A 60,948-nucleotide genomic window follows, 5' to 3' on the forward strand; every position below is an offset into this window, starting at 1 on the left:
ACACAAGGAGGGCTATGGCTGTGGGTGCCTGCAAGCAGGGTGGCCAGCCCTGGGTGACAGGGTCAAGCTGTTTGGAGAGATAAGCCATGGGACAGTGCTTAAGATCCTAGTAGTTGGGTTAAGACTCCTACTGTGACACCCATACACTCGCGTACGTACAGAAAGGATTTGGTTAAGTCTGGGAGTCCTGGAGTGTTAGTGAGTGCCTATTTGATTTCTTCAAAAGCCTTCTGTTGTGTAGATTCCCAAAGCAGGGGCTCCCGTTCTCCCTCCTTTGTGGCTTCATAGAGGGGTTTGACCAGGATGGAGAAATTATGTATCCAGATTCTGCAGAAGCCAGCTGCTCCGAGGAATTTGCAGACTTGGTTGGGACAGGACTCGGACAGACCATTTGTTTCCTTTCTGGGCCGAGCTGGCGTAGTACTTGCGACAGGTGGGAGCCGAAGTCTTCGACTCTTTCTTGGCAGATTTGAGCTTTCCTTTCAGAAACTTTGTAATCTGCTTCCCAGAGGAGATTGAGGAGTAAATGTGTTCCTTCCATGCATTCCTCATAAGTCTTTCCTGTTAAAAGGAGGTCATCTACATACTAGGGTAATGTACAGCTGTGTTGATCTGCTGGGAAGGCCTTTAAATCCAAGGCTAGAGCTGTCCAAAGATGGTTGGGGAGTTTTTGAACCCCTGGGGCAGTTGTTCCCATGTCAACTGGCCCTTGTCTCCACTTTCAGGGCTTTTTCATTGGGAGGTAAAGATTGGCTGACTTCTGAATCTGCTGGCAGCACCGGCTTCTTTTTTTTTTTTTTTTTTAACTGACCTTGGGAGGGTGCCAAGGCTTGGGCTAGGAGGACCCTACAGTTCTCCTCTAGACAGACTTTCAACCAAGTGGGTCGAGTGCAAACTATTGCCTCCCAAGAATCTATATAAGGGAATTGGTCTGGGAAGCCATGTTAACCAGTAATGACCTTTGCAATGACTTCCCTATCAAGGGCTCCCTCTGCTGGCCACCCAACGCCAAAAGAGGACCAGTTGATCTCACAAAAGGTAAGGAGTTTCTGTGGGGTGAGTTTAACTCCATAATCTCCTGAATAACCTTTTTCGAAATTCTTAAGCATACAACCTAAAGGTGTCTGTTTACTCTGTTGTCCACCCATCCTTGCGCCCACGGTTGGTGTCCCACACACACACTCAGAGATTTGCTTCACCCATTTCTGACTGCTCCCCTCACAGGCATCTTTTAGGCACCTCATATCAATTGGTGGGTCAGTATAAACTCCCGACTTTTATCACTGGAGTAGACTATTCATGGACATCCAGTGACACCACCCTAAGCCATATGAAGTTTGCCATGGAACCACAGATAGTGGCTCAACTCTCGCTTTGTTAGCAGGCCACATCTCAGTCAAACACAAACACACACCAAACACTCCACACTCCTCCCTATGAACCTGAGAGGTCACAGTTTCCTCTAACAAATATAGAGTAATCAGATGACCTCGGGAGTTGATCGGATTCCCCTTCTGTCCTCTAACAGACAGGCTGTTCTTGGGACCTGGGTCCTTACCACTCAGTTGGGCAGTGCTCCTGGGCTGGTTCCTGTGCCTCTCTGGGTCCGTTGTGCTCTTGGAGCTGCCACCACAGTCCACTGGAAGAATCGTCCTCCCCTACAGACGATAGATCCGCAGGCAAAGTCGACTTCTCCCAGTGTCCTGGAGATCAGACCCCTAAGGCAAGGGAGGCAAAAACCACCATCTCTGCATCCTGGACGAGTCTCCCAAAATGTTGCAGGATTCTGAGAGAGACAAGACACTGAGGCTATAAGCAGGAAGCAGCATTTATTTTAACTGGCACCAGCTCAGCAGATTCTTATCCAAAGGCTGAGCCCCGATTTTAATATAATAGGCAGTTTTATATGATCTCATCATTCCTACACAGCTACAGATATAAGGAAGAACACCGATTGGTTGGCAAGCTGTGAGAAAACTGATGTTAGCCAAAGAATCCTTGGAAGGCAGAGTGGGCAGTCAGGAATGAACTTGTTTGAGCAGGAAATGGCCAGGCAGGGTCAGACTACCACAGTACTTGGTGCTGGGATGGTTTAGGGCAGGGAGAATATTGGTTTGGTGTGTATGAATTTGATAAAGGAGAGAGAGAGCTGAGAGTATGGTCATCGAATGGTTGGTTTGTATATCAAAAATGTGCTCACAGGGGAGTCGGGGGAGTCACTGGCTATCTCTAAGAATTAGCTAGCCTTAGTAGAGACAATTTCTCCAGTATCAAGGCCCCAAATGCCAGAGCATCGAGAATATAAAAAATTAAAAAATACAGTAACCGCGACCCCACTTTCTCTCCAAAGAGAACCTCTCTCCTGAATTCAAATAGCATGGATTAGTTCTGCCTGTTTTCAAACTTTCCATAACCAAAACCATACAGCTCTTTTGTGTCTGTGCTTTTTCATTAAACAGGTGTTTGTGAGATTCAGTCATGTTTTGTGTACTGCTGTAGTTTGTTCATTTCCATTCTGTTGTATTTAGTTACCTGCTGATGGGCATTTATGTGGTTTCCAGTGTGGTTCTAATGCAAACCATGTTGTAACGAGCATTCAAATACAAACCATGTTGTAATGAACAATTAGTTTGCTACTGATGTTATAGAAAAGTTTTCTGAGTAGAAAACAAGGTTTCCATGCTTAATCAAAATAATTTCTGTGTTTTATGTTGCCTTGACAAATTTCTTATGAGTCTTCACAGGTTCCTCCAGAAAATAAACCAGCAAGTACATCCTATTCTTGTGAACCCGTGGAAGATCTTAAGCTCTTGTTCTGGAAACTAGGTAAGTCCACATGCTCCAAGGAATCAAGAAACTTTTGTGTACCTTAAATTAACAAACTGACATGAAAAAGTAATTTCATACTATTAATTTTGACTTGTCTTTTCTATCTTTTTGCTAAGTTTGTATCTTCTAGGTTACAAGGCTTCCTACCACTTCTACATGCTAGAATGACCTCACATTGTCTGCCTCTGGGGCCCTTAAAATAGGCTTTCAGAAATTTTTATTCCCAATAGATAGGGACTATAGCCCCATCTCAGCTTTGAAGAAGTTACAGAAGACAGACTTTCATCCATCAACATCCCCTTAAGATCAAGGGAACAAAATCTCTGAAGGGAAATAATGTAGGGAGGAGGCAGAAAAATTGAGGTGTTGATTGGGCCACATTCAAAGACTACAATGCCTCTGAATAGCAGTGAAATAAAGTTTTAAGTTACTTTTATAAGGGATATGGACTGACAATAATGCCAGTCTCAATGTGGCTAATCTTCATAAACATATTCTTGACATCCTAAACAGTTGGATCTTTATTGTAGATGCTGCAAAATTGGCTAAGAAAATTTTAGATGATTTGAGAGGTTTCAACCCTTTTAATATACTGCCTGGTATCTTGTAAGTATTGTGCTGTGGCTGTTAATTCTTTTTTGTATATTCTCAGTTGGGTACCAAGTCCTCCAGAGACAGTTGCAAGACATCTGAATGAACAACTATCATCTGCACATAAATAAAAAAAAAATTTAAAAAGGTGGAAAGACACATTTGAAAGGACCTGTGGCCATGCTTCAAAAGGACTTGTGGCGTGCCTTTGCAGCCCTGGACTTTGTTAATCTGTCTGATTCATCTACTGCAGAGTTGGACATCAAGCATAGCCATGGGGTTTGAGCCTGCGTTCTTTCTAATTGGACAATTACAAACAACTGCTTTGAATGGACTTCTTAATATATCTTGTCAATTGTAATCTAATTGTGTAAGTCCTCACAACAAAGGGTCAGATCTATTGGTTTTTAATCAACCAAGTTGGAAGAGCCTTGGTATGATGATAGTAGTGTTTAAACTCTGTTAGATATGGAATCTGCCTTGAGTAGAGACAAAAGACTTATAGGACTGGTTTTCACTGGTTTAATAGTCTTTGTGTCATTAGTAGCCACGGCAGTTACTGCCGTGGTCGCATTGTCACAAAGCATTCAGAATGCCAAATTTGTAAATGAATTAGCCCATAATATGTCTATAGCTATGAAAAGTCAAGAGGATATTAACTTAAAATAGAGGTAAAATTAAATGCTCTAGAATCAGTTGTTGTTCAGATTGGAAATGAGGTTGTGGCCTTAGAAAAAACGATGAGTTTACGCTGTCATGCTGCCTATAAGGGAATCTGTGTAACTAACGTGATTTATAACCAGTCATGATGGAACTGGCAAAGGGTTAAACTTCTTTTGCAAGGTATTTAGCATCATAACAGTTTAAGTTTAGATTTGCATAATTTGCATCAAGAAATTTTAGACATTCAAAATGTTAAGTATACTATAATCAATCCAAAAGATTTAGCTAAACACTTATTAGATAGTTTACAAGGGTTTAATCCTTTGAATATGCTTAAATATACTTTCTGGATTTTAGCTGGAATTGTATGCTTACTTGTTATGTTCTTCTGTGCTTTTTCAATTGGCTGCTGAATCTTCCAATGGCAATTAACATAGTCTCAAATTGGTTTGCATGCATTTATGGCTTCAAATTAAAAGAAAAGGGGGAGATGTGGAGAGCAGGTTGTAAACTGAAAAGATCCTTGCAACCTGCGAGGGCAACCAAGAGTTACTTCGCCTCAGCAAACTCCTTCTGAGAACAAGAAAGTATAAACATAGCCACAGGCAGGCAAACAAGCTGAAGACCATGAAAAGATATGGCTTGGGAAAAGTAGAAGAAACAGTTGTTATGGCTAAGGGAGACTGCTTATGCCAACTAGTATGTCCTTGTATAAAAGCAGCTTGCAAAAATAAAACTGTGCCATTGTCCACCATCAGTGGGCAATGAACCTCCTGATCCCCGCTTTCTGACTTCTTTCTTTTCTTCTTCTCCTACCATTCCTACTTAGGTTTATTTTCCGGGGCTGCACTGGATGTGGCAGGATTTACCACTTGCTGGACGCAGCACATGCTCACACACATTTTTGTTAGAAAAATCCCCAGGGGCGAAGTTGCCCAGTGGGAGATAAGGTAAGCTTGTGCTCAAGTGTAGTAGATACGCCAAACACTGTACCTAACCCATCTGTGCCATTACAAGTACATGAGTACCTCTGACATTTGATAGTAGCCATTTATATTTTAAAGCCACAAGTAGAATACTTCGATGTTATTTAACAGAGTAGTTACTTTTCTTCAATCTTAGATAATACATGTATTGATTAATTGTTTATGTATAAAGATCGATGCTGTCTGAACTTTATATAGTATATATATTGATTTAGGAAATGACTTCATTTTATATTTAACATAGATTACTGACTCCAGGTAGCACCAATACAAAATGTCAGTAGAAAAATTTAAATTCAGAACATTTCTTTCTTTGGTTTATGTCTCAGATTTTAATTTAACTTCTCAGTACAGCCTCTTGTTCTTGACTTTCTCACATTGACCTCCTTGTAGAAGCTAGTGAGTGGTTCTCTAGTTCTGTGAGAAATGGTAGAGGGGTTACCAAATTTGATCAAACCACTTCAATTTAGCTATGAGCAGCTTTCAACAAATATTGGTTTCTTTATTTTAATAAACCAGAAAGCACTCTATAATCTTACTTATTAAAACTCTTACTGCTTTTTTTTTTAAATTATGGAGAGTATTTTTACCACTCCTTATTAAACTTTTTTTGCCCCTTTTCATTATAACCAAGTTCTCAGAGTGAACAAAAAAATCTACAGCCCATTCCCACTCTGTTATCTACACTATAAGGATTTTTCTTTGTTTCCATTTCATATTGAAATTTGCAAGAAGACAAGGGAGAAGTTTTATGAAGGCAGAATTATTTCAGATCCCCAAGCACTATACATTTTGGTGAAATCACATATTCAGGCATTAAAAGTCAGAAACAAACAAACAAAAAAGCCCCCACAGAAATAGTGAGGTAACCATCACCTACCTGTGAACGGAGTATCAGGGCTGAACTCATTTTGGTATCTAAAGTTAGTGACATCGAGGATGTTGTTTGGAATTGCAGACTCTGAGAAAAAAGATACCTACCAAGGACACCTGGTGGCTAATTGGTCTCAAATTTTAAACACAGAGGGTAGCATTCATTTCTACATAAAGGCCTCTCACTCAAATTGCCATTGAGGAAGAAGCCTGCACTGAGCAGCTTGCCTGCACTGTGTTTCTGCCATTTAAGCCTTATAATGGAGTTCCTGGAATTGTATTTCAGTCAATAGGACAGGCTTTCCCTGTCCAGTAAGAGCTTAGCAGCTATGGCCCCATCAGCCCCTTCACAGACCATTCAGAGTGGCTCCATTCTGACCAATCAGGACAGTGCCTTTTGGACCAACCAAACTGCAAAGAGTTGGAGTCCTCATTTGTATGAGTAGAGATGAATTAGGGGCAGGGTTGGGAACTTCTCTCTACATAAATCAGCTCCCTGACCCCTACCCCCTCAGGGAGTTCACTTTCCCTTTCTGCTAAAATTTCAAGATTGGATTTTCCTGGCTGGAGCTGAAACATATGGAGCTGACATGGGCCTCAAACGGGAGTCCATTTCAGCTACAGTTGAAACATGGAGGGCTGCCAGCTGAAGCATGGAGGGTTGCCAGTTCCCCAGGGCTGCCTTGCAGCTTTGCTGCTTCATAATTGAACTGTAACACCAATGAGCTGTTCCACAACTCATATAGTCATACTATATTACAACTGAGCTGTTTGCGCTCAATAAAATTTCCTTTTTTACCACACCCCAAAATGTTGGTGTTAAATTGACGGCAATGGCCATAACTTGACAGACCTGATTCTGTTATAGCTGATCCTGGAGGTTCCTCCCTGTCTGTCTTTCCCCAACCCACGCCCCAATTTTTTTTTCCCCCCCGAGTGTATAAGATGAGATTCAGCAGGGGCTAGTTTGCCCTCTAATAGATGACACATTACCTCATCTCTTTCGTTCTCACATTATCTCATCTCATTCATTCACATCTTAGTAAGAAATAGGCCCTCAGGTCCTTGCCAGAGTTCTGAGTTTGTCTAGACTCAGAAAGCTGCCCATCCCCAGTAGGGCACTGCATGGAGTCTCCTCTCTTCCCCGCTCCTTCATTGGCAAACCCAGATTCCTCGGCAGTCACTTGAGGGAAGCCCAAGGCGGTGCGCCGCCCCCCGCCCCTTCCGCAGCGAGTGCCCATGGGCCACTCCCCTTCCGTAACTATAAAAGTGAGGCTTTCAAGCTGGGTGCCTCTTCACAGGTTCCACGCCCCGCCCAGGCAGTTTAGCAGCTGGTAAGGCTGGGGCCCACGGCTCATTAGGGAGGTGGGGCGGCCGGGAGAGGGCAGTCACAGGCTGCGACCCACCAGCCGTGGCCGCCGAGTACCGCCCCGGCCCTCCGTGGCCGGGAGCCACTGCAGTCCCCGACTTGTCGCCAGGACTGCTCCCTGCGCACCCTCTGTGCGCTCCTCCCTGGGGGCGACGGGGGATCTCCTATACGGCGTCCGAGGCGCAAGGCCAGGAGGTCGGGGCATGGTGGCTGGGAGGCAGAAGCTAAGCCTGAGATCGGAATATTTTCCTTTTTTCCCAAACTCCCTTTCCCAAGGTGTTTGCGACAGTTTCCAGGCAACCCCAGGGCGGAAGCGCTTCTCCTTTCTGTGGTTGCTGGGAGGGAGTGGAGGACAATGCGATCCTGGAGATTGTTTTTCAACAATAATAATTCATTGTCTGACACACGAAGCAGCCAGCACAGCTGTTATTATTTCTTGCCTGTATGTGGGGAAACTAAGACTCTGAGAGGAGCAGTCACGATGGGTAACTGGGCAACTGGGCCGAGGTGGAAGGTCCGCTGCTTAACCTTCGTGGATATCACGCTGGCTTGTCAGAAAGGATACTTGTAGCCTTCTCTCTGTTGGGCTGCCCCTCCTGCCCTTGGGACCTGTGTGGTATTTTCTGTGTTGTATTTTCAAACTCTCACATCCTACACCAGCTATAAGACTTGGGACACTTAACCTCTCTTAAACATCAGCTGAATGTCAGAAATGAGGGTAATTATGTCTACTTTGCTGGCATTCACTTTAATGCATAGTAGGTAGCTATGATTTTCTGACAGAAGCATTCTTATTTCAAGTAAATGTGGGCAATGACTTTATTGCCCAGATGAATCAGAGGAGAATCCAAAGGATGGGAAATGTGTGTGCTCCCAAATCTAGTAGGAAAGGCCTAGTCCTGGCTATGTCTGTAAGATCAGAGCCCTTTGGGATACCTTAGGTCCTGATCCGGGTCACTGTCGAATCTTTGGCCAGTTATCGCCAGTTCCTACATTTGTGCGCATGAGGAAGTGTTCTTGCTCTTCTAAAAAAAAGGGGGGGGGGCAAAAATTCCAGGGTGTTTCAGGGTGGTTGGCACAAGTTGGGGAAGACATGGAGAAATGCTCATTGTCTAACTTGCTGGTGTGGTCAGTGGGCAGCTCCCACCTCTGTTCTGTATTGTAGCCTTCACCATGGAGCAGCTGAGTACGGCAAATACCCGGTTCGCAGTGGACCTCTTCCGCACCTTGAATGAGAACAATCCTACTGGAAACATCTTCATCTCTCCCTTAAGCATTTCATCAGCACTGGCCATGATCTTTCTGGGGACCAAAGGCACTACTGCGGCACAGGTGTCCAAGGTCAGCAGAAACAAAAATAGTCTGGTAACCCAGCAAGTCTGTACTGAAAAGTTGTGCCTTTGAGCTCTTACAGTTTGTTTTAAAAACTGTATTTCTGTGTTCAACAACCATACATTATGAGGCCAGACTTTCAGAAAAGCCCCCAAACAATCTGTTTTTATGAAGGCTTTCATTCACCATCAAGTTTTTACTGAGTGCAGACTACGTGCCAGGTACTGTGTTTTTTTTGTTTGTTTGTTTCGCTGAGGATACAGCAGTGAAGAAAGCTGCAAAAGCTCTTGCAGTGTGCTGCTTCTTTTCTATTCCTGTGGGCAGATCTTTGACAATATTTCCTCGGGCACTAGGATTTTACAGTTTCTGCTTTGCATGTGACCTGCTACTAATAAATAATGCTTGTTATGTACTGTTACTTTTGAGCATAATGACACATAGGAAATGCACCAACCACAGTGGAGAAGTTGGCGGTATTGCTTTTTTGAGGGAACAGGCAATCATGTGATTCTGTATTCCTGAGGCCTAGCCTGTGCCTGGCACCAAATCTCTGTGTGAGCAGGAGGCCCCTACAGGGACCAGACCAAGCCCTGGGTGTTATGGAGGTCACTCTTACAGCAGGAGAAGAAGCAGTAATGCCTCGCCTTCCTCCTGTCCTTAATTGGTGTGGGAGGCACTTCTGTGCTACATGTTCTTTGATTCTGAGAGGGGAACTCTGGCTTTCCTTGAAACCTAGGGGAAAGGAGTGCCAAGAGTGAAGATCTAACATACCAGTCACAAAGTACATGGCACCTGTAACTAGGGAAGGTCCAGACCTGGATTCAAGTTTATTGACCTGATCCAGCTGCAACACTTCTATTACTTTATTTTATGGAAAACAAACCATCTTTATCACTGCAGATATGAAAGCATTTTAAAGTTTTGAAAAACACCTTTATTTTTAACCTCTGGTACTAATTGTTAGTTGCTTCTTGTGGGGTAATATCAGCTTCAATTTTGAGATTTTCCAAGGCCTTTAACGTCAGCAAAGAAGTTTAAAGTTCCTCCTCGCCATCCATTTCCATTAAAGCGGATTGATCACAGAAACTAAACATTCTATATCTCAGTGAGTAACTGGACTTTGTACACTGTGTAGGTTTGTTCTTTGGATATTAAAACAAGGAACCAGCCCAAGCATCATAAAACCATAAAGGGATTCTTGATTTGTAACAGGGCAATTAAACTTTTGCTAAATGTTAAGTTTATAGATGTTTTTAAATAAGTGAGTTACTGATGCTAATAGTGTAATTAAAAAAAAAACTCTCAATCTGTGATATCTTTGTGTTCCTGCATAGGTGATGATTTTTATTTTTACTATTTATTTCTGAGAACTTTCAGTAAAATTTTATTTGCTACAGAATATACATATGAACACACCATTTATGATTTTCTTTGGAAAAAAAGAAGACATGTATATTTAGCTTATTAACCACTCATATTTGTGGAACTATAACAAAAGTGATCTTAAAACAGTTTCTGTAATTATTATATCTCACAAAGCTATAAATTTTAGAATCTCTATTATCCAATAAAAAGTTAATAAAGTATTGGGCTGGGAATCATCAATGAGTAATGAAAACACATTAATTTAATTTAATGGAAGCAAATGCCAAGAAATCAGTTTATAATTTCAAAACAAATTATTATATAAATAATATTTTCTTTATTTTAGATTTTTTATTTCGATACAGTTGAGGAGATTCATTCAAGATTTCAGAGTCTGAATGCTGATATCAACAAGCATGGAGCTCCCTATATTCTGAAACTTGCTAATAGGTTATATGGAGAGAAAACCTATGATTTCCTCCCTGTAAGTACTTTTCACTCATGTTCTAAAGCTCACTAGACAATGCAGACTTTTTTCCAGCACAATCGACTCACAAAAGTCAGTCTTAATTTTTGTAAACATTGAGAACTATACAGAATGAAAACATATGACAGACAGTATTCCCATTAATTAATGTGGTTTCATTTTATAGTCTTCACAGTGAAAAGATTGACACTGGCTGTTTTACTAAAGCAGGGTGAATTCCATAATTCACTTCCAAGAATAATCAGTATTTGCTTATTTATGAAAATGTTAGGCAAAGGTTAGGTAAAAATCGGTAAATTTTATACAACACCAAAACTATTGAACCGTATACTTAAAAATGATTAAGGTGGTAAATTTAATGTTATATATTCTTTATCATAAAGTAAAAATTATAAGGGTTAGACTTTTTTTTTTGTTACAATGAAATTTGTACCTTTTAGGACAATTGCTTTCATTTTTAAGGATTTTAGAAAACCATTTCTGTATGTAGTAGAAGTTATTCATGACATTGTCTTTCTTCTTTCTTTCTTTCTTTCTTTCTTTCTTTCTTTCTTTCTTTCTTTCTTTCTTTCTTTCTTTCTCTCTCTCTCTCTTTTTATTTTTTAAAAAAGGAGTTCTTAGCTTCAACTCAGAAAATATATGGTGCTGAATTGGCCAGTGTGGATTTTCAGCATGCCTCTGAAGATGCAAGGAAGGCGATAAATAAGTGGGTCAAAGAGCAGACAGAAGGTAAGAAAGTGGCAGAATGTAGTCATTATGCATAGGTTGTTCTTTCCCTCCTTCCATCTTTTCAACATGCAAGAGATTCTCTCATTTTTTTCCTCTGCCCTCGTCCTAACCCTGGAGGTAAACCCTGCATCTGCTCAGTGCTAGACAGCTTTCAAATGTAGAAAATCCTCAAAGTGGAAACTTAAACATAATTAGATGAAGTGGCTAAATTTTTTTTCCCTCTAAGTTCCCAAAACTACATTTTAAAATTAAAATTAACATTGAATGTAGAATATAAGGAATAAAGTTTTGAGGAAAATCCAGCCTAGCCCAAATTATTTAATATACATATGGAAAGGAATATCCTGATACTTGTGACTCAATATTCATAAAGTGCTGTGTCATAAATATTTTTTCCAACATCTTCTCAAAGCAATTAGGGATGGTAGGTAGGACTGACTCTCTCTCAGTTGTTTCTTCACTACAACTCTGTCTAACCTAGTCACAGAATGAGTCACGGCACTCACTGAACACCTGTCTTCCACACAAGAAGTTATTCATGGCCATCCTGTGGTCACAGGGAGAGGATTGTGTTTTAATGGAGTAACTGTCTTACCTTTTGGATATTTGTGAAAATCTTTCTTTTGACAGTAACTTCCACTTGGAGGATTTGATGGAGTGATTTATTCACTAGTGACTAAAAACATTTCTATTAAGGAATATTTTTTATGCCTGAAAGAGAATGACCATTCACAAAATAAGGTTCATTGTTTATCACACACTACAAAAAAGGAGAATTTTCCTGTTTTTTAGCCCTTATGCCCCTTAGTTGGTTTATTTAAAGTCAAAATATACTGGTAGGCCTTTCCTAAATACATTAAAGGAAATTAAATAAAAAGTATGCATTCGAATTGCATTCCAGTGCTAATCAAGTGTCATTTCAAATTTGAAATTCTGATATGTGAATTTTTTGTAAAAAACACCTTATTTTATCTTTTTAGGAAAAATTCCAGAACTGTTGGCTGCGGGTGTCGTTGATAACATGACTAAACTTGTGCTAGTGAATGCCATCTATTTCAAAGGAAACTGGCAGGAGAAATTCATGAAAAAGGCCACAACCGATGCAACATTCAGACTGAATAAGGTAAGGTGATAGAATTGTATAAAATTATGCATTAAAAGAATGCAGACAATAATGTGAGCAACCTGTTTTTTTCAACTGTTCAGAAAGACACAAAAACAGTGAAAATGATGTATCAGAAGAATAAATTTCCATATGGCTACATCGCAGACCTTAAGTGTCGTGTGCTGGAACTGCCTTACCAAGGCAAAGAGCTCAGCATGGTTATCCTGCTGCCCGATGACATCGAGGATGAGTCCACAGGTCTGAGGAAGGTAACAGCTCCCACGCTTAATGCACCGTGTTTCCTTTTGATATATCCATTCTTGGTTGGTACTTGTTTTGTGTTTACTGATATTACTCAACTCTTCTTTCCAATTCTTTGTCATTCCTTTGTAAGTTAGCCCACCAACATTTACTGCTCTGAAGCCCTAAGTTTAAATTTTCAGCTACTGTCAGTGAGCAGTTGTGGTGGGGAACATCTAAAGATCTATTCTAAATGTAACAGCTGGTCAGTGGCAGCTCATGGAAACTCTCTTAAGTGAACATTAGAGGAAAGTAAAATGAGGAGTGATTTATTGAAACAAATGTTTTAAAATTAAAACCCTCAAAATATTATAGTATGTAGTTTCATCTTGTACTATGAAATCCTATTATTACACTGCTCATTCTCACCACAGTTTATATAGATTGTGAATTAAATTTCCAATAGCTACATGATAGAAAAGACTCATGTGATGTGTTAACTGAGAGTTAAGCCTATTTTCTAATATGAACTTTATATTGTGTTTCTATTATATATAATTTAAAGGCTGTGGCATCTCTTGCCAGCCTAGAACTAGGCAAAACTGTAAAGATTATGGCTTTTCTTTGGTGTCTCTAGTTTGCTGTGTATTTTTTTTCTCTACCCTCTCCATACCCAAACTTGCTCTCGGGAGGGGGTCTAATATTAAAATCAATATGTTCTTTATTTCAGTTGTATTTCCATATTTATCTCTTCTCTGATTATAAAAAGAAATTCTCTAGCCTCATGAAAAAAATAATATTCATCAATAGAATAAGTGGAATGATGGTTTTGTTCTAGTCCAATAGAAGTAATAATAATGATAATGATGATGATGATGATGATGATGATAGCTAACATTTATGTAGCACTTGCCATGTGCCAAGCACTTTATGTATGTTAACTTACTTAATGCTCACAATAGTGCTATAAGGTAGGTACTATTATTGACCCCATTTTAGATGAGGAAGTAGGCCCTTTTCTATTTTTACCTAGGAACTAAATCTATTAGAGACTTAGCTCTGTGAGGCACACTGATGACCATAGTGATCAATGGGGTTCAGACTAAATAGAATAGAATAAATAAAAGAAACCTTTATAATTTTCTTTGCACCACTCAACCAGTTAGAATAATAACAACTATCATGGCCTAGCATAGTAATCCAATGGCTAGGGGCTTAATAAGTCCTGAATGAATGGGTGGGTGGATGCATGGATGATTGATGGACCTGATGTCCAATGTCCCTGTTGCTTGGGCCCTCGATGGCTTGGAACACAGCTCTGTTCTATTATCAATTGCTGGAAAGAAATGAAATCCTTCAAATGGAATCTCTTTTGGCATAAAACATGAAGCAGTCTAATTAGCAACTGATATGAGTCCGTGCTTCTAAGAAATTGTTCTCACCTCTCATTCCATTCTCATTCCAGATCGAGGAGCAATTGACTTTGGAAAAACTGCGCGAGTGGACCAAACCTGAGAGTCTGGCTCTCATTGAAGTCAATGTCCACTTGCCCAGGTTCAAGCTAGAGGAGAGCTACAACCTTAACTCTCACCTAGCCCGCCTGGGTGTAGAAGATCTCTTTACTAGCAAGGCTGATCTGTCTGGCATGTCTGGAGCCAGAGATATTTTTATATCGAAAATTGTCCACAGGTCTTTTGTGGAAGTGAATGAGGAGGGCACAGAGGCAGCAGGCGCCACAGCAGGCATCGCCACCTTCTGCATGCTAATGCCAGAGGAAAATTTCATGGTCGACCATCCATTCATTTTCTTCATTCGACACAATCCCTCAACTAGCATCCTGTTCCTAGGCAGACTTTCTTCTCCTTAGGGACTATGGAAATGCAAGGCCATGCTCAGAGATTTATTACCTGCATTTTCAATGGTGACAGTTTTCATATATCTTTATCAATAAAACTACGATCAAAAAACAAATCTTTAATTTCCTTTGTAAGGGCAACTCTGTTGGCTGTTTACTCCCATTAACTTGGGTACGGGTGTTCATTTTCCTTTTTAATGCTGAACTGTTTCAGAGATTGCTTTGAATGCATGAATCACACATCTAGGTTCTTGACAACGCAATAAGCTATGAAATTGCTATACTCTCCTGATACCCATGGGAAACATTATCATACTGTAGTTTATTTTACATATAGACTTTTGGAAACCATAGCAGAGAGACACTGATTGTTGAGGGGAGGCTTAACAACAGATATTCAATTGAAATAAAGGGGAGAACTCCAATTGAGGGCCCAGATTATGAAGACAAATTTGCCTTGGCCAATGTGTCTGACCCTTTTTCTACAGAATTGATATTCTATTACAGCCCCAGTTTTCAAACTATTAAAGAGCCACCTGGTGATAACCTACCCTCCCTTTTTTGTTCTCTTTTATACTACCTGATATGTAGTTTATGTAGGATCAAAAATTGTTGAGAAGTAGGTGTCTTATAAAGATGCCGAGAAACTACAAAAAGGAAAAATGTAGTAGAATAGTCTGTTAAGCAAAGAGGGAGTATGAAAGATCTCACTGTTACCCTGCTCTTTGTGTGTTTTCTGCTAAAGGTTCTTGACTTCCTTGAGATACAAGTTGTTATGGCAATACAAAAGTTTTATGCAATGCTGTGGTGGGAGATGTGGGGCGGGGTGGAGGGAGGGAGCTCTTTGATGAATACAAACCTTTGTCAAATGTATTCACTGGAATGGGACTTGAAATGCTGCATTTTCTTGCTCCCACAAAGCTAGTATGGGGCCAGCCCAGTTAGTGTTTCCATCCCTCATACCAGTCTCAACATCGGTTCTTCTTTATATCATTAGTTGTAGGATTTCAGTTCAGTTAGTCTTCAGATGGTTCTCCGGGTTGATTGTTCTATAATTTAGTTATAATTTTAATGTGGTTATGGGAGAAGACAAACACAACATTTACCTACTCTGCCATCTTGACCAGAGGACCGATAATGTTCGTTTTTGTTTCATCATTGCAACCCTCAATTTTCCTAACTATAGATCACTCTTATGTGACTTTACAAAACTTACAAATCTCTTTAAAAATATTTATATTTCAATAAATGACATTTGCTAAGAATTAACTAGTTTTTATATAAAACTTTTGATACTTTTAAATAGTACAGTTCAAAAATGATTCACAAAATGAACACACTCAGGAATTTAGCACCCAGATCAAAAAATAGAATTCTCCCAGCACTCTAGAAGTCATAAACCCCTGCCAGGGTAACCTCTCTTCTACTTTCTAAAGACCTTAGAGTTTTGTCTATAAGTAGTTAGAATTAATGTTACATTTTGTGTGTACATAAGAGTGGAGCCCATGATAAGTCTATTTTGAATGACCAACTTACCTTGTGAAGAAAGCAACATCCTTTAGAACTGAAGCTCTGTGTTTGATTGGCTTTATATGTGTACATATGATAATAAAGAATTCTAGCCCTATTGGTCTTTCTTTCTTTAGCCTACTTTTTCTTTTAGATGTTAAAAAAAGCCTTCTAAATATGAGCATTCTGTCACTAGTTAAGTAGGAAGCTTTCTCTTTCTGAGCCCTTCAAATAGTTTTGTTATAACAATGAATAAAACTCTTGGCAAGACTTCCTTACCTAGCACATTTAAGAAGAAATAAAGGTAAATCAAAATCAGCATTAATGTGGAAAATCTAGTAGGGAAAAGCCATACAATTTCTTAATTTATAATGCTATGAATCACCAACCCAGCAATCAAGTGGCTCGTGTAGAAGAGTAAAAACCCCAAGGAAAAGGAAAGGTGCTTGTCTTCCTCCAATCCCACCTCCAAACCCTGCTTCCTGCTCACTGGTGATTGTTTCAAGCACAGCCCTTTGAAGTACTAATCTGCAACTCTTGGCAGCCTTTGCTGTGACATGGTCAACAATGATATTGACATAGATTAAACTCTCAAAGATAATATCTCATACTATACAGTGTTTATATGACATAAACTTTTCTAAACTTGATATGAGCTTGTTTAATCCTCTCAACAATCTGATATCAACATCTTCATTTTACAGATGACAAAACTGAGACACAGAGATATTATACAAGTTGTCAAGGGTTACAAAGAGCCAGGGCTCAACCTAGACAGTCTGGCTGCAGAGTCTGTGTTCTTAACCATCATACTGTGCTCAGTATAATATAGGGATGGAGATGTGTTCAGGACAACCTCTGGCTGACTGAGATTTACTCTTTGTCTTGAAGATCACTACTTAGGTTGATGTATTACTGTTCCTCTGTTCCATTTTATTAACGTATTGTGCTAGTGGCTGAGTATAATAGAGCCCTTGCTGTCAAAGAGTCATTTAACAGAGAAAGATGACAGGATGAGCTCAACAGCAGAGGACAGTCAACACAAAGATCAGGTACTATTTGGAATGGTAGACTCAAAGAGCAAAAGGAGATGGTCATTGGCATATCAATCATAGAAGCCACATTCCTCATCTGAGACAAGGAAGAATGTGGATCCAATATTCTATAAGTTCCTTCAAACCCTAGCATCCTGTAGTCTTCATGTTTATAAATGGAACTTACTTGCACTGTGTTGGTGATCAAGCCACTAAAACTTTCCCAGACTTGCAAAATAAAATATTGAGCACAATTTTGGTGCATCCTGTGACTGTGTAAAAATATTACGTACAGATGGAGGTACAATCATAAAAAAAAAGCCATGATATGTTCCAGTTAGTAAGGACACTACAATCCTCAAATGTGTAGGATCCTAGGGTCTTATATTTACAGGATGGTTCATATTTATGGAATAAGATGGGAGAACTGGATGCATTGGTTCTTTGGGAAAGTATTTGCCTCACCCCACTCATGATGTAGACATTTTCTAGCTCAAGCATTTATGGCTGTTTATCAAAGATTGCTCAAGGGTTATTACTGAAGACAGCTCTATCTCTTTGACAACCAAGGATGTTGCCTGGTAACAATTTCCTTGTTGATTTCACATCTCTTCTTTTCATTGTTTCTATAACTTCAGCAAAGCTATCCCTATTCTATTTCTCCTATACAGAATAAAGTCTTTGTATGTTCCTGAATTATCAGGCAGCAATAATAGAGTGACAGATTTATCAGGCTTAATTATAAGAGATTGGCTGTTTCACTACCATTATTGCATATCAACTTTGGTTTGAGTTTGAAGCATTATGGGACAAATTCCTATTGATTTTAACAAATATGACTTATGAAGCCTGTGGCTGAACATGCATCTATACTGGAAGAAAGAAATGGTGAAATTTCAGGTTGAGGTTTACGTTCATGTGTTGTTAGGAATTTGGTCAGAACTGGATTTTTCTGGAGAGCAGGAAGAGTATGGTACCTTACATTTTCAACACAAAACAACAAGGCATGTTTCATTTTTCTAGTGGTAAAAATGTCGAAAGATTCTTAAATAGTTGCAGTTCAAAATTGGAGGACACTGAACAGTTATTGTATCTGAAACCAAGCTAGTCTAAGCCAGGTAGAAATGCTGATAGTCTACAGCTGTTCCTGAAGGTTTCCAGCTCCTCTGCCTCCAGAAATATTGGTTATCCTCTAGCTAATACCTAAAATTCCATGGCTAAACTACATCCTGTTACCTTAAAATTTTAAGTCTTCTTTAAAATAATAATGCTTTTTATAGGAATAATAGTCTTCGGCTACCATTTATCTTAGTGAAGATCAGTCACTTACATCTTTGTAGGACTGAGGATCTGAGAATGAGACATGAGGGGGAGAGAGATTGTGAGAACACTGGGTTTTGGGGAAAATGACAAAATAATGGGCCCTAAACACAGACTTTGAAAAAAAAAAAAAAGGCTGAAGCTGGCCTTGACTTTGGCATCCTGGTCCAGCGACTTATATAAATACCTAAGTACACAGAAACCAAACAAGAGAATACACATTCACCCAACAACAGAATACACAATCTTTTCAAGATCATTAACCAAAATAGAACACATCTGAGGCCATAAAACAAGTCTCAATATATTTAAAATAAATCACACAAAGTTTTTTTTCTTCTGACTACCATTGAATTAAATTAGTAATCAATAATAGAAAGATATCTGGTGAAAAAAATCTTTAAATATTTAAAAAATAAACAGCACACTTGAAAGTAACCCATGAGCTATAATAAAAATTAACAAAAAAAGAATGACATATTGAAATTTGTGGTACACAGTTAAAGTAAGTGCTTAGAAGGAGATTAATAGCATCAAATGCCTATAGAAAAGAAAAAAGTCTCAAATTGATGACCCAAGCTTCCATCCTAAGACTCAAGAAAAGGAAGAGAAAAATAAGCCCAAATTAAGCAAAAGAAAAGAAATATAAATTTAAGAACTGAAATCAATCCAATTAAAAAACAACAGAAAAAAATAAAAACCTAAAGCTAGTTCTCTGAGAATATAAATAAAATTGATAAACTTCTAGCCAGACTGATCAGAAACAAAAGAGAGAAGATGCAAATTACAAATATCAGGAATGAGACACAGGATATCACAACAGACTCTACAGACAATAAGGAACTATGAAAAACTTTATATTAAAACATTCAATAACTTCAATGAGATAAATATATTTATTGAAATATAAAAACTACCAAAGCTCATCAAGAATAAATTAATAACTTGAGTATGCTATATCAGTTAAAGGAATTGAATTTGTAGTTAAATACCTTCCCACTGAGAAAACTCCATGGCTTTCATTGTTGAATTTTATCACATTTAAAGAATAAATAATACTGATTTTACACAAACTCTTCCAGAAAATTGGAAAGAATAAAACATTTCCCACTAATTACATGAGGCCAGCATTACCCTGACACCAAAACCAATTACATTGAGGGACCCTTTGTATACTGAAGAAGAACTGCCCGTGTCCTTTCCTATTTCTGGAATGCTGATTTCTACTATCTGTACGTGTTGAAGTACTATTTAGCCTTCAAGCGCCCTATCAAATATGCTTCCTCCGCCCGACTCTTCTCCTGATATTCCAAGGTTCTTGATGTTCCATTCTCATCCTTGACCTTCTATTGCTCTTTGCTCACACCTTCTTTAACACTTACCAGATACTTCTTCGAATTATCACTGGTGGTCCTATTTAAAGTTGCTAATAGACTGTAAACTCCTTGAGGGCAAAACCCACTTCTTATCTTTGTACCTTCTTCAGATCATAGTAATTTAAAATATAAAACAGACCACGAAAAGCATGCTATAATACTAAAGATTCCAGCTTTTTTGGAGTGTAAAGGAGAGGAAGATTAATCTTGATTAAGAGACTTCTTTCTCCTAGATTACATTGAATCTAAGCCTGTTACTGCAAATTTGCCAAATGATCAACTCTTCTACAATTATATGCAAAAGCACTTTAATTATGTATATATTTATTCTGTTATCTTAACTTAGAAGTGCTTTCACTCATTTTTATATTCCCAATGCTTACACACTGAGCCTTTGTTAAATGAGGGAAGAAATGAATGAATGAATATAGTTAGGTAACCATGTCCAGTAACCAAATAAGGATTTAAATTGTGCTAAACTGTGAAGTGGAGATTCTGAAATGAAGTGCTAATCTCCCACTTCTTTCTTCTACACTCAATTCAGAGGAAATCTTTCTAGGTCATTCTCTAGTGAACCTGAAACATATGTAGAAAGTCTGAGGGAACTATTTTATGTCATGAGAATTTGATTAAGGGAACAGAAGTTAGTAGAGGAGTTAACTTTGTTAATCCACAGACTTACTGGTTGGCGTCAGGTCTCCAGTTAAACTGTTCATAACCATCACCTACTGTTATTTTTTTAGTTGTTATCTATTTATTTATTTATTTTGCTGGCAGTATCATCAAGCTGATTAAATTAGAGAATGGTGTTTACAAGGTAAATTAATGGAAAAAAATATGATCGAACATATGATCTGTCAAAATAACTGTGATTTTGATCTTTTCCTTTCCTACTAGTCAAGTTTCTATCACATGGGTGATGGGTGATACATGATTACCGTAGAAACTAGATGAAATGACTCAGAAGTTCCTTTCCAGTCCTATGATGCTATATGAGACAGCACTGATTATTTACAAGTAATCTAATCTTAAGGCTGAAACAGATATTGACACCTAGCTCTATTTATTTACTTACGTTTTAGCAACACAAGGAAAAGGACCCCCAGAAGTAAATCATGGAAGAAAAATGTTTGGCATGCCTGGCTTCACAAATTGAAAGAAAAATCACATCTGGACTGGTCCCAGCACATTGAAACAACATTGGCTACTTCTGAAAATATCCAGGATTTGAAAAAAAAAAAAAATTTTACTTTCAATAGAAAGGGCTACACAGGGATCTTTCAAGATAAAACCTTCTACGTGCCAAACATTTTATAGTCATTATTTTGACTCTTCTTTGGATCTACAAGTAGGTGTCATTAGCTCAGTTTTACCAGTGCACAGGTCGAGGTTCAGAATATAGATATAATTAGGCAGGACTTGAACCAGGCTTGACTCCAAACCCCATGCTCTCTGCACTCCCTGGTGAAATCAGGGCAAGGAGTGCAGACAGATAGATTGGCCTGGGAGTAAGAGGGACAGATGTTAGGGGAGGAGGAGCAGCCAATCCTGGCTGCTTTTGATTGAGATCTCAAAAAATTAGAGTTTAAGATTCTTCCTACCAAACAGTTCTTGGAGACAAAAGATCCTCTCCACTGCCTGAATTTCAAAATAAATTTGGAGGTTTTCCAAGAGGAAATCCCAAATTACCAATAAATAATGGTGCGTGGTTTCGAAAGCCATCCTCTACCTGTCCTTTATCCACTGCACTCTGACAGCTACTGAGTCATGACTGAATCATGGCCTCCACTCCTAGCTACATCTCAGCTATCCCAGCTCCTACCCTTAATGTAGCCCTCGCTGCTGTTAGTCAGACCTCTTGGTTGCAAGTTATTAAAACCCAATAAACTGGATTAAGAGGAAAGAAAAGGGGGAGTTACTGGAAGCTTGATGGTACTGTAGAAATGGCAGGGGTGTGGCTGGCCTCAGAAAATTCTTTACTAAGGCGTCGAATGAACCAAGGATTTTCTTGGCTCATTTCTTTCCCTGTTAGCCTTCTTTCCTCATACTGGCTTTCTTCACAAAACGGAAAACACATTTACACATTTTCACATCTCTGAGTGTCGTGACCAAAGAGGAACTGGGGCTTGGTCTCTCTGGTCCCAGGAAAGAACTCAGTCCAAGGATCAGGGCCTGAGGTGGGGCACCAAACGAAGCCAACTGGAGTCAGCTTGGGCTGACTGGACCCATGAGGAGTTCACAGCTTCCTCTCATATCACACATATAGAGTAGGGGGGAGATTAATGTCCCTGTAGAAAGGGATGGTTGTCATGCGCACATAAGTCTAAATGTCCACCATCGCTACGCAAGACAATATCTGCAAGTGCATTTCTGTCCCTTGTAGGGGGAGGGGAACATTGTTGGAAATTCGGCCAGTGGCTCTCTGTATATGTACATGTTGTACACAAGAATTAAAATCTAATAGAGGACTTTACATGAACTTTGTGCTAAATATATTATTTATTTAGAGCATACCTATACCATCAAAAGAAAATAGGTAAACAAAGTCTTGAAATCATAATTCATAGAAACCAAGAATGATATGTAAACTGAATTCCCTGAACACCTGGGGTCCCTCTCATTGTCCCTCTCAGTCCCCCTCTATCTCTCTCATTCTCTGTCTTTGAGAGGAGACCAAGCTCTCTGTAGATTTATTCCATCTCTAATAAACTTTCCTTTTGTCTCTAACTCTGGTGTGCACTTGAGTTCCTTCTTGCACATTGTCAAGAACCCTCACCTTTTCTCCCTCAGAGCAAGACTTAATTCCCCACTTGGGGGGATCCACCCTGTCCTGCATCAGATTCCATTTCCTAGTATTATGATATCAAAGTGTCCTAGAATTTCTTAGAATGTCAGTTCTTAAAGTTTAGCAGGCATAAAAGTCTCTTGAGACCTTGTTAAAACAGATTCCTGGGCCTCAGACCTGATTCAGTATGGCTGGGGCTGGGCCTCCTATCCAAATTCAGGGGCTGCTGCTGAGCTGGTAACCCCACTCTGAGTAGCCCTTGCTTAGAAGACAAAGCCAGTTGTCCTGCGGAGTTCTAGACAATCTGTTGTCCACCTCACAATCAGATAACACTCCCAGTTCAAGCATGACTTGGGAAAATGTTTGTAAAGATTTCCTAAGCCTGGATGTAACATTTTCTCTCGTCTCTTCGCAATTCTGCCCTTTCTGTCGTTATGACATTCAAATGACAGAAGCAAAACAACAAAACAAAAAACTGCCAAAAAAACTACAAAAGAAGTTTCATTTATGAACCGGCCTAAGGTCTCTTTTCCTTTCACCTATGTTATCTTACTTGACTTTCATAAGAAACTTCCAGTGTAAAAGTGGGGCTGGCAGCCACTGTTATTCTCACTTTAAAGCTGAAAAAATTGAAGCCTGAACAAGTTAAGTGACTTGCCAGAGATTGGGCAGTGGCTTTGTCTCAAAATGTAGTTTTTCCAATATTGAATAATATTAGAAGGGTGTATAATGTGTTTTAATTGAATGACTCAGTAAAATGGGGAGTTTCCGTTAAGTGGTTTTATGACGTGAATAACAACCAGGTATCTTCAAACTGTGTGAGTCTTTAGAAATTATTGTCATCTACCCTCCTTCAGGAGATAAGGAGACTGACGCTTAGAGAGGCCAATTAATATTCTGTGATTCCAGAAGTTGTCCAAATCTGATTTATGACTTACTACCTTAATCAAGTAAATAACGTACTTTTTACTTTATTTCATTAAAATAACGTGGAAAGGTAAAGAAACACTTACTTTGAAATCAGGTTATTGCTTAAATAAAGATATTGCAAAACGGATGTGGATCCTGTTTTTAGTGAAGTAGAATATTCATACTGAATCCCAAACTACACAGTCATTCTCATTCATTTCGTAAGAGCACAGCAAGCCAGACCAGGAAATTGATGTTAGGACATGACTGAACCCCTGCTCTGAACCAGGAGAAGGTTGTACCTGCACGGTCCGAGACAGGGAGATACTACTCTTATACATCACCATCTTCTCCAGCAAGTAAAGTCAATTAAACAAATGCTTGCTAAAAACTGCTACGAGCCATTATGAGGTTCACATTATTATTACATCGATTGCCTTCTGAAGGTTTATAATCTATGTAAGATCTGAAAAGACAGAATCTGTGCAACATTAGCTGCCAGGTGTGATGTGAGCAGAGAAAGAAGCACTTTATTCTAACTGGGTGGTTAAGTAAAGACTTCACGTTTTCGACAGATCTTGGGACAGAATTTTTTAAAAAAATAGATAATGGAAGAAACGTGGGTTTCCAGCTCAAGTACTAAGAACAGTTGAGTGGTTACACAAAACAGTTGAGCTGCCAGTTACTTAACTTCCACTTATAGTAAAGAAATACCAGACTAAGAACTGCAGCAGGTTTCTCAAGCAGATGGCCACATGGATGCTGGTTTCCTTAGAGCCAGTTTTAACCAGAGCACAACCACTCATGAGTAACGAGGCACCTTCTTTGTACACACTTGTGATTCAAGCTTCTAATATTCATAGTCAAATATGAGCTGCTTTATGCTCCTAGCTCAAGGATAGACTTTTTGTTTTCAGTGTACTTGTTTGCACTAACTGTAACAGTGAGGAAGTGGCCAAGCAGGTAGAGAATTTGCAGGCTGCAAGACAAAGTCCATATACGTCATTCCACAGTAATGAGCTAAGTGATTATAAAGGTGTGTTTTCAATGGAAGCTGAAAGTTAATCAAAATAGGCAAGCAGCACAGAAATCGACTTGCTCAAAAATCTCTCTTTCCTTGGGGCCCAACTAGCCCATGGATGCCTTAGTGAGAATTAGAGATGTCCTTTCTTCTGATTTCAGACAACATATCCCTGGCTAGCAAACACATACAGTCCTGTTTCCCCACTCATGTATCAATTTCAAGTGTGGATGACTTAAACCAGCTACACTCAGATAGACCTAGCAGCTGCTATTCGAGATACCAAGAGATAAAAATGGGACAAGGGAGGCAGGCCCAGGAGGCATGGGGACTTCGCACAGACCTCATGGCTTCATAAGTCACTGAATGTGCTTGGAGCAAGAATGTAAAGATAAATGATGTATTCAGGTAGGGAGGTGGTAGCAGAAGAAAGACAAACATCATAATCTATAAAAGAGATAATGCATGCTTCCAGTTTTCACTTACTTACATTGGAAAAAATACCCAAAGGACATATACTAAAATGTTATCAGTGATTTTCACTGAGAAGAAATATTAAAGTTGATTTTTATTTTTTTATGCATCTCCTCCTGTTTGTTTTGTAATGAAATTAATTTGCAATCAAATAAATATGCTTTTAAAAATTATTTATTAGTCTATGAGGTTAATCACAAATATTGAAACTCAATTTTGGTTGCGTGTGGTCATCTGTACCAGGTGGAAGCTCTGGTGGGACTTACTGGCTTATTCTGTCATGATGAAAGCCTGACTCCTGGTGGACAGAAACATCAAGGACAGACCTCTACATAAATATCTTGATGCATGCTTATTGATTCACTCATTTTGTCATTAAACAAATATGAACTGATCACATTCTAAATGCTAAGCATAAAGGGAATATATAAAAACAAATTTAAATAATTTTTATAATAAATTATGTTTATAATAAAATATTTAGGCTGATCTCTACTTCTGTTCATTTTCTTTTTGTCTCAGTAATATGGTAGTTCCTTCATTAGGTCCTGCCCTTCAGATACTGTTTACTTCTAGGCTGTTACCGAGAATGGGATATTTTTCTTGGTAATTTTCTGATTACAATTAGTCCAGAAGTTACTAATGTTCATATATTGCTTACATCTTACCATTTTCCTGGATTATGTTTTTAGTTTTTCAGACTATTCTTTTTGGTTCCCAGAGCATACAATCATGCAAAAAATTTTGTTTCTTTTAAAAGTTATTTTTTTTTTTCCAGAGATCTGTCCATACTAGGTATTCTTCGCTTGTTCCTTTAAATCCACTCTCCATCCTTGTCAATCTGCTTTTTAGCCAGGGAAACTTCTGGTAGATTCTGCTAATGGAAGGCACCAGCACAAGATCAGAAGGCAGGAGAGACAGGTATCAGGCTATTCATTTACTTTCCCATCCCTTACTCCTCCTGCCAAGATGTGCAGTAGTTGCTGAGATCTTCCACTTATATTTAAGGCCACAGTTCTTGTCAGAGGGCTACTGGTATGATTATGGCTGAGAGTTCCCTCTCAGCTCTCTCCCCTTGTCTCTTCAGGGCTAGAGGTTGAATCGCTTCCTGTGGTTGTGAGCTGTAAATACCTTAACTAAATTAAATGTCTGAAATATTAGTAAAGGTGATGGATTGAACTCGCTGCTAATTTCATTTCCCCCAAACCTCCCACCAAAAGCCATTAACCTTTAAGATGAGGGGAACAGGTGAAATAATGGCAACACAATTTTGGAAGTTGGGAATATGATAGGAGAGTAGTAACTGACTTAGTGGATCTTAGTGGGGAAAGCCAAGAACCCACCTGATCTATGTGGCAGAAAAAGGCTGGGACAGTGGCAGGCACCCTCTCCTACTCCAGGCCATTGGAGGATCTCTGAACTGGCCCCCAGAGTTGGGGACCTGGGTACCATTTCATAATCAGAGGTCAAGGGGACATATACACACTGATTGCTGTAGGAAGATGGCCCTCTTTCCCTACATAGCTCCTAAAGTGCAGGGTGCCCGACATGCTATTGAGCAGGTTCTCTGGAACTCTCACCAGCCCAAGAGAAAAAGCCTTTCAGGGTTTCTAATAAATGGCTCAGCAAGAATCAACCCCTTTCTTTCCTGCATTCCATGTTCAGAGCTTCTAATCTGCTTTTCAGTTCATGTTTAAACATGAGCATATAACACAGGGTTACTGGACATTTGAAGAATATCTGAAATAAATGGTAGAGAACAAAATGAATAGAAGAAAACATGTGAGGAACAGTTATCTACAGAAAATTGGAAAACAAATTTATCCTAAGGGAGATAAGCAGTCACACAACAAACAAGTAAATAAACACAGGCTACTAAAAAAGGAGAATATTAAAAGAAAGGTGAACTCTTGGAAATTTAAAACATGATGGAAAAATTAAGGAGTGAAAATTAAAGTTGAGGAAATCTTCCAGAGTGGAGCAAAAAGACAAAAGGATGGGAAATAAGGAGGAAAGAAACATTTACAAAGACCAGTTTGAGGGCCAATCCCAGAACTAAAAGTTCCAGAAAGAGGGACCAGAGCAAACAGAGGTGAGAATAATCCATAGGTTAGAACACAGGCTCTGTATCAGATTGCTTATGTTCAATCCCTGGCTCCCTCACTTATTAGCTGGCTGGTCTTGAATGAAGACTAAACCTTTCTGTGCCCCAGTGTACGTATCCTGAAAATATAAATAATGATACGTTGCTTACTGGGTTATTATGAGGATTCAAATTAGTACGTGCAAAATGCTAAGAATCAAGTTGGTACATATTACAATCTCAATAAATGACACTTACCATTAACTCCTCTTTCACATACATGCACTACATAAAATGTGACCAAATTTTATTGGCTCTCCCTTCAAGTATATTCATAATCAAACCACTTCTTACCATCTTGACTACCATCAACTCACCTACTATCACCTCTCCTAGAATACTAATTGTCATTTCCCATATCGCTCCCTACCATCTTGTCAATACTGTTGCAAAGGTGACTCATATAAAATTTAAGTCCCATTGTGCCATTCTTTTGCTAGAAACCTTGAGTAAAAGCCAACATCTTTCCCATAAACAAAATGGTTCCACGTGATCTGGACCTTCATCATCTCTTGACCTCAACTTTCATTACTTCCCTTCCTCTACTCCAGTTAAACAGGCCTCCTCACTGGACAGTCTGTCGGGCATCTTTCTCCCTAGGGGCTTTGTACTTGCTGTTCCCTCTACCTGGAATAAGATTTCTCCCAGCTATCTATATGGCACATTCACTTCCTCTAATTTTTGACTCAAATACCACCTTTTTGATGAAATCTACCTAGGCTGCTTAACTAAAATTACACTTCCCCACCCTATCTCCATTCCCTGAATATTTTCTCCTTAACACTTATCATTATCTGATATACTATTATTTTTCATACTGTTTCATGAGCACAGGATTTTGTCTCATTTGTTCACTGCTGTATTCCCAACAAATGCTTAGCATGAGGTGGGTACTTAATATTTATTGAACACTAATAAAAAAAAATCTTTCCCAACACTTAAAGACATGAGTTAAGATTTAAAAGGTCTACTAAGTGAAAAGTAAAATCACTGAAATATTTCTGAACGTCAGGAACAAAGAGAGATTCTTCTATAAGCTTGCAGAGGTCACAAATCAGAGCATCTTCAAACTTATTGGTAACAATGTAGAAAAGAGGACTACAATTGACAAATGATTTCTGACCTAGAATTTATACCCAAATTATCAGGTGAGTCTGAAGGTAGAACAAAAGCCTTTCAACACTCTGGTCTAAAAATCTTGTGCTTCATATACATCCTTGCCCCATAAAGCTTCTAAAGGATGTGCATCACCAAAGTAGGAGGAGGAAAGCACAGGATCCTGAAATCAGATGTCATGCAGGTGCAAAGCAAAGGAAATCCAGGATGACAACAAAGGGAGATTCTCAGGATGACAATCATGCACTACAGGGAGGTTCAAACATCAGGCCTGGTGAGTGCAAAGCACTGTCCCTCTAGCCTGATAAAACTAGAGGATGTGTAGCACAGAAATAACAGAAGGCAGGATATACTATGCAGAAAACAGGAATTCAGGAGAAAGGCAGAGGAAGTACCAGGATGACATCTGCACAGCATTCTAGATAGAAGTAGCAGTGCCTAAGAGAGATCATGCTAAGTGGGGAGAAACAGAACCATAGAACCATCTTTGTGGAAATGTGTGCAAAATGGCTCTTAAGGAGTTTGAAAAGAATTAGCAGTAGATACAAAAAAACCTAAGCTCTGTGTGTGTGTGTGTGTGTGTGTGTGTGTGTGAGAGAGAGAGAGAGAGAGAGAGAGAGAGAGAGAGAGAAACTTAGAAAACACAAAAGTGAAACAGGATTGTATATTTAGAAACATGGTGCTACAAGAAGAAACTTGGAAGATGCAGGAAGAAATGGAACAGGAGACTACTAGATTCTTGTATAATCCATTTGAACTTACATGTATTCCTTTAAAACAATTAAAATTATTTTTCAAAAAGATACATTGACTAAGCTTTCCAATTTCACCAATGATAATATTTCTTTTACAGTTATTTATCTACAAAAATGTGATGGTAAGAGAAGTTGGAACCTAGAGATCTCAGGTGAGAAAAACATGAGACTTGAAGAGTACTTTGAAATAGTTTTATTGGTTCATAAGACCTTTGCATATAAAAAAAATACCCAAAACACTATGCAGTATTAAATCACAATTACATTTTTTTTTACCAATTAAAACTACCCATAATATACATTTTTAAAGAAAAAAATCCTACAGAACTGAATTCTGAAGTGACATTATGACTTAAATACTATGACAAAATAGATAATTCCTTATAACATTAATTCATTGCACAAAGCTGCCAGATACTTTCATAAGCATAACCACTGCAGAGTGCAAATGAACATAATTTCAATGTTACACACTTAGTTGAAATTCCAGTGCCTCCACCTAAGGAATTCTCACAGTTCTGGCACAAAACGTTGGTCTATTTTAATTTCTACCGGGCAACCAACCAACTTCACAATCGTTACTCTCTTTCTGGCCACTCCTTAAAAAAAAGTAACATCCTTCTGCTGTCATAGCCTAAAAGAGTCAGCATCTCCTTTGCTTAAAGAAATCCACTCCCCTCAATTCTTCTGGCAGGTATTCCTGATCCACAGGCTCGCTGTACATGGGGTTATACTTATAGCCCTTGCCATAGCCCAGATCCTTCATCAGCCTGGTAGGCGCATTCCTCAGGTGCAGTGGGACAGGGGGCAGAGGCCCCTGGTGGTTTCGCAGGCAGGCTTTGACGTTGTTGTAGGCGCTGTACACCTCAATAGACTTTGGGGCTCTGGCAAAATAGACTACACACTGGGCCAGAAGCACCTATGCAAAAAAGGAAAGATTTTTGCAGAATACTTTAGAATGTCTCTAGTTAATTCTGAAGAGATTCCCACCATGCTTATATTATCCCCCCTTTCTGCCTACAGTTTGAATAACCACCTATGATAGAAAGAAGAAATTCGTACATGAGCCTAGAAGTTGAACTAGGCCAATGTTTTTTTCTTTTTGAATTACAGAACTTTTTATTAAATGAAAAATTTTCTTAAAACCCCAATATATAAAACAGATAAATGTGAAACTGCTCTGTTGTGGGTGAACTTGCATAGACTTCCTATTCAGCTTCTTCAACACTTCTGCCTCCCAGAAATCCTGAGAACTTCCTCTGAACCTAGGACTCCCAGAAATACTTTGGAAACATGACCTTGTTGGTCCCCCCACTTTCTAGAATCTAAGCTTCTAAAATGGGAGTTAAAAAGCCAAGCAACTTCTTCAGTAGGTCCACATATGAATGGTGAAGGCAGAACATATATTCAAATCCACAAAGGGATAGAGCATAAGAGAAGGGAACTAATTTACAAAGAACTGAGCTGATTACTTTACCTCACATTCAGGCATGCCTATAAAATGACAGCCTTGGTAGGCAGCAACTGCTTGTGTTAATGCAGATGGGTCTGCCAGACCTGTCACACACACAGAAAGAGAAAGTTTAAATTACAATGCACACCCCATCCTGACCTGTCTATGTGCTACCATGACCTGGAACTATCACTGCCTGTAGACTCTGCGGACCAAAAACATCCTACTTAGCAAAATGGACTGACTTTTTTCTGATGCCATTAGCTTATTCAAGAAATATTTACTGAGTGGTTACTGTGTAGTGTCAACAGTTGTTTCCTCAGGGATAAAAATTCTACATCTAGTAGAAAAAATAAAGAGACTATGTACAAAAACATAAGTAGAGATCATGATGACAGCCACAAGGATAGATACTTTAAAAATAAAACATTAACAAACATCAAAGAAAAATTTTTCCTGGTCTTTTTATTTAAATAGTGTCCAGAATCTTCCATTTTTATCTCGGGAGCTGTCTGATGAAAATCTGAACACCCGCCCACAAAGCAAATTTAAAATATTTCTTTTATTTCAATATTCATTTTAGGAAAATTGTTACTGAAGAGGAAACAAAATGGTGGCTTTAGGAACACAAACACTCAAAAGCTCACATATAACTCCAAGAAATAAACTACTGAATTCATACTTAGGTCTTCTTATCGTCTCCTTACCTGTTCCACGTGGTACAAAGAAACTCCTAGGTCAAAAAATAGCCATTTCCTCCTCCCATGCCACCCCACACTATATGGACACCAGGTTCTGGAGCCCTCCATTACACTCACCTATGTCCTCACTGGCAAACCTCACAAGCCTCCTTGCGACATATAGTGGGTCTTCTCCTCCTTCAAGCATGCGTGCCAGCCAGTAGAGGGAGGCGCTCTGGTCCGAACCCCGCATGGATTTATGAAGTGCAGAGATACAGTTGTAATGCTCTTCTCCTGAACGCAACAAAAAGCACCCACTCAATTACAGGCAGGAAGAAAGAATCGGCCCAGCTCATAGAGGATCAGCCAAGCCATGCTAATTTCACTTGGCTGATTTTAAGGAAGTCTGAACTGATAAGGGACATAAGAAAGCTGAGGAGAGTGAGGTCTGATAGCTGTCAAGCTCCTCAGTGGGAAAGTACAGTGCCACTGGTGTGATATGCTGTAATAGGCCCATGCAGTTCCCTGTGGAGCCTGCGGGCCTGCCTGGTAACCCAGTCCCATTCAGAGTACGAAGCTGCTACAAAACTGTGGCTGTCCACGCTGAATGTGAGCACAGACCAGGCAAAGGGAAGAGACATTCAATTGGAAAAGAGGTCCTCATAGACCTCAGTAGATCTGTCAGAGCCAAGATTGGAGCGAGAGTGATTCTGATGTTCTGGTTCCACTGTGTGTCCCACTGTCGATTTAAGGAAAATTGACCCTGCACTTGGATATAGCCATTAAGATGAAGAGTCAAGTGGCAAGAACAGTTGTTATAGCCCATTTGTTCCTTGGTTTCATTTCCGGCTGCCTTTCTGATATCTGAACTCTGTGGTGGTTTAAACCCAGTGTGGAGACATCTGTGTGGCAGAGTCGCAGAAGGACTGACACATGGACTAAAAACTCTCACCCTGAAAGCACTGTAGCTCTTCTCCCTTACTGCTTGGTCTTACCCCATTTTTTAACCCATGTAAACAAATCAGTGAAACATGCTTTAGTAAAGCATATTTAAGGAGAGAAAATTATAGCTAAACATTTGCATTTGCGCACATTTCACTATTTTCTGACCACCATCTCTTCCTCGAGTTTGAGGAGAGAGCACCCTCCTCATTAGAAAGCAGGATTGTTATTCTCATTAGTATTAGTCCTTTCAGAGAAGCACCTGGTCTGTGCTTATCAAGCCAATGCCAACAAGAAGACCATGATCTGCTCTGTACAACATCTGGTCCCACAAGCAAGTCCCAACAACTGACTATGCTGATAAAATGACACTTGAGCTTCAGATGAAGAAAGCATGGGATAAGATGCTGGCTTGCCAAAGGAAAAAAAAAACTCGAGAGGCCAACTGTGGGGCCTAAGCACCTCTCATTTCAGAGGGAGAAGCACTAGGGCAGATCAATGGTTTCAGAAGAGCTACTGGATTTCTGTCGACAAACTGAGTTTTCACTTGTCCCAGAGGTTAATCAGCTAAGTCACAATGCCATGGAGACCAGCTGAGAAAGTGTCCTGCATGAAACCCACATGGTTCTGGCCCATCCACTTTACAGGCCTGGACACTAACCCTGTGCTCTGCTCCCCTCCAGAGCTAAGCCTGGACGTGAGGAGGAGGACCAGGCAGTGCAAGCTTGGCGAACTCATGGACATAGAGAAGACGGAAGCAGCCACCTCTGTTTCACTTTCTATCAAATGTAAATATGGAGATGGCAATAAATCTCCCCTACACAAAGGCTTTACTCATTTTCTTAAACCTTTACTGACAATAATAATGAAAGGCAATATGATTAAGATCATTGGTTCTGGAGCCAGGCTGCCTGGGTTTGAATGCCAAACATATCAGCCATGTGATCAAGGGCAAGTTACTGACCCTTTCTATGCCTCCTCAGGTTTCTCATCTGTAAAATGAATATTATACGACTAGCTAGCTCATAGGGTTATATTAAATAATGTATGCCTGTTATGGAGTAAGTCCTATAGAAACATGTTAGACATTATCTAAGTTAGCTTCTATTTTTGCTTCTATTATATACTGGTTTATGACCTAAACTTTCACATTATTTATGTAGAACTCTATCCTCAATGCGTGGCAGAGAACTTGTTCTCATTTGGAAATTTCTTCACTCTGAGCTAGTCATCGGATCCCATAATAATTACATATTAGATAACATTAAAATAAATAATTAAAATCCTGAGGGTGAGGGTCTTTGTCTCAACAGAATTATAAAAAGGCCCAAGAGTATAAGCTAGCGGGTTTCCAGGGCAATGCTTCTAACATCCCTAGTGATAGAACAAAGCCTGTAAGAGAACTATGCTCTATGATCTGAATTACGTTTGAGTGTCTCTGGATCCACTGTGGAGTAGGTAAGCTACAGTGGAGTAGGGAAGGAATTAAGACTTGTGGATTGTGTTGGGTCTCAAGGCCTAGCTCCCTGCAGCTCCGACTGACTTCAGCTCTTCCTGAGGCAGCAAAGAGCTACAGAGAAGGTGATGCCCATTATGCATAGCTACCCCTGATGGAATATGAGCTCCAAGAAGTAGGAATCCTAGGACTGGACATATCTGACATCCACTGTGTGTGTGTGTGTGTGTGTGTGTGTGTGTGTGTGTGTGTGTGTATGAGTGGGTATGTCTGAATATGCATGAGTGTAAGCAAGCACAGTGTTTGCATGGGTGTGTGAGAGTAAGTGTCTTAATGCCTGTGTGAGTGAACATGCTCCAGTCGGGAGTGGCTGGCATGGAGACAGCACTGACAGTGGGGAAGGATACAGTCCTGGGAACCAGTCAGACCTGAACTGAGGATGAATTTAACCACTTGCTTTGTGAATTTAGGCAAGTTTTGTCATTTGTAAAATAAGGATAATATTAATAGTTACCGTCTAAAGTTATTTTGAGAATTAAAAAAAAGACAATGTATATAAAATACTCGATTCATTGTTAGCTAGTTACATTAAACAGTGGTTTTTTAACTGACAGTCTGATAAAATGTGAAAGAATAGTTCTAGTTGTTCCAGTCAAAATGAAGAGTCTCCTTTAGGACGCCCACAAAAAGGGAGAGAGACCACTGTTGCCGGAACCCTCAGAAACAATGGGGAGTCCAGTAGGTGGGAAGATTTTTGCTTCTTAAAAATTTAAATTTTGTTCCTATCTCCAATTCTTGTACTTGGCCAAAAGTTAAGCAAAACTCTACATCCAGAATATTTTACTTTTCATCTTTTCCAAGTATTCATATGACATTTCAGAGCACAGAGAGCTGGCCACCTGAGATTCTTGGGTCATGCAAGGAGAGGGCCCTGTTGATTCTTGGGTCATGCAAGGAGAAGGCCCTGTTGAGAGGCACATTCACATCAGAGAGTAAACAGGACTATTTGTTTAATGCTTCTAAAATGTCCGTAGTACTAATTAGTTCCCCCACCCTCCCATCAGCTGAGGTGCACTAAAGCCAAAGAACTTCAGTCATTGCCCCAAGGTCACACAGCATGTTCTGTTCACTCATCAGGAGGCAGTGCCTGGAACTAAAGTGATTCATAAGCTTCTCCACCCCCTTCTCTAACCAGTAAGAAGTACTCTCCAACATCAGAAAGGATTTTGAAATACTGTTAAAGACATGGTACAGCCTACGTGATATCTAGAATGTTTAATTATCAGCTTCCTTTTCTGACATAGCTTTTAAAGGTGTGGAAATTCTATTCCAGTTATTGCAACATGACTCTATCCAGAATTACACAAATACTCAAGCTCCAGAAGTCCAGGCTAATCTACAGTACACTATCTTTGTCACCCACGTCTTTTTTAAAAAGATACAAATGTGCTGTGCTTATGACATTTAATATTGCCAGATCATAGATTTAATAAGAGCTGGCATAAAAATTGATATTTGTAAATATGCTTCTATGAAAACAGGTTAAGTGCACACAATCATATGAAATTTTTTAAAAGGCTATTACAAAATAAAAGCATCGAGATCCAAGAAAACCTAATTTTTAGTTGAGACTCTTGAAATTAAGGATTTTAATTCTCATTAGGCTAATAAAAGTTACCTATTGCAAGAGTCCTCCTGTTATTTATTGTCATTATAAATGATCATGAGATTTACTCACTGTCAACTGAATATACAGGTTTTCAAAACTGCTTGTGGAAAAAAAAAATTTAACTACCTTGTAAGATAAGTTTGAAGCCTACAATTTCATACTCGAAAACTCCTCTCAGTTCTTATTAGGAGAGCTTCTGCTCTGTGCCTCTCTAAGAAAGTTCAGGATGCTAGGTCTTTGAAATCAAATCCCAAATGTAAGGTTTAATTCTATTATCAATGTAGAGATCCAGTTGAAAATCACATTCATGCTTTGGACCCAGATGAAAGTCAGAAGCCTGGAAGTGAAAGTATGTATACAACTCATTTCATTAAAGTTTCATTCTTTTTACATTTCAGAGTTATTTACCTGCTCGGTCATATAAAATGTGAGATTTCTGGAGGCCTTCCTTCACATCATTTTCACTGATCAGAACTCTACTGGGAGAATAGGTTTGCCCACTCTTCTTACAAAATATCTTCCTAGAGCATAACCTGGCCAGCACCGCCAGCTGCAGTCCGTTCAATCCAGCTCGGGCATCCCCATCGCTGAGATAAGCCAGAGTGTCTACTGCTTTATCCTCTATGAACACGGAGGGCCTGCAACACAACTAGCGTTAGTTACTGTCACACTTGTCATAACACTTTTCATTCTGTATCATTTCTTAGTGAACTCATATGTCTTAGCAAGATCACTAAAAACGACTTATATTCAAGGCTTCTTCCCTCTCTTCTTAATTCCCATTGTTAACATGGTTTAGCACTATCCATGCTAAAAAATGACCTGACTTTAAATTGAGGATATTTAACTATATATAAGCACACACGCATTAGCATGTATGAAGGAGACACGGACAGTTTCAAAAAGTTGCAGTGGACATGTGGTCTCTCTAGTTCACAGAATAGTGAAAACCACAGAAACATCAGTGCCTCATTATAATGCACAGAAAACATGCTTCAAATGCAGTCCACATCCTGATGATACAGGTATGCTCAGACCACTTCCCCCATGGGGAAAGAGACAGCATTATATCAGAAAACCAGCTCTGAAAGGCTCTAGAGCACACAGTTCAATTTCCTCATTTTACAAACAACAAACTAGGTATCCAATTACTCTGGGCAAAGCAGGGCCTAGGACCTAGGTCTCTAGGATTTTAGCCTAGGGTATGCTTCCAAGTGGGTCTTAATCACATAAAGCCTACAGAGTAGCAAAGGTCACTAGCCTGGACATCAGAAGACTACATCAGAACTTAACTGTGAGACATTGCGTAAGTCACCTAACTTGTCTCTGAATGTCAGGACTAAAATCTACCATCGTATTTTTAAATGTGGACCTTCACAGAAAACCATGATTCAGATTCATATCTAATTGATCAAAATTTTCTATTCCAAGTCTAGTTAGACAGATATCTAACACATTTAGAGAGGTCTTATTAATTCTTAGCTAGCTGCTAGCAGTACATTTGCAAAGCAAACAATTTTTCAGTTACGGTTCACCCATGTTGTTGCCAAACTTCAGCTGAAAATGTCTATAATAATCAATAATTCAATTTGGACTGTCTAAATCAGCTACTTGAAAAATATGCATAGGTACCAACAGGGCTGGGCAGAGCCATGAGGACAGGAGTAGGTAGGTGGGAAGTGGTCATGAAAGGGGCCAAGCTTGTCTATGAAGGTCCATGTAGAATTCCTTATTGTATACCTACCCCACTACTTTGCTTGGTGAACTGCTTGAATAATACCCATTTGTATTTCATTCATTAAATATTTGTTTCTAATATCTTAAAGACTGTCATATCATTCCCTAATTTACCAAAGCCAAGACTTCCAGTTATTGTGGATCTCCTATCACATGTGAAGCACCTATTTTGTCTTATAGTTTGATAATGAAAGCCTCATCAGATTCTTGACAGCCTCCTGGGCCCCAGAGCCATGGTTACAGTCTGAAAGCTCATCCTTCTCCCTTCCTGACTGGATACTCAAAACACACACCAAGTCACATCACTGACACTTTGTAAAGTTGATGGACTATTTCTCAAGCAGATCGTATTTAGCAGATTTCAGATGTTTTAGAATAAAATGACAGACAATATATACGAAAAGAAAATGTGTTAGGAGGGACCAATATTAGAGAGGATGTGGCAGCACCCCATGTGCCTGAAAGAGGAAGGCAGATACCTGTTTGATTACTACATATTATGTGTATGTAGGGGCTGTGAGAAGGGTGGCAGAAATAACCAAAGTTGCCTGAATATCTCATTTCAGACTCAGAACTAATAAAAGCAATGCCTTCCATTTCCTTGGAAAGCTTCCTAGCAACAAAGAGCCTGCAGGATCATTTGCAGGAAGAAAAAGGAGTAAAGCAGGAGCCCTCATCAATCCTAATTGATGGAGCCATCACCATGACTCAGGCCATTTGTTGGTCACATTTGTCATCTCTCCATTCCCATTAAATGTTGAGGCCTCAAGGATAGGAATTAAATTTTATTCTTTCTTTATAACCCCAGTGCCTGGCAGAGAATAGACATTAATATCTACACAATGATGAATGGACTAACTTCAACTTTCCCACAATTTCAGAGTGAAACATTTATTTTCTTTTAAATTATAATATATAGAAAATGTACCCCCTTCCCCCAAAAGCCCATTCTCTCCACCACCTAGAGATAACAACAGCTACCATGGCCTTTGCTGAATTTCCTTTACGATCCATCCACCCATTCAACTATCAACCATTACATTTAATTTTTAAAACAAAATTGGGATTGTACTATGTATAGTTCACATCCTTAACAAATAATTTTTTTTGGAACACAATTAACTACTCAAAACTCTAAATATATAAATTTACAAAATATGTTACATTTTAAAAATAGAGACAAGGGGTAAAAGTCACTTATTGTTGTATTACCTTAACATTAGTATTTTGGTATATATTCCTTTTCTATGAATTTGTCCTTCATATAGAAACATGTGCTTTTGAGACAGAGAAAAGATGGGTGGCCTTTTATACTCTAGTGCTTACTATACTGTCCCGTTTCCACGAAGCCCCATATAAAGTCAGCAAGTAGGCCCTTTTAATTATGAGAGAAGCCAACTGGTAAACTGTTTTGAAGCCTTATAAACAGCATACTGTGATAAAGCTTTTTAAAATAGGCATGTATTTTATGCGGTTGTAAAATAGGATCCTTCCTTCAATTTTTAAATTATTAACCAAAGTCCAAGTTATTTCATTGTTATCCTTTTTAATCAGGTTTGAAGTCACAGGGAGTGGGAATGCTGCCACAATAAAACTAGAGCTGAATGCTTTCACCTAAGCTCACACTGCTCCATTCCTCCTCCCCTCCTTCAATATGATCCACATTCCAAATTTCACCCCCATCCAAAACAAGTATTTTTAAACAAAAATGAATCTGTCAGCAACTCTATCCAAGTAATAAAAGGTGACTGCTGATGGCACTCACAATGGTGACATAATTAAATCCCCAAATGGAAATTCACTCTTAAGAACGCTGTATAGGATGTTTAAAAGGTTCTACCTACCTACCTCAGTATTTCCTGAATCCCTACTCTACCTAGGTTCTGAGGAGTAATAAGATGTGTAAAAAATAACTTGAGATCTAGGGGAGAGAGCAGATGAGTGCGTTCATGCCAAGATGAAATAAGGAATATTTGTAATATTTGCACAACTCCTCAGCTAACAGTAACTACTGCACAAAGTACCTTGAAGAATGCTTCTAGTCTAGAGAATTTGACATTATTTTTAAATTTAAGCATAAACTTGGAAGTAACCTTCCAAAGTTAGAATAGATAAAATGTGGCACAATTTACTTTGGGGGATAGAATGCCTGAAATTTCATAAAGTGCTGTAGAGAAATAAACAATGCATAGTAAATTATATTGTTATAATGTGATAAAAAGAAAACAAAAATAAAACCCAACTGTTCAATAAGAGAAAAAGTAGTTAAAATAAATACATTGGAAAAGATCACATTCCTAGTTATTAAGACCTAGAGATAAAAAAGACACAGCCTAGTTTTTCCAACTGAAGTGAAAACTTCACAGGAATATGGGAAGCAAGCTGTAAAGACAGATTTTTTTTCCTTTCAAGGGTGTGAATCTTTCCGCACATTGTTTTTCTGGCAGATGATATCAGGGTTTAGAGGATTCCATTGAGATGGCTGAATGTTCAAGTTGGAAGAGTGAAGTAAGTGAAAATTTACCTGTTATTTCATGACAGAACAAAAGAACACACATGGCTCAGTTAAACTCTCCCTAAATTACTACGGAAAAGGAATATCCTATGGCTAGGGTAACAACTGCTATACAGTGGTCTTCAACCAGAAATCTGCATCAGATTACAGAGAACCTTCCTAAAGCACAGCTGTGTATATTTTACCACAGATTTACCGATTCTGAAATCTCCAGGACCAGACTCTGTGCATATGTATTGTCAAAATGCATCCCTGGTAAGTGTGATATACAGATCTGGTTAAAAGGCACTACTGCGAAATTATAGCTGGGAATCTTCTGTCCCTAATTCTTTACAAATTAATACAGTGCTGCCCTCACACAAAGAAACAACAGAGAAAGGTTAGAATGTTAATACTTACCAGTAGTATTTTAACTTAATATACTAATTATAAGTAAGTATAACTAAGTATAAGTTAGCTTTGTACCTAGACCCCTTCAACAACCAAGGTACCTTAGTAATTAGAAATATGCCTTCAAAACTGGTTCCATCCTGTTCAAGAAGGGTGATCTTGGTGCCTCAGTTTCCTTATTTAAAAGGAAGATAACAGCTACTTCTCAGAGGATTATATGACATGTAAAAGGCTTGGAGCAGTGCCTAGACATCATAAGCACTCAATTTTACCATTAGTAATGAGAATCATTTTAGGCTGTTCAGTAGTATACTCTCTTAAAACTGCAAATCTTCAAGCAGAGCCTTAAGCTCAGCTGCATCCATGATAACCAGAGGGAAAATAAAATAGTCCCCAAAAAGAGAGACTATAAACTTCACAGATGATGCCCCTTTCTGTTTAAACCCATTATACCATATACCTGGTAGGGCATAGTGGGATGAATGACAGCCCCAAAAGATGTATCTAAGTGCTAATCTCTGAACCTGTGAAAGAATGGTAAGGATCTCAAGATGAGTTCATCCTAGATTTACTGTGGGCCCTAAATCCAATGACGAATGTCCTTATAAGAGATAGTAAAAGAGAAGGCAGAGGGGACACAGAGGAGATGGCCAGGTGAGAATGGAGGCAGACGATGGAGTGATCCTGCCACAAGCCAAGGGATGCTAAGGAGCCACCAGACTCTGAAAGGAAGAACTCTCTCCTAGAGCCTTTGGAGGGGGTGTGACCCTGCCAACAGCTTGACTGTGGACTTCAAGCCTCCATTAACTGTGGGAGAATAAATTTCCGTTGTTTTAAGCCACAGATTTTGTGGAAATTTGTTACAGCAGCCACAGGAGGCAAATACAAGGTCCTTGAGATCTATTTCCAGTTGCCAGTGTTTTTATGTCATCATTTAATAATGTATGTTAATGTAACTTTTTTCTTTATATCAAAATATTTTTTTAAGAAAAATTATTAAAATGCCCTCTAAATCCACAACTCATTCTGACCAGTATCTTCTATTCTGGTGTTCTACTACCTTTCTTTCTATTTAATGCTAGAAAAGATTGTTTTTAAAGGGTAGAAAGAATAGTTCAAATTTTTATTAAAAACAAAAACAAAACGACTGAGAAACCTATAGCCACCTTGTTTTGGGCCATCTCATTTTGAGGTCACCTTGTCTGGGCTCTCCTCTCAAGATGACCTGAGAAAAGCCCCAGTCTGAGTCAAGCCACAGTACTTTCGCTTCAGGACAGAAGACATTCTAACTCAACCAAGTCTTGGAACTCTGCCTAGTTAGATAGTAACAGTGCAATTACGGCTTCTTGTTTCACTCTTTTCTTGTCCACAAATCATGCACAATGATCTGGTCCACACACAACTGATCCTTTAGTGGTGTTTTTGAACATACATCTGTCCTGTGATCTGGAATCTACAATCCTTCAAAGCAGCAAGTACTGTAGAGTGAGTAAACACTAGTTCTATTTTCTCATTTCAGCAGCACAAGCTTATCAGACCATAGACCAAAGATGGATTTTCATGGCCTCCAAAATTAACCAATGTACAGTAGCATGCTTTACCGTACCATGTGCTCAAAATGCTTAGAGGGCAAAATACATGAAAACTGTTGATTACTCATACAAACCAAAGGAACTCCACAGATAATATAACATAAATTACCAGTTTACCTCTTTTTCTTAACAACCAAATCACCATTGAGTCTATATAGAATACTATTTTGTAAATGTCACAGTAAAGCTGGAGGACAAGAGGGTGTGTGTGAGAAAAGCCCCAGTCTCAGAGTCAAACCACAGTATCTTCACTTCAGGACAGAAGCCACTCAAACTCAACCAATTCAACAGATGATATGCTATCCTTTGGCCCTTCTTTCCTGCTACCTGGAATGCAAACATAACAGCTCTCCAGTAGCCACCTTAAGACATGAGGTAGAAGCCCTGCCTGTGCTGAAGGTGGTAGCAGAGAAAGACAAGGACCAGGTCCCCAACAGTACTGTGAAGCTGGATAGAAGCTGCATTTTTTATGCCCAGGGACTTCAGACTCTTTTACATGAGAAAGAAAGTTCTACTTTGTTTATGGCACATTCTGACTTTTCCCTGTCATAAGTAGCCAAACCTAACCCTAACTGGTGCAATAACCCTGACCACTCCCTCCTTGCTGAAGTGCTTCTCTGCGAGCACCCTCTGGTTTTCTCACCTTTCTGGATTTGTTTCCTTAGGCTCCTCTTCCTCTCCCACCCAATAAATGCTGATAAGTCCTCAACTTACTAATTTTAGCTCCTGGCTCCCTTCGGCTCTCCTATGGGAATTATTCAAATACATGGGCTATACTATTTCCGAAATGCTGGAGACTCCCAAATTTCTATCTTAAGCCTTTCACTGCTCTCCTGACTTCTAGATCTGGGACCTCTCCATATGAATCTCCCAGGGGCCCCCAAAATGATTGAGTCCCCAAACTTGTTCACATTCCCCTCTGCTTCTCTTCCTATATCTCTTTTTCAAAAGTACAACTATTTGCTTAGTCCCCAGACTCAAGAATTGTCTTAGACATGCCTTCCCTTCTCACACCCAGGCCTACAGAACTGACTCTATTTCTCAGAACAGCTATAGCGTTTGTTCAAGTCATCTGCACTTACCTTTTGTCTTTGGCATCACTGCAATAGCCTCCTAACTGGTCTCCCAGCAGCCCAGGCCCTGAGGACAGGGGCAGGAGACTGGGGAAGGGAATGATCTACTTCCTCCAATCTACTCTCTGTGAGGGTGCATTCATCTTCCTAAAATGCAGATCTGAGCATGTCATCTCTTACTTAAGCTATATGGTTTCTCATGGCTCTTGACATCATTATCCTTACCTTAAAACACATGTCTTTAAAAGCTGGCTTTCCCTCTCTCTCTGGCCTTGCTGACCATCACCTTCCTCATGCCCACTCTCCTATCCAGTCATAATGAATGGACTATGCTATATACCACCCTACCTGTCACATTCTGCATTCCCTTGCCAAAATGAGTTTTCCATTTTATCTAGTTAAATTCTGCTTATCCTTAAAAATTCAACTTAGGATCCCTTCATCTAGGAGGTGAAATATTTGATTTCACATATTTAATGCCTCTTCTCTATACCCCACTGCTTCTGTGGGCAAAATTCAATCACACCTGTCCCTGGAAGCCTATTTACTCACCTAACCCTTTATATACTCTAAGCTCTCTAAAGGAACAGGAATGTGCTCCTCAATACACAGTCAATGCCTAGCATACACAAGGCCTAATTTATAATGAAGAAATAAATATGGGAGGGAAACAAAAAAAGAACACTTTTCTCTCATACTAATGAGAATTTATAAGGTACATGTGTATAATGCATAAGAACTCATAATTCCTCAAGTAAAATCAAGAACAGTGCAAACATCAGTTTGATCAGTTTCCAGTTTCAGTACTTGTTCAGTTTCTCTCATGCATAGCCTTAAATACTCTGGGATTTCTCTGTAAATGTTCTAGTTGCTATCGAGCGCGCCAAAACAGTCATGAATACAAAATACAGAACACAAATGAACACTCATAGCTTTCTAAAAAGAGAGAGAGAGAGTAATTATTTGGGGTTAAAAGTTCTTTCCTTCCCACTAGTTTGGTGTAACCAAATCTAATTTACGTCCACAAGAGTGTATATAGAGCTATTGTCAGTCAGTAGAGATTCTAAAGTAAAATTTTACCTAAAACTGAAAGACAGCACGATCCACTATTAATTACGCAAGGCAACTGGGGTGGCCAGGTACTTCTATTAGGAAATCACTAATCACGTAAGAACTCTTTCTTTGGCTTATGATATCTCCCAACTTAGCTTCTTGTCAGAATTGCTAATAGGCATGCCAAAATGAAATGAAGCTTAATAATCTTTCATTTCACTCTGCTTGCTGTTATAGTTTTCTTGGGCAATAGTATTAAAAGAAAAAGGTTCTTGACTTCTGGGCAATAGGGCAATCATCCCTTTTGCTGGACTATACCAATAATAATAATAATGATAATAATTAAACTTTTTTCCTCAAAATGAAAGCTAGGATTTATTCATTCACAAACCATTTACTAAGCATATATTACATGCTGGGTGCTGGAGAGAGGAACAAGAAGGACAAGATCCTATCTTCCTAGCCCTCCCAGTAAAGCGGGAGGTATAATAAACAAGATAATGAAAAGAAGTCATAATTAGGATCAATGCTAAATGAGTGATAGTGGAAATAAGTAAATGACCTATTGGATAGAGCAGGTTTTCTCTAAAATGCAATTTTAACAGAATTATGAAGCTCTGGCTCACTTTTGTGTCAGGCTCTCAGTTTCAGCAATAAAAAAATTAATTTTTTAACTCGATCCTTTCACATTTTAATGTGCATGCACAAGTGATATGGGAATCCTGTTAAAATACAGAAATCCTTTTAAGATGAGCTCCATGGTTCTATTGTCCTTCTCATTTCACTTAAATTGTGTCATGGCAGTGATTGGGGAGAGGGAAAAAGCAAGTGTACAGCGCACAAAGCGTTCCTTAAGTATAAGTACACCTGACTGATACCAACCAGCAAGTTCCATACATCATCATAGCCACAATTCTGTTGGCTATCCCAATCCCATCACAACTATACTCTAAGATAAGATGACTTTGTTCCACCTGAGGGTCCTTGGCTATGTTTCAGGTCTTTCACAAGGCATAGCACAATTCCTCCTATATCTGACACATGAGCAAATGGGAGAGGCCAGACACATAGGGAAAGACTGCTGAAACCTAAACCCTGAGCCTAAAACTATATACTTTAATCCTTACAGAGAACTTGGCCTCAGGATAGGCACTAGCTAGCAGCTGTAGAGTCCACAGCATGAAGAGGCAGGCATTAGCCTCTCATCAGACCAGATTATGTTCCACTACATTATTTCAGCTGAAACATAAATCAATGACATCAGAAGAATATAGTCTAATATAAATAAAGGAAAATCTTTGATCCATGAAATCTAATTGATTATCCATAATACATACCCTGTGAATCAAGAAACTCATGTAGCACTCATGATACAGAAATAGATTATCTAAAAAAAGGGACAGGCTCTAATTATGTTATTTTCAGTTAAAATTCTTTTACTTTCGTGGAACTGAGTTTGACTGTGAGTATACAAAAATCATTCTAAAAAGATTTGGGGATTTTATGGTAACACTTAATTTTTACTTAATATTTTTAAAAGAAAAGTCAACTGCAGGAAAAAATATTGGATTCAGATTATAAATTTCAAAAGAACTGTAAATTAAATCTATTCCATAAAAGAACATAATAAGGCTTCCCAAAGTCTTCCAAGACTTTAAAAAAAGTGTGCTAGGTGAAGGACCAAATCCCTAAGCACAAAAGCAAACACCTAAAAACTAAAATAATGGGCGAAGCAATGTTAAACCTTGAATTACAGATGCAGCCATTACAAACTATAAAACACATCTTTAAAAAAAAAGGAAATGTTTGCAGAGATACACTTGTTGGTAGCATTCAGCACTTCCCTTCTCTTTTGCTAGATCAACATTTCTTCCCTGTCCCCACCCTCTCCTTACTGCTTTTCAGCCCTTTCTGGCCCCCTGCCAGGGGATTCTCAGGGAGGTGTGTGTCCCCAGGATGCTGCACACTGTAAACTTACTCAGAACTGCTGTTGCTGCTGTGGCTCAGAGGGTCAGTGGGACGGCTGGAATCTAGGACATGGATGCCCAGTGAGTTGATTGCTCGCATTAAAATAGTCACCATTGCCTCTACTGGAAGCTTCTCAAGAACAATAACCCTACAGCGGCTCAGAAGAGCAGCATTGACTTGGAAGGAAGGGTTTTCCGTGGTTGCCCCAATCAGAGTGATTGTCCCACATTCCACATGAGGAAGGAAAGTGTCCTAATCATGGGAGGAAAACAGAAGAAATTGATTCCAGTCAACAACAACCTGCAGAATCCTACGTAAGTTGGCTATCCATTCCTTCCTTTTATTAATTTTGATTTTAGGAATAGTAGCTTTATATTTCACTGAATATGGATGCAACATCATGAGAGCACAACTCATGCTTTTTAAGCATAAAACACATCTTTTGAAATGCCAATGTCTAAATCTGGTCTCTTGCTGGTAGACTAATAGCTAAAGGTAGAATTCTACTTTAGTTTCAATATAAATGATTTCTTTACTTAGAAAAGTATCTTCTATCCCAAGGCCAAACTGACATAGCTTAAATACAGCAGCTATTTATTTACAGAAGTCTAACACAAAAACAGTATTTTCCAAATTTTCTTTCACTGCAAGTACTCAATCATATTCTTCCTAACAAACATGGTAAATAAGTATCAGTGAGTATGCAACCAGTGGATGGTGTTTTGTGGGGAAGAAATGCTAAGATGAGTCAATGGTCCAATATGAAACCTAGAGTACTAACATCCAGTCAGAACTCCAAGGATCTATTTAGTCAGAGATTCAAATGAGGAAAAAAGCTTAGTAGGGTTTTATAAAATGTTTCTACCTCTCTGACTAAAAGGCTGCAATAAATGTATCAATGAAAAAAGTATATCTGAAAAAAAGGTTTATGTTTATTTAGGAAGAATACAAATGTGGCTTTGTTTACAAAAATAAATTGTCCTTTTATTTCAGAAAGCCATTTAAGTAGTAATGGGTAGATTCTTAACATTCACATCTTGACGGGATCTTAAAGTTATAGAAAACAGACTCTTTAATCTTGAAAATAAAAAGTAACACTTTATGGAGGAGAAATTTAAAATTAAACTGTTCACTATGACTCCTAATATTTAGATTAAAAATGTCTTAAAATTGGAAACTTTGATCCAAAGCTACTTTTTGGATATGTACAGTTGAGGGATATACTAATAATTTCATTTATCAGATAAAGTATTTTCTTGCCATATTAAAAAAAAAAAACACTAAGAAAAAGTGCTGAATTAGGCTCAAAGAAGATGGGTTGGCAGTCTATATTTTGTAGGAAATAATGATAACAGTCCCTAGCATTTATATAGTGCTTTAAGCTTTTCAAAGTGATCTCACATACTTTATATTCGATTTAATTAATGTTCACAATTACCAAAAGGTAGAAAGATGTTAATATACCTGCTGAGATTTATTGAACCGATGAATCTCATCAATAAAAAGTATGGTTTTCCTTTTGAAAAAGCTCTTTTCATTTTGAGCCTGTTTTATGACATCTCGCACATCATTTGTCTTGGCATTTGTTGCAGACAATGTCACAAATCTTATGCTATGTTTCTTGCTGTTGTTGGCTATGATGTGAGCCAGGGTGGTCTAAAAAAGATGACACACAAGAGTTTGGAAAACTGATCAGACACAGAGAATAGCACCCATGGGTACTAACACAAGCAGCATAAGCACATTTTACCAAGCAACTTGAACTCTGAAGAATGCTTAGCAGCGCAGATACAATCTGAAATACCACAGCACATTTTCAAAAATTAAAAAAAAATTATAAATAAAACAAGGAGGTAGCTAAACCTTAGGCTAATCCTGACCTTCTCTCCTTTGTACCTAACCCCATTTGATTCCTTTTTGGCGGACTCTAAAATCTTTGGAATCCCAGTTTAGAACAGCTGTTTTGATTTAGCAGAGCCTGGGCGACAGCTGTGATCTCTTCTAGCCAAGAAAGCATTATTGCTGAAGGACTGGGTGTAGAAGTGAAGTGCAGAATCACAGACTCCATCAATTCCACAACTGGAAGCTTATCAGTGCAGTTTAGAAAAGACAGTGAGCCTCTGAACTGAAAGACCAACGACGACTACCTAGCATTTAAGATGACAGTGGACCACTTCTGAACATCTACTCTGGAAGTAAGTGAAACAACAGCACTTATATCATGTTAGTACTTACCAGAAAACAATGGAGATGCAAGGAAAGCACTGCTCAGTGCCTGGCACTTAATGTTGCTCTACACATTTGCATGTGCTCTTATTAACATTATTGTTGTGAGCAGTATATTAATATGGACAGGAATAAAGAAAAGAGGACAACTGTTTAACCAGAGGGTCAAATTTGCTTCTGAATGAATAAAAAGGAGGCACTTTGTTTTCCACAAGCTGTACAGCACCATTAGATACTGTGGCTGCTTCTTTAGCAAATTCTAGCCTACTGGCTCCCATGCCATATATGCCTAGGCTTGTGACTGATCACCAACCACTACATGGAGCAGCCCAGGCCACTAAATCTTTTGCCCAGCATCTTCTATGAATTCAGCCTACCATTTTCCTGGGGACTTTTTCTTGCCACATGGGAACATCAACAGCTGATCAGCTATTCTCATGTGCTGATGTAAAGAGATCACAGATAATTAATAAGAATGCTACTGCTCAGTCCCCTAAATAGGATAACAACTAAATCCACCACCAGGGTAAAATGTTATTTGAGTTAGATATGATTTATACCCACTGAAGGGAAAATATGAATGTAAATAAGAAGTCACAAAACGAACAAGGTACATTCCAGGAACTGGAGTGAAGGGAGATGTGATTAAGTTATGGGTAATGAAACTGGAATGAAAAACTGGAGAAAAATCATAAAAGCCCTATGTAATAAGAACTTGGAACCTGAAACCTATGACAACCTCTTTACACTCTGATCCTAAATGTTGCCTTTCATTCGCTGGTGCTCATTCTTCTCCCTATTTCTATGGATTAAAAAAAAAAAAAAAAAAAAATCATGTTTAAACATCTCAACCCACTCTTTTTTTTTTTTTTTTTTCGGTTTTAATCCTCCAGTGTTTTTCAAGTGTTCTTCAAACGACATGTTTTCTAGACCCCGATATCCTAACTTCCTTCCTCTGGACTTGTGGTAATTCCTAACGAGGTAAATAGAACTGGACACCAAACCCATCGATATTTCTTCTCCAAAGCACACGGCATTACCAGGACAGTTATGGAAATGCCAGATGAAAATGCAGAGAGAAAAGTTTTCATTCTAGTCTTGTTAAGTATAGTCTCAAGGATAAAAATAAGCCTGTTAAACCAACAACTATAAAGAAGATAAAAGACCACAGAGAAATTAAAATATTTTTTTCCCCCAAAACTGAATCCGTATACACATTTAATACACAAATATTCCACTGCAATTTGTAGCATGCTGTTTCCCTAAGAACTGGGTCATTAAAGTGGCACAGAAACATAAAGGTAGATCAAATCTGAGTCCACATACTCCTGTAAACCTATGAATTCAGACATTCTCATTTTGAAAACGACGAGAAAACGTTCTGGGTGGGTGTGCCTTTTTCATATCCATCACAACTCCACCTGTGGACCAGGCACTGCTCCAGCTCAGTGGGTCCCTAAGGCCTGCATTCTTAGGCCTCCATATCCAGACTGGCGGATTCTTCGGCGGCGGCCTCCGCCACAGCTCTCTGACCCTTAGATCCACGCCCCGACCTGCAGAGATCCATACTCGAAACCTTTCTGCCATGGCTGCACTCACCTTGCCGCAGCCCGGCGGCCCCCACAGGATGAGCGAGGGGATTTCATTCGTCTCCAGGAGGGACCGGAGTAGGGTCTCCTGCCCCACGGCTCTACTCTGCCCAATGTAGTCCTGCAACGTATCGGGACGCATCTTGTCCGCCAGCGGCTTGCCCTCCAGCATCTGCCGGATCTCCTCTGCTGCCAGCACCCGGGCATGAGGGCGGACCCCACCGCTGGCCTCGAAGGCGGCGGCATCGACGGCGTCGGCATCCCAGTGGCCTGGGTCATCTTCGCCATCAGCATCGGCGTCCCCGTCGCCCACCGCCTCTTCCTCCTCCTGCGCCTCTGCTTCGTCCCAGCTTCGCGGAGATGCGCTACCCGCCGCGGCGGCCGCGGCAGCTGGCCTCTTCCCTGAGCCTTTCCTCCCGGGGCTGCTGGAGCGGGCCACCGGGAAGTCAGGGATGAGGCGGGCGCCGCTGGGAGTGGGCGGCGCGTCGTAGCTCTCCCGGCTCTCGGTCTCGCCGCCGTCGTCGCCCTCCTCTCCCTCACCCTCGCTACTCTCGGCCGCCGTCGGGGTGGCCGGCTGCTTGAGCGCCGAGCTCTCCGAGAGCCGCCGCCTCTTGGCGCTGGGCGGCGAGAGCCCTTTGGCCCGCTCGCTCACGCGGTGCGGCCCAGCCGCGGGCTCCGCGTTACTCGCGGGGTTCAGTAGTAGACAGCGGTCCAGGTGCGAGTTGATGTGCGCGGCGGGCATCATCTGCTGGCACACGGGGCACTGCACCTGGTGCAGCTGCGACAGGAAGGGGTCGTCTTCCGGCCCGCTCACCTCCATGGTGGTCGCTGCCCTCGCCGGCGCGTAGCGCGGTCGCAGTACCCCTGCGCACGCCGAGGGCTAGCGATGCCCGCCGCTAGGCCCCACGCCGTGAGACCCTCGCTCGGAGACGCAGCAGGACGGGAGCGGGCCGAGGGAGGGCGCCGCTCATGCCTCACGTCCGGAGCTTCCCGCGTCTGCCCGCCCTCGGCCGCCGCCGGCGACGTCTCGCGCAGTTAGCCGGGAAGAGTAGTCCTCAGTTATTTTCCCCAGCCGTGGTGGCATGGTATCCCGCTGCCTGTCGGGAAATGTAGTCCGCGGCCGTTTACCCCAGAGCTCGCGCGTCCACTTCCTGTCGACCCCGTAGCCACCTTTGTGATGAGGCCGGTGGCTTGCGCGTGCGCAGGCTTGTGCGAAAACCGCGAATCTCCGCGCACTTCGAAGTCGCTGACGCCTGGCGGCTGTCGGTGAAAGTGCACGGGTTAGAGCACGTGGGAAAGCGGCTTCCCACACCTGGGAGCTGAGCTGGTATCCAAGCTGGTGTGTGGTGAGGGGAGATGGACAGTAAAAGGCCCATGGCGGGTCGTTTGTAAATAAAGGGAAATAGGGCAAAAGAACCGAAAATATTCCTGTAGAAAACTGGACAGAGAACCTGAACAAAAGACAAACTTCAAGTAACTACACGTGTGAAAAAATCTTCACCTCAGCGATGGTCAGAAATACAGATAAAGAACCTTTTCCCCCATTCTTCCCCCCAACCAGCTCACCGACCCCGCACCCTGCCTTTAGACTTGCTGGCCTTTTACCTACAGTGCATACTTACATGCTCGTCTCCTGTCTGCTCTTCACTACTTAAAAATTAGAAAAAGACAATTCTCAAGGTTAGTCAAGTTAGTACATAGCTCCCTCCATAGCAATAAAATATTAGGCAACCATTTAAAATTGTTAATAGTAACAGAAAATGCCCAATATAAATTTTAAGAAAAGATTAAAACATGTATGGTATTCCATACCTTTGAATGATCGGATTACTAGCTTATGTGATTTTATCTTTTTTGTAAGCCTCTCCGTCAAAAATGTATCATAAACATACATTTTTGGTATTTAGAAGAAGAAAATAAGGGTGAATAAAGAATGAAAAAGGAATAAAAGAATTTTATAAAAGAATGAACTTTCCTGAAAGTTGACAAAAATGGAAGTTTTTATTTACACAAGAACATTGCCTTGAAACTTAATCCAAAAGCAAACATCTAAGGATTATACCAGTCTCTTCACATGAGCTGATTTTATGAAAAGGAATGACTCAGAAAGAACTAGAATTAGGTAAAGGATAGTATTAAAAAGAAAGGGCAAAGGAGGCATTTTTTTCTCCCTATTGATATTCGATGTCAAATATGTGTTCCAAACTCCTGGCAAATGTTAAGAGGAGTGAACTCTAATTTCTGGATGATTTCTCTTAACGATATGTTAGGCTCAAAGTAAGGTTAATAGAAAAGCAAAAAAATTGAGTAAAGAATCTTTTTCTTTGACCATTATATAATTTAAAATTAAACAAAAATGGAGAATCATAAATTTGTATAGCTTTGTACTTATACCCCACAGTAGTTGTCACAGGAACATCACAAAAGCAAGTACTTTGAAAAGAGGTTTGTGGGGGAGGAGAAAATTTCTCTTCTGTATCCAGCTTCGGTTTATTAGTAGGGGCCTATTAATGTTTTGTTAAACTGACAAAAGCAGATATAAAAAGAGAAAACATTTATTCACATGTACAGTGCTTATACACATGGGAATACTTTGTGATGAATCTGGGCTTATTTAGCAGCTTAATAAAATTATAATACGTTTGTAGAGAACTGATAAGACAAAGGTAAAGGACTTTGAGTTTCTAGAGTGGCAAATTGTGGGAAGGTAAATATATGAGGAAACTAAAGGAAGATGGGGACTAGTTAGCAGTTTGTTACATAGATTCCTCTGGCGCCATCTCTGGATTAATGAGGGTTTAGAGTTGTCTCTGGCCTTTTTCGTAGAGAGGATAGTGCAGGGATTACCTTTACAAATTTATGTCCAGGCAGAGAGTAGGAGCAAATTGAAAGAGAGTAGAGAATTTTTCTTGTATCTGCTGCTTTTCAATTACCTTCATCTTAAAATAATCCGTATGCCAAAGTGGAGCATTTGTCTATACTCCAGGATCTAGGGCTGCCCTCAAAACAGGTTTTGAAGGAAAGAATTACTAAATATGGAAATGTTATACACATTAATTTTAAACATTTATAGAAATATATCAACATATAGTCATGCCTAACATAAAAAAATATTTTAAAATAATGACAGCAAATGGCAATAATTGTGAAGATTCGCAAATGTCTTTTGGGGAGATTGGATTAAACATGGCAGAGTGAGAGATGTTCCCAGATCTCTCTTCTTGAAACAACAATAAACTGAACACCTAAAACGCCCAAACTACACACCAGCACGTCTGAGCATGGGATCTGCACATGAGTGCTACTGTAGATCAGAACCCTGGGTGTTGGGCGATGGACTGGGAGAAACAAAGAAGCTGCCTCTCACAGCCAGAGCTCACTGTAGGAGGAGGTGGAGGGGAGAAGGAGTGGTGAGTTCCCTGAACAGCTCTACCCGAGAGTGCTGTGAGCTCCAATCGGCCAACGGCAGTGCCCAATCATCAGGGCAGAAGGCAGAGAAAGAGAGATGGCAGAAAAGCAGGACATCAGAGAAATAACAGTTGATTTTTATCAGCCGCAGTTGCAAAACCGAGACTGACCCACAACCTCCAACCCCCAAACCAGAAGACCCCACCCCCCTTACCCTCCGAGGCGGAACGCCGCAGAGCGCCAGGGGAATCCGAGTGAACACTACCCAAACTGTCACTGACACTGACAGGAACTAAGACTGACAGTAGCAAGCATGATTAAACATCTATAAGAAAAAAAAAGACATTATTAACACTTTATATAAAGCAGAGATCCAAGAGGCTTAGATGCCACCTACTGGAAACCAAAAGAAAAACACCTATTTGCAACAGGTTAGGGAACATTATATAATAAATCTTCTTTCTGGAAAAAAACAAAAAGCAGAACACACTTCCATTAATGCTCAGGTGGAGAAATAGTCCATTAAACAACATGAACAACCAAGATGACAAGGCATCTCAGAAAGAAAGAGAAACATCTCCAGAAAATAAGCTTACACACACAGAAATATGCAACTTACATGACAGAGAATTCAGGATGGTGCCTCTGAAAAAATGAGATCCAAAACTATTCATATCAACAATTTCAGGAATTGAAAAAACAACTAGATGAGCAGAATGAGTTCTTCAGCAACGAGATTGAAACCCTCAAAAAGAACCAAATAGACCTTCTGGAGAGAAAGAACACATGGTAAGAGTTGAAAAGTGAAATAACAAGCTTGGGAAAATGAGTCTACCTAATGGAGGAAAGGATCAGTGATATCGAAGACAGAAATGTAGAAATAAATCAGAAGGAAGAAGAGAGAAACTGAAGAATGAAAAATAATAAAAGAGAAATGGAAGAACTAGCTGATACCATCAGGAGAGGAAACATAAGAATAATGGGAATTCTCAAAGGGGAGGAAAAGGAACAGAGACTAGAAAGCATTTTAGACAAATAGTTGACAAGAATTCCCCAAATCTAAGGAATGAGCTGGAGCTTGGAATTGAAAAAATCAAAAGAACACGCAATTATCTCAACCCAAAATGGCCTTCACATAGACACATCATATTAAAATTATCAAAAATCAATGACAATGTCAGAATTCTCAGGGCAGCCAGGGAAAAGAAGACGATAACCTATAAAGGAAAACCCATTAAATTATCATAGGATTTCTCAGCACAAATCTTACAAGCTAGAAAGAAGTGGAATCAAATAGTCAAACTATTAGGTGAAAGTAACTATCAGCCAAGAATAATGTATCCAGCTAAGCTCTCCTTTAGATATGAAAGAGAAATAAAGACCTTCCCAGAAATACAAAAATTGAGAGAATTCTCCACCATGAGGCCTGCACTACAGGCAATACTGAAAGAAGTCAGCTTATCTAAAAAAAAAAAAAAAAAATGCATAATTAGGAGTAAGGTGACAAGCAGGCTGATAAAAGTAGAGGAATGCAACCCTCACTACAAACAGGACATTATAGGCTTAAAATAAGAAGAGGCTTGCTATAATAGCAAGATAGTAATGAACGATCAGCACACATAGGGACGAAATGAGACAACGATGACTGAAAAGGGGAGGATTCAAAGATCTAAATTCGCAAAGGGGAATGGAGATAAGGCATATGCAGAAGAAAAGGGACGACTGTATATATACAACTATCCTTTTCATATTTGTAATGGTAACCACAGACCAAAGATTTAAACTGAAGAATATGACATAAAACAAGAAGGACCCAAGGAAAAATTCATAAAAGCCAACTAAAATAAAGAAAACAGAAACACATGGACAAGGAAGCAATGGAAACACTGAGCTACCAGAAAGCAAAAGATAAAGTGGCTATAAGAGGACCTCATATTTCAATAATCACCCTAAATGTAAGTGGACTGAACTCACTAATAAAAAGGCACAGAGTTGCAGACTGAATCAAAAAACAAAACCCAACCACAAGCTGCCTCCAGGAGACACATCTCCATTCCAAAGACAAATATAGACTCAAAGTGAAAGGGTGGAAAATGATGTTTTAAGCAAATGGCATTCAGAGAAAAGTGGGAGTAGCAGTACTAATATCAGATGAAATAGACTTCAAAATATAAAAAGGTAAAGGCAGATACTGAGGGACACTTCATATAATGAAGGTAATCATACACCAAGAAGAAATAACACTTAATATCTATACTCCCAATCAGGGAGCAATAACTAACAGAATGAAAGAGACAAACAGATCACAAAGCTATTGTGGTAGGAGACCTAAATACCCCACTTTCAGTTATGGGTAGATCATCCAAACAGAAAATCAATAAGGAAATAACATCCTTCAATGACACATTAGACCAACTGAAGCTAATTGACATTTACAGAGCCTTCCATCCCAAAACAGCTGCTTATACATTCTTCTCTAGTGCATGTGGACCATCCTCAAGGATCAACCACATACTGAAACACAGAGATAGCATCAACAAATATAAGAGGATTGAAATCATACCAACTATATTCTCTGATCCCAATACTTTGAAACTAAAGATCAAATGTAAAAAGAAAGCAGAAATAACCACAGAAAAATGGATATTAAACAATGTGCTACTGAAGAATAACTGGGTCAGAGAAAAAATAAAAAGAGAGATCAAGAGATACATAGAAACAAATGATGATATTACAACATATCAAAACTTTTGAGACACACAAAAGCAGTCATAAGAGGAAAGTTCGTATTGTTACAAGCTTACCTCCAAAAACAAGAACAAACCCAAATAAACAACCTAACGCTTCATCTAAAAAACTGGAAGAGGAAGAACAAATGAAGCCTAAAGTCAGCAGAAGGAAAAAAATAATCAAAATTTAAGCAGAAATAAATGAAATTGAAAACAACAACAACAACAACAACAAAACAATAGAAAAAATAAATACAACAAAGATCTGGTTCTTTGAGGTTAATAAAATTGACAAACCTCTGGCTAGCCTTACTAAAGAAAAAAGAGAAAGGACACAAATAAACAAAGTCAGGGATGAAAGAAGGGAAATTACGACTGACATCACAGAAATACAAAGGATCAAATAAGAATACTATGGAAAAGTATATAACGCCAAATTTAAATACTTAGAAGAAATGGACCAGTACTTAGAAAAATACAACCTTCCTAGATTGGATCAAGAAGAACTAGAAAATAAATAGATCGATCAGCAGTATGAAAATTGAAACAATTATCAAAAACCTACTAAAAAGTAAAAGTCCAGGACCAGATGACTTCGCCAGTGAATTCTACCAAATGTTCAAAGAAGATTTAATACCTATTCTTCTCAAACTCTTCCAAAAAAAATCAAAGAAAGACAATACTTCCCAACTAATTTTATGAGGCCAATATTACCTTGATACCAAAACCTGGTAAGGATAACACAAAAAGAGAAAACTACAGACCAATATCTCTCATGAACACAGATGCAAAAATCCTAAATAAGATACTAGTGAACTGACTACAGCAACATATTAAAACGATTATACACCACGATCAAATGGGCTTCATCCCAGGGGCACAGGGATGGTTCGATATACACAAATCGATTAATGTGATATACCACATAAACATTTAAAAAACAAGAATCATATGATCATTTCAAGAAATGCAGAAAAAGCCTTCGACAAGATACAGCACCCATTTATTATCGAAACACTTAACAAAAGTGGTATAGAAGGAAAGTACCTTAACATAATAAAGGCCATCTATGACAAACCCTCAACCAACATTATACTTAATGGTGAAAACTAAAAACCTTCCCTCTAAGATCAGAAACAAGACAATGCTGTCCACTCTCGCCAATTATTCAATATAACATTGGAGGTTCTAGCTAGTGCAATCAGACAAGAGAAAGATATAAAAGACATCCAACTAGGAAACGAAGAAGTTGAACTGTCACTATTTGCGAATGACATGATTCTCTATACAGAAAACCCTAAAGACTCCACAAGAACACTACTAGAAATAATAAGCAAATATAGTAAAACCTCTGAAAACAAATTCAATGTTCAAAAATTCATAGCGCTCCTATACTCTAACAATGAATTGTCAGCAAAAGAAGTGGAAAAAATAATTCCTTTTGCAATTGGAACAAAAAGAATAAAATATCTAGGAATAAATCTAACGAAACATGTGAAGGACCTATATAATGAAAATTATAAGACCCTATTAAGAGAAATTGAAGAAGATACAAAGAAATGGAAAGGTATTCCATGTTCTCGAATTGGAAGAATCAACATAGTTAAAATGACCTTATTACTTAAGCATTATACAGATTTAATTCAATCCCCATCAAAATCCCATAGGCATTTTTTAAAGAAATGGAACCAAAAATCATCAGACTTGTATGGAAGCACAAAAGATCCCAAATTGCCACAGCCACCCTGAAAAAAAAGAATGAGACTGGAGGCATCACTCTGCTCGACTTCAAATTATACTGTAAAGCAACAGTAATCAAAATGGCATGGTATTGGAAGAAAAATAGGCACATAGGCCAGTGGAACAGAATTGAGAGTCCAGAAATAAACCCATATTTATATGGGCAAATAATTTTTGACAAAAACGCAAAGAATGAAACTAGGCTGTTGTCTGTCTATCACTATACACCAAGATTAACTCAAAATGGATTAAGGACCTGAATATAAGACCTGAAACAATGCAATGCATAGAGGAAAACATAGTAACTAATCTCAAGGACCTTGGACTTAAAAAGAATTTTATAAATTTGTTTTCAAAGGCAAGGGAAGTAAGAGCAAAAATAAATAAATGGGACTACATCAAACTAAAAAGCTCTGCTCAGCAAAAGAAACCATCAACAAGGTAAAGAGGCATCCATCCGAATGGGAAAATATATTTGCAAGCAACGTCTCCAATAAGGGCCTAATATCCAAAATATACAAAGAACTCATATGACTCATTAACAACAAAAAAACAAACAATATAATCAAAAATGGGCAGAGGACCTGAATAGACACTTCTCCCTAGAGGATATACAAATGCCAACAAATATATGAAAAGATGCTCAACATTGCTAGCTATTAGGGAAATGCAAATTGAAACCACAATGAGATACCATCTCACATCTGTTAGAATGGCTATAATCAACAGGACAAGTAATAACAAATGTTGGAGAGGATGCAGAGAAATAGGAACCCTCATACACTGCTGGTGGGACTGCAAATTAGTACAACCACTATGGAAAACAGTACAGAGGTTCCTCAAAAAACTAAGCATTGATCTATCATATGATCCAGCAACCCCTCTACTGGGTATTACCCTAAAGCCTTGAAAACACATATCCAAAAAGATATTTTCACACTGATTATCATAGCAACATTATTCACAGTGGCCAGGACATGGAAGCAACCAGTGTCCTATAATAGATGATTGACTAAAGAGGCTGTGGTGCATATATACTATGGAATATTACTCAGCCATAAGAAAAGATGAAATACTGCCATTTGCAACAACATAGATAGACCTTGAAACAATCATAGTAAGTGAAATAAGCCAGACAGAAAAGGTTTAAAATCACATGATATCACATATGTGGCATATAAATTTAAAAGCAACAAATGAACAGGACAAACAAACAGAGTCATGGACATGGACAAAGGGAGTGAGGAGGAGGGAGAGAGAAAATAAAAAAATAAAATATTAAAAAAATTACAGATATATAGTATGAAAAAAATAAAATAGCTTTAAAAAGTGTCTTGATAAATGTAAGGCTTAAAATTTTTTTTTAGAAATGATACATGCTTATTATGGAAAATCTACTCAGAGGTCATCATTGTTAATATTTTAGCAATTTCTTCCAGTCTCTTTAAAATGCATTTCAAGGTTATACTACGTATTTACATACAAATGTAATTCTATATCTGTCTGTATTGTTATTTAATATGTATTTCCAAAAGCATATATTGTAATGGGAAATTTTTTATTATATAATATGGAGTAAAAATTAGAAGATACAAAATTAATTTATACAGTATAATCCTATTTTCTTTTTTCACATATGCTTTGCTCCTATACATTACATATAAGAAAAAGGAAAATTATATAAAAAAAGATAAATTTCTCCATATGTGTATATATATTTTACTCCTATGGTCACATATATGAATAAAATTGAACTATTTGGATCTACAATGAGGTGAAAATGGCACTAGACTTGGACTTCAAGAATCTGGGTTTGAGTTGGCCACAATGTGACCTTGGGCAAGGTACTTTACTTCTCAGACTCATTATTGTTCTAAAAGAAGAGCAATAATGCCTACCTCACAGTCGGTTGTGAGAATTAAATGATCTTATAAATGTAAGATCACAAAATAGGTCCTCTGTTATTCTTTTTTCCTCGAATCCTACATCATTTTGTCTGAAGTTCAGTTTTCTCCACTAGGTGGTGATGGTAGAAAAATAAAATAAATAAACCATACCAATTTTCTAACCAAATTTTGATTTTCTTTTAGAATTGGTATAAATATAAACTATTAAAAGATCACAGGAAATGAGATCAATGTAAAGCGATAAAACCTAGGCTTAAATTTTCTCCTTTAAACTCACTGTTTAATTGTTTTCAGCTGTTCTTGGCATTCTACTTTGAGCAGTATAACCATCTCCTATGTTTTCCCTCCCCACACTCAAAATAGGGATGATGTATTCAGTGGGTGACTCAAAGAAGCCCTCTGTATAGTGGCCACAAGTAAAGTCTCAGCCTGGATCCAGTGCTTAAGCGCAGGTATGTATTAAGCCTCTTAGCATTATTGGACTTCCAGGCATCATCCTGCACCCTCATATTCATACCCAAGGTATGCTGGGCGTTGTGACTCCAGTTAATCTCACATGACACAAGTCCCTGACGTATTTAGTTACTATCCTAAAAGTTAGCCCTATAGTCATTTGTTTTCCTTTTTGTTTTGTAATTCCTCTCTTCACTCAACCTCTTCCTCCTTTTTTTTTTTAAATAATATATTTTTTTACATTTTTACACTATAGTTGATATACAATATTATATTAGTTTCAGTGGACAACATAGTGATTAGACTACATGATTTACGAAGTGATCACCCCAATAAATCTAGTGCCCCTCTGACACCATACTTAGTTATTACAATATTATTGACTATATTCCTTATGCTATACTTTATATCTCCATGACTATTTTGTAAGTTCCAATTTGTACTTCTTAATTCTTTCCCTCTTTTCACCAAACCCTTTAACCCCCTCCCATCTGGTAACCCTCAAGATGTTTCTGGGTTTGTTGTTTTTTTTTTTTGGTTGTTTATTTTGTTTAGATTCCACGTGTATGTGAAATCATGTGGAATTTATCTTTCTCTATCTGATTTACTCCACTCAGTACAACACCTTCTAGATTCATTATGAAATATCTTTTTCCATCCCTTTGCTTTCCATCTGTCTGTATCTTTTAATTTGAAGTGAGTTTCTCATTGGTAGCTTATGTAAGGGTCTTGTTTTCTTATCCATTCAGTCACTCTATCTTTTGATTGGAGCATTTAATTCCTTTTCATTTGAAGTGCTTTTTGATGGATATGTAGTTATTACCATTCTTTATTCATATCTTTGATACATATTTTTTTCTTCTTCTTAAAAAAGTCCAACATTTCTTATAATACTGGCTTGGCGGTGATGAACTTCTTTAGCCTTTTCTTGTTTGGGAAGCTATTTATCTGCCCTTTGTTTCTAAATGATAGCTTTCCTGAGTAGAATAATCTTGATCGTAGGTCCTGGCTTTTTATCATTTTGAATATTTTGCACCAATGTCTTCTGTCCTGCAGTTTCTTTTGAGATATCGGCTGACAGTTTTATGGGAGCTCCCTTGTAGGTAAGTAACTGCTTTTCTCTTGCGGCTTTATAAGATTCTCTCTTTGTATTTAACCTTTGGTATTTTAATTATGATGTGTCTTGGTGTGGGCCTCTTTGAGTTCATCTTGCTTGGGACTCTCTGAGCTTCCTGGGCTTGTATGTCTATTTTCTACACCAGGTTAGGTAAGTTTTCTATCATATCCTTGAAATAGGTTTTCAATTTCTTGCTCTCTCTCTTCTTTCAGCACCCCTATGATGTGAATTGTTGTTATGCTTGATGTTGTCCTGAAGACTCCATAAACTATCTCCATTTTTTAAAATTCTTTTTTCTTGTGGCTCTTCTGCTTTGGTGTCCTCCACTACCCCATCCTCTATAATCAGTGTTTGAAATGCTGCTTCTGTTATATTGCTTGTCTCC

At 38.9% G+C, this 60,948-nt stretch overlaps 2 protein-coding genes across 5 annotated transcripts; one reads left to right on the forward strand and one right to left on the reverse strand.

Moving 5' to 3' along the window:
• The first annotated feature begins 7,181 nt into the window (after positions 1-7,181).
• Positions 7,182-14,540, forward strand: SERPINB1 (serpin family B member 1). Of its 3 annotated transcripts, none has more exons than XM_016166699.2 (7): positions 7,182-7,276; positions 8,445-8,652; positions 10,355-10,492; positions 11,107-11,224; positions 12,205-12,347; positions 12,431-12,598; positions 14,035-14,540. In XM_016166699.2, the coding sequence occupies exons 1-7, from the start codon at positions 7,182-7,184 to the stop codon at positions 14,434-14,436; spliced, it is 1,272 nt and encodes a 423-aa protein (XP_016022185.2). In that variant the 3' UTR covers positions 14,437-14,540. The 3 variants fall into 3 exon arrangements, with proteins under 3 accessions (XP_016022185.2, XP_016022186.1, XP_036093434.1); XM_016166700.2 differs by having other exon boundaries at positions 7,194-7,276; positions 8,477-8,652; XM_036237541.1 differs by lacking the exon at positions 7,182-7,276 and adding an exon at positions 7,369-7,506 and having other exon boundaries at positions 8,477-8,652.
• A 14,504-nt stretch (positions 14,541-29,044) lies between these two features.
• Positions 29,045-50,256, reverse strand: WRNIP1 (WRN helicase interacting protein 1). 2 transcript variants are annotated; one of them, XM_016166687.2, is made up of 7 exons: positions 49,220-50,254; positions 46,859-47,050; positions 45,405-45,646; positions 35,475-35,704; positions 31,138-31,293; positions 30,344-30,423; positions 29,045-29,785 (listed from the first exon to the last, which is right to left on the reverse strand). In XM_016166687.2, the coding sequence occupies exons 1-7, from the start codon at positions 50,027-50,029 to the stop codon at positions 29,510-29,512; spliced, it is 1,986 nt and encodes a 661-aa protein (XP_016022173.2). In that variant the 5' UTR covers positions 50,030-50,254; the 3' UTR covers positions 29,045-29,509. The 2 variants fall into 2 exon arrangements, with proteins under 2 accessions (XP_016022173.2, XP_036093436.1); XM_036237543.1 differs by lacking the exon at positions 30,344-30,423 and having other exon boundaries at positions 49,220-50,256.
• Between the last annotated feature and the right edge of the window lie 10,692 nt (positions 50,257-60,948).

This window comes from Rousettus aegyptiacus, unplaced genomic scaffold (assembly GCF_014176215.1).
Source record: "Rousettus aegyptiacus isolate mRouAeg1 unplaced genomic scaffold, mRouAeg1.p scaffold_m13_p_1, whole genome shotgun sequence".
Taxonomy (NCBI): domain Eukaryota; kingdom Metazoa; phylum Chordata; class Mammalia; order Chiroptera; family Pteropodidae; genus Rousettus; species Rousettus aegyptiacus.

Bases quoted from the DNA above. Each gene is read 5' to 3' on its own strand.
- SERPINB1 (XM_016166699.2), top strand. From the start codon at position 7,182: ATGGGCCACTCCCCTTCCGTAACTATAAAAGTGAGGCTTTCAAGCTGG. The intron at 8,653-10,354 runs GTCAGCAGAAAC...TCTTTATTTTAG, and splicing joins CTGCGGCACAGGTGTCCAAG to ATTTTTTATTTCGATACAGT. The intron at 12,599-14,034 runs GTAACAGCTCCC...TTCTCATTCCAG, and splicing joins AGTCCACAGGTCTGAGGAAG to ATCGAGGAGCAATTGACTTT.
- WRNIP1 (XM_016166687.2), bottom strand. From the start codon at position 50,029: ATGGAGGTGAGCGGGCCGGAAGACGACCCCTTCCTGTCGCAGCTGCAC. The intron at 45,647-46,858 runs GTATATTAACAT...TCCCATGATTAG, and splicing joins GGTTCAATAAATCTCAGCAG to GACACTTTCCTTCCTCATGT. The intron at 31,294-35,474 runs GTAAATAACTCT...TGTTGCGTTCAG, and splicing joins CATTTTATATGACCGAGCAG to GAGAAGAGCATTACAACTGT.